Source organism: Macrosteles quadrilineatus, unplaced genomic scaffold (assembly GCF_028750875.1).
Source record: "Macrosteles quadrilineatus isolate MER2022 unplaced genomic scaffold, UCM_ALF_1.0 Scaffold_4__1_contigs__length_99947679, whole genome shotgun sequence".
Classification (NCBI taxonomy): domain Eukaryota; kingdom Metazoa; phylum Arthropoda; class Insecta; order Hemiptera; family Cicadellidae; genus Macrosteles; species Macrosteles quadrilineatus.
Genome location: NW_026542597.1, coordinates 33,670,554 through 33,742,642, shown reverse-complemented (window position 1 = coordinate 33,742,642; position 72,089 = coordinate 33,670,554).

The following is a 72,089-nucleotide window of genomic DNA, read 5'->3' as shown; positions in this document are numbered from 1 at the left end:
TCACTACAGAGCTACACCTGCCCTGATCCCTTGCCTCAAACAAGTCTGTAAACATATTTACCAGCGCAGTGCAGGTACTATGGTTTCTTCTAAACCCTGACTGCAGTTTAGGAAGTATTTGTTTTTTTCTACATGTTCTAAAATTTGTTTTATTGCTAATTTTTCTAGTACTTTAGAAATAGCTGGCAAGACTGATATAGGCCTGAGATCACTGATGTCAGTAGGACTGGATTTTTTGGCATAGTGTGAACTATACTTCTTTTCCGGGAAAAGAAGTATTGTTCAATTTCCATGCCTGAGGAAATTTGCTAGTTAGTAAAGATTTATTTATCAAGTGAGTTAATGCACCAATCGCATAAGGGCAAACAGCCTTAATCATTAAGATACTTAAGTCATCTACACCTACTGCTCTGGATGTAATTTCATTTATTGCCAGTTTAACGTCCTTCTCTGAGACCTCTTTTAAGTTAAATAAATTTGTTATTCCGTTTTTCCTTTCTTTGTTATACAAATTAATTAAATATGCATCTGCTTCAAAATAACCCCCCATTTTAACAAAGTAGTCATTCATATGATTGAATTTAAATGTATCAGGGATTTGAGCGTTACAGTTTATATCAATTACATCACTCTGTTTAAGACATTTCCAAAACTTTCTTGCATCTTTACAGTCTGCCAGGTTGTCAGCAAAATATTTATTTTTAGCCTTCCATATTATACCATTTAGTCTATTCCTAAGTTTCTTATACTCCGTCCAATCTATATCTAGCCTCATTTTCTTATATTTTGATCTTAGTTTATTTTTTAGTTTCGTAAGCTTGATCACTTCATCATTTCTCCAAGGTGATTTCTTCTTTGTAACTTGTTTTGTTAGTAGAGGTGTTAATGCGTCATAGATGTCTTTGAAATTAGATGTAATAAATTCATTAATGCAATCTACTCCCGTCATGTCATTTACTCGTTTCCAATCAACACTTCCCAATCTGGTAATTGCCTTAGTTATGTCAAACTTTTTAAAGTCTCTATAAGTGACAAATTTTGCTGTGTGTTTCTCTTTTTTTAAATTTCAATTTACAGTATATTAATTTGTGGTCAGTAATTTTCTTTTTCCTATGATCGAAGATACTTGATGCATCAATTACACCACACATATCCAGGTGAGTTGATTTATTTGTAATAATATGGTCTATTAAAGTGGTTGAATTGGAAGTGATTCTAGTCGGTTTAGTTATGTGCTGTACAGTATTGTACTAAAAGTACAGTACCTTCATTATTTTGAGACCTAACATGAATTAATATACTATTAGTTTCTCAACTACTTAACATTTTAATTTCCAAACTTAAGATGCAAATATGTCTTAACAGCCATGATCAGATTGTTGCCTAAACGACAAGCCTCAAACCAACATACATGTCACATATTCAGTACTAATCATGATATTCAATGTTGAGATATTCCAGTTGTATCGTCATTATTGACACAGTCCTAATTATGTTTACAACTCACAATGATATGTTTGTGTTTAGAGTTTCATTGTGTGGATGTTATACCAAACTGCAAATAATGAAGCAAAATTGACAAAGGTAGACTATTCGTAAAGGGTCAAGGATATAGGCTAATACTACATATTTTTATTTACATTCTCATGTCATATCAAGTTTTCAGAGTAAAAATAATTTGGTTTGATCATGCCAAGAGTGTGGGGTTGTAAAATAAATGTTTTTTCTCATACAAGAAATCAATTTTTTTACCAACAATAAAAATAATTACAATAGATTCCTCTAAAAATTAGAAATTTCTGAATTAAACTATTTTTGAGATGGTTTTCAACAGTCAACACAGTGATATTACAACTTTTAACCATCAGATAGACGGTACGGAAGGCTTTAGGGAGGCTTTGGTAACGCAGTTTGTCTTGTGTATCTTGTTCCGACCGGTTGGCTCGCAAACTTTATCCTTTTCAGTCGTATTTGTCTTTGTACCCTTCACTTTGAATTATGCTCAGCTGAGCGAGGTAAGCATTACAAACATACAGAACTGGCGTTGTGTTGTTAGTGGTAGATTAACACTATAAGTGTTAGGTTGTATCATTGACTATTTGATGTTGTACCATCGTATGGCTTTGTAGAGAGAGTTCTCCGGGAGAGAGAATTTTTTCCAAGTGAACCGTCTTTTTTGACTGCAAAGAGACTGTTACTTTATTTTAAGTTTTATTAGTGCCAGGTACGCTCCGAACCACTAGATTGTGTCAGTTAACTAAAATTCATTGGTGAATGATGGGATTTGAACCCGAATCTCCAAGATAAAAGTCCTGCGCTTATCACAGCAAACTTGTATAAAGTTACTCATTCAAATAGTTTGAGACTGCATTAAAATTCCCGAAAGACTGCCAACTCCCAAAGCAAACAATTCAGAGGTTCCAGTAGTTCAGGAAACAAAAACAAACAATGCCGAAGATCCTGTGAATCAAGAGAGATAAAGGCGACAAAGGCAAATGCCGTGTCGATACAAGGACTTTGTGCTTACATGATTCTACAGCAAGTTCAAAATAGTGGGGGAGACTGTTATGACTTCTATAAGACTGTTTGATATCTCTTTTATATCCATTTTTATTATCATATGTTTTTCTATTGTATTTTGTTTTGTAAACATTCATAAATAAGAATTTGTGTTGAGTTAAAATGCGTGCCTTTATTAATTATTTTATAACTAGCTGTGTGCCCGTTCTACGCACGGGGATCTTAAGTAGTCAGTTGAAACCTTCTTATATTAAGATTAAGAGCAGCAATTAGTTTCCATATTTGCAGATATGCTGGCAAAACTATTATATATAAACCTTCGCAAATACAGTATCTGACAGTTCAAGCCAAAATAAATGCTTCGCAATTAAATGTCGCCCGGATCGTGTTGGTCCATATGCCCAATGATTAAACTTAAAAATGTTTTATAGATCCATGAAGCGTAGCCCTAAAGTAGGCCTATAATTGAAAGTTACTTTCCACATCGGTTAACTTAAACGTATTTAAAGTATTACCTCAACCTCACCATTTAACACTTTATTCCGGTTGACATTTTCAGTATCAAAGGTGCTCTTGTCCATTCCGTGAAACACTGAGAAATAAGGACATTAATGCGTTACCAACATACAACAAAACAACACAATACAACAATCCAACAAAGGCCACGAACTATTGATACATAAACAATATAAAGGCGTAAACAATTCCTGATGGTTTGCCCAACAAATGTTTTACTCAAATAGGTTATCATTTTCTTAGCATACCGGGTAAGCTAAGATTTGGAATCCAGGCAGAAAAAGCAAAACTTATACAGAGTTAAGACATCACTTAAATTGAATACGGACGGCTCTAATAAATAAGGTGCAACACCAACGATATCTAATTTGTAAACTACCGTTTCTAAGGAAAAGAACCAGTACCTACGTAAGAACCTACCTAAGAATTACAGTAAATCGGACCAATTAAATACATTAATATCTAGCTTCGAGGTTATTGATCTCTTGCTTTTGGATTTTCTTGTAAAAAGTTATAGCGTAAACTTATCGGTGTCAGTTTGAAAAAAAAGCAACCTTACCCAAACAACTTTTTGTTATTTAATAGATTACGCATTCTCTAAACAATGATTAGTATATCTATTAACATTAGAAGGAAATGTGACGAAAATCACACAATGTTGGGGTTTTGGTCATTTGTAATTTTATTTTTTAAGTAGGTAGGCCATGTATTCTATGGAAAAGTACCGGTATCAAGGATCGTCGTCAAAAAGGTTGTTATGAATAAATATGTAGGCTTACGTACCCAAGATATGAGCTATGGGCCTATTGGCTGTATGGTCCAGCGATTGCATCACACGGTGAGTAGAAACAGAAAGTGACACATTGGAAAAGCGAGTTTAGCACTTCATCTGTAAAACCTATGTTACAATCACCCACTGCAGTTGTGATTTTTTACTTTACACTTTACACAATCGCCATTGAAGCGCCGTCAATGAGTGGAAACCTTTTTTGTAAGCTATTGGCGACGATCATTTCAGTGTCACAGCCCTATACAACACTGATTCAAGGTCTTCTTCTTTCTGGTTGTCAAAACTCAAGAAACATTTTATACTCAAAGAATTTCTGGTTCCGATTTGGACGATGTCTAGTTATTTAATTTCATTTACGGTTACACTATTAGACTATATTATTGCACTTGCGATTAATTAAATCCGTTATGTAAGAAAAACGTTTTTAATCTCACTTGGTTGGGATTTGCTTTCAAAACGTGATTCGAAATAGTTGCGGTATTTGTAAACAGCATTTGTAAACATGTCATTACAAAAAAATAATCTTGATCCGAACAGCTGTTCGTTATTTCATAGACGATTCTGTGATAAAAATTGAACGAAAATTTGACAAAAATCGCACAAAACTGCATTTTTGAACGTCCGTAATTTTATTTACAAAGTAGTGAGGCTATATTTAAATCACTAAAGACACTCTCGCCAATCCAGTGAATACATTAAAATGGCTTGGATCTTGATATGTACTCTGGTTTTCACGGAGAAGATTGCGTAAAATGCCATCTTGAGTGTTACAGACAAAGGGACAGACAGACAGACAGAAATTGAGATAAGACTCGTTTCTGCTTCTTTAATGTATAAAACGTAAAAATAACCTAAAAGTATATAATTCTGAGCAATGTACAGACAAAACTCTCCTAGATTAATTAGAGTCATTTTAAAAATGTTATAAGTGTTGAAAACATGACTTTATTTACTTTAAAATATTGAATTTGGAATAGAAAACACACGTTCGTTGAAATATTAACACTATAGGAGTTATTTTCATTAAGCTTAAGTGATAATACCGCAATGAGTATCTACAATCATTGTACCAGTTCTGGAATCATATTAGATTTAGAGCAACGCGTAAGAATAAAATTTATAATCGATTCAAATTCAAAATACGGAATAAAATCTCCATTAAGAAAACAAATGAGGACTCCATAACTGCTATCTATGTCTTTTGCCTAACGAAAATTAACATTTTCCAAAGCTAATGGGGTGAACTGCTTATAAAGCTCTGTGACACAATATTTCACTTAAAAGCGCTGACAACCAAAGCACTCTTAAAATGTTCCCTACTTTCATATTCGCCCATTTGTTATCAAGTGTTAAATATTAATGCAGTCTTGTTAATGTTGTATTTCCAATGCAAAGTGAAATCCTTCTTAAGCTAAATAGCCTTTAAGTTTTTCCGGCATGTTCCCTCCTTGATATACAGCAATGCGTTTAAGTTAGTGAGGATGTGATTTTAGCCTTATTCTCAGTTTATTTTTATGCAAATTGTATGGTTTATCTGTTTAAGAATAAAGTTGTGTTCCTAGGTTTAAGATCGATTCAATACAGTAAAGCCATGCGTGCGTACTTCTTAATTAAGTCTGAATATGTTAAAGTTACTTAAAATTACGTGTAACAAAATGGATTGTAAGTATAAAACTAATAAAAAATTCCAACATTAATATTTAAGATGGTATACCTTAAATTACCTTTTTATAATGCCAATTCATCAAATTTACCCCTCTCAACTAATAAACAAATACTATCCACTATCTAGAAAAACCAATACATCATTATGTTTTAATGCAACTTAAGTTAGTAAGACTAGAATGGGTAACTCATCAAGTATTGGTTACGTATCGGCTATTTGTCAAGTGAACTAATTGTTTTCAAGAGAGTCGAGAGTCCATACAGGGTTTTTCCGTGTGATGGACTATGTTCATAGTCATATTGTACCATTATTGAAGCAAATTAATTTACAAAACTAAAATACATTGTATGTAAAGACATTGACTTTAAGGGTGCGCTTTACCCCTGTTTTTTTGTGTAAACGCAAGGGCCTGGGGCAACAGTGTTTCCGAAGGCTACACTTAACGTAGAATCAAAGTTAGGGTGGAATCTTTAAGAGGATTGAATTATCTAGATTGTTGTGGTTTTAATATGTTTACTATCGTACCATAAAGTCAGAACCTTTTTTAGGTAGGGTCTAAAGTAGACATATCTATTTCACTGCCTAGAGAGTAAAAAGATTTTGGTCCCTAGGTAGTCAGCCGTTATAGACATTGATTGTAAGCAATCGCAAGTATCCTAATTATGTATCGTATTATGTAGTCCGATGTAGTATCGATTGATTTAATTGGTTATAGCTTATTGTTGAATTTTTGTCAATAGTTCAGGTAGACTTCTCATCCCATTGTAAATTTTGAAGCATGGTTTTCGTGTCTAGTTCATGTACGTGACACAAAGGCGCTAGTGTCGATGAAACTTTGTTTCCATTATTTTAGGGTTAATTTCTTGATTTGTGCTTTACTGTTTGGTTATATAACTAGGGGACAAGTTATTGTTTATGATTAGATCGTATTATTTGGTTAAACGAGGTTTTAAATGGCTGTAATAACGGGAAACAAGTTGTAAACAAAACACGACCTCTACATAAACCGTACATGAACTTACAATAAAATTGTCTTCAGCTGTTCCATAAGGATGAGAAATCTAGTTCAACCCATCGATAGTATAATGTACACTAACACAATCGTAGTAGCTGAAATGATTAAATCAGTTAATAAATAATGCTTGTTTGCATAAGAGCAATTAACATTAAACAAGTTAGAAGTAGTTTTGAGTGGTTATCTTTAACATGATGATTTTATGTATTTTCCCAGTGGCAAGAACTAGAATATTTAATTTTTGAACTAGTTACCTTAAGCCTTTGTTAATTATAACTTTATTATAATTATATAAGGAGAATTATAACTTCATACCTGCAAGAACAAAGGCTTAAGGTAACTAGTTCAAAAACTAAATATCTTTAACAGTATTTTCGTTTTCTAATTTAGTTTACTTAAATATGGTGCAATAAGACGAAAAATATATACACACGGGAAACAAGTGTCTTTTCAAGAGTCACTTTACGCCCTAGCGATGAAATGAACCATTTTTGCTGCAGCATGACGAGAACACTGTAAGCAAAATAATTAATTGCTAAAAATATTAGGGGTACTAGTTTGCTGTATATTTAAAGAACACTATATTTTAGAATAATTGTTACTTGCCGATGTTAAAACCCAAATATCCATCATGAATGAATTTCAAATCGCTCATTAAACTATCCTCGAGATAGTTGTAAGATCAGAGTAGTTAGATTAATTGGACCTTGTTAGCTTTGACTAAAGTTCCTGAGAGAGCAATTAGTTTTGCAAAACCTGTTGTGAAGTGCTCTAGTTCGAAGTGTAATCTTAAGTTTAGCATTATCCTACCTTACAACGGTACTCTAGACTGTTACAAAGAAGGTAGCCATTGTTCTACATGTTGAATGTATAGTTGAAGAACGGCGTATTATTGAACTTATAACATAATATTGTTAAATGTATATCACGTCTAAATATAGCTAATCCACTCGTGACTTCGTATTGAAATGAAAAGGTAAAAGTGAAGGGTACTTGCATGTTAAAGTAAACATTCATTATTATCGATGATTTTTTTTCGATATATCGATATTAACAAATCGAAACATATCAGCTGACAACTACGATAAATATTATTCAGTATATGAAACTGTTCTAAAAAAAATAACCTAACATAACTAACCAAACTTGCTGTAACATTTAAAAATTCCGTATTAAACTTACCTTTTCTATTATCCAACCCAAACGGAAGTTTTAAATGGTACAGCAAGTTTGGTTGGTTATGTTAGGTTAGCTTAGAACAGTTTCATTTCTTAATCCATATAGACTATTTTAGCCTAAACAAGATCAGTTAGTTGTTGTTGTCAATTTGTAATAGATCTGATCGGAAAACAAAAATATCGATATATCGAAAAAAATCATCGATAATAATGAATAGGAAAGTACCAAGTGAAGAATGTGTCTGGTTCAGAGCTAGAACTTTAGAACAAAATTATAAATAAAACATACTCCCATATAGACTTAAATTCCTTACGAATAAGTTAAATGTGATTTTAAAAATTTGATGGATTACTTTTACCGCACTCATTTTACTTCTTCCGCACTATTTTTTTCCCGCACTTTAGTGTTCCAGCCAAATAATAAAAAACAGTTTACTTTTATAAACACGTAATATGTGTACTCCTGAAAATAAGTTGGCAGCACTTAAAGATACAACGACTACAATCAGCTGATGGAGTGTTTCTCATTTCGTTCAACGCTTGGATTTAAACTTACCTAAACACGTATTTTATAGTGTTTGGAATAATAATTATTATGTCTATGCTTTATAGGAAAATATAATTTGTAACACGAGTGTAAATTGCCTTTTCTGCATTCAAGAAACTTTCCACACTCGCCTTTGGCTACTAGTTACAATAACTATTGTTCATTAACGATAATTCAAAATGTTAGGGAAGTTTTTGTTTGTGGACTGGAATTGTTAATTATTATCCTGTGAGGGACAGCAGTACTAAATTTTGCTAGTAAAAAAATAGAAGTAAGATGGATTGTGTACTATAATGTAAACAGACAAATAGATCGAGGGACAGAGACACATTAGAGAGAAAATAATTCAATACTACTTTATTTTCAACTTTACAGATCAAAGGTTTCAACAAATTCAGTGATTACAGATAAACATTTAATATTATCTTTATAACACTTGATTAGAGCTGATGAGTATTGTAAATTTTGATGAACAAAGTTGAAACTATTGAACAAATAAATTAAATTATTCTATAATAAATGCATTAAACTCTGTCCCTCTAAAGTAAGTAATCCTTGATTCTATGGCAAGAAAACCACCATACCCTGTAGTTGATATAAACAATACATTAATCCATTAAAAATACTATGACGTAAGGGGACATAGAGATAAAATAATTATAAGTTTAACAACATTAAATTACAAATAGTACATATAGCTGACTCTGTGTCATGTTATAGATTGTTAAACTCTATTAAGTTTTGGAGATAAAATAAATATCAATTATTTAGCAATATATAAATAATATTAGTTATAATTGTTATACAATTCCTAAGCCAAACTTAAATATCTGAAATAAGTAGGAGAAATAAAATATAAAACAAATGTTTCCTTACAACTATGTTAAAGCATTCCCAAAAACAAGATTTACTCTGCGATAAAATGTCTTATAAATGTTACTTTTACCAAAACGTAACTTTTCCTAACTTCTTAGCACCGCTTTTGTCGTCAAAGTTTGGTGATATGGAAAGAATAATAGGTTAAGTAAGCCATCTTATGTCCTTCTCCTTACTTTTTTGATAGGAGGCAATTCTCTTGTTGTTTATTTTAAAAAAGAGTTGTTGAATTTCACATAATTAAATATTTTTGAACTTTCTGGTAACACTTACGATGCTGAACAAGAAGTTATTCAAATATCTTGTTTGTGATAATTGGATATTACGTTAAATATTGATTAATATATAGACATAATTAGAACAGTTAAAACGGTTTTGTTTGTGAAACTCTTAAAATAAAAGATCTAGTCAAAACACAATACGATATTATAAATAAGAAATAGATTTAAAATAATTAAGAACACCTGAAAACGTGTCAAGAATATAAACTAGGAGTTTAGAAAAAATTCTTTTATAAGTTAAAGTTAAATTTTATAAGATGAAAAAACTCTTTGTAGTTATCATATTAATACTTAAAAACCTAAGTGAATGTGATTTGCAAAAAAACTTAAAGTGATGTCTAAATAAAATAAAGGCGATATCTGATGTTTTTATGTAGTTTAACATTTTAACCGAAACCCTATTTTTATAAGACCAACCAAAACGCTTGGTCTGTTAGTTAGACCCCGATTTAAAATACACTAATGCTGGGCTTCTGAGACAGGCATGTTATGATCAGACGACCTGTCAAGGTCACGGCACCCAGGCAAAATAAACAAACGATATATCAACAGGTAGGGAAGGAAAAGGCGGAAAGGTGTTGGGGGAATGGAATCCCCCAAGTAAATAGTGCTGCCAACATGCGTTTGTGAAAATTCCCGTGGGCCTGTCAGACCTAGGGTTTCGGGAAGAGTGGAATAGAGTAAGTAAAAATATAATCAAAACTCATCATATTAATAACTTAAAAAATACAATACCTAAAACACTCACAAAGGTCGAAACATTTTACTTTTAAATTACCTTTTTGGAATTATTTTGTTATAAAAATCAACCAAAGGATATAATAAATTAGTCTTCTTTGTGTTATAAATAATTCGAGGAAATCACAAAAACTAGCTTCATTATAATTCACTTCAGACAACACAGAGCTCTGCATTAATTATTTTTAATCTCGACTTTTTGGCGCTGCTGTATAAAACAAAATGCTAATATTTTGTTTGGTCGATTAAAATATTAATACCATCACCACAGCAAACCTGCAGAATAAGCGAATTGCCATTAGCCTGTTTGGATTTAAACTAAAACTAAGGTAGTTATGGTCTTTTGGTTAGATAGTGATGATAAAAAGGCTTCCCTGATTGAAATATTGGACATTGTATTCGTCAAATATGAAAAGGCAAATAAAGGTGTGTTGAGATAAGTTTAGTTCTTGGTCAAAACCGCTAAATTAGCACCCCTACCCAGTTATTATTTCTAGGTTTACGCCCCTTTTGTAAAGATTTAACAAAATTAGTGTAAAGTAAAGGCATCCCATTGACAAAACTTAACGCTATATGTGTTTATAATCTACATAAAAAACTACTATAGTATTAGCCTAGTTGATTATTATGTGGTGGTATTCATTCTAAAGGTGCGATTGACTTTACACATTCTATCAAAAAAGGGCCTAATCAGCGCTGATTCCTAACGGTTTTTCGACTGGTTAGGGTTCCATTACACAGTTATTGAAAACAATCACGAAATTACTTTGCATCAATCAATCAATCAATCAATCAATACAATCTTTATTCAATATTAGTACTCTGTACATAGAATGGTGTCAATATTAATTAATACTAAGATACATTATAACTTAGATTGATTAATACTAAGGCTGTCAAAACAAAAGATATAGTCATATGCTGAAAAGGAAACAGAACTAAAACTTTCTTTACACATAATTTTTACATGGGAATTGATAAGCATTTTTTTTTAGTTGATTTTTAAATTTAATAATATTTTTCTCAGATTTAATGGCTTTTGGTAACATATTATACAATTTTGACCCCATATACATTAGCTTTTTTTTCATAAAATCCAAGTTTATGTTTGACAATGGCAATTCTATTCCTGAATCTTGTATTATACAATTAATGATGAGTATCTCCAACAAAATGAAGTTGGTACTGACGGGGTTTCACAGAAATTATAGTTTCATAAATGTACATTGCATATACAGTCATGATACCAATTTTAGAAAAAAAAGTTTTACCGATTCATTATAATTTTAATATAATCCGAATAGATTGTTCCAGAATTTTTTGTATTTTGTTCAAATTTTGAATGGAAGTTGCCCCATATAATGAAAGACCAAAGGCGAAATTTGAATGAATATTAGGTGAAATACACTATTTTCAGAGTCTCTGTTGAACAAATCTTTGAGAGCCTCCTTAGTGCATAACCCAGAGTTTAATTTAGAAACTAGATTATTGACATGGCTGTTCCAAGACAAGTTGCTGTCTATACTTAACCCTACAAATTTAGATTAATACACCTTCTCTAATTCAGTTTAATTTATAATGATGGTAGGTGACAGCATATTTTTATTGTTTTGATAAGTTTTGAATTCAATGAAATTTGTTTTAGTAGAGTTTAGTACTATACTATTATTTTGGAAAAACTGATCTAAGGTTTGAAAATGACGACAACTCAACCTCCTCAATAGAGTGCCCATTTATTTGAAGATTAGCGTCATCAGCATAAAGACATAAGCTATTATTATTATGTAATTTTGGCATGTCTTTGATGTAGCATGTGAATAACAAAGGTCCTAATATGGACCCTTGAGGCACACCTCTTATTACCTGTTTAAGAGTGGATTTGTATTTGAGCAATCTATTGTTTTTTTAATTTAAAATTTCAACAAACCGTTGTCGGTTACATAAATATGTACTAAGCCAATTATATTCTTTCCCTTCAATCCCAACAATTTCAATTTATGTAATAAAGTCCCATGATTAATGCTATCAAAGGCTTTACTCAAGTCCACAAATATGCCTACAAAACTGTCGATCACAGATTCAATGAACTCTTTTGCTGCAGTTACCACTGACCTTACTTTACGATAACCATGCTGGCAACAATCAAACAACTTGTTAGTTTCAAGGTACTCAATCAGCTGGTTCGCAACAACTCTTTCAACAATTTTTTAAAATATAGTAATTAGGGCAATTGGTCTAAAATTATCCACTTCTGATGACTTCCATTTTTTTAAAGTGGTTTAATTTTTGTTATTTTCAATATTTGTGGAAAAATTCCAGTTATCAATGATGAATTTATCAAAATGTAATGGGTTTAATTAATACTTCTTTTGCTTTTTTATTTATTGGTCCAGGAACTTCATCATACCTGTGCTAAAACTATTTTTGAGATTTCTTATTATTTTATCGATATCTTTTTAATTTATTTCCCTATACTTAAATTTTTTGTTGTATATTTTTTATAAATTTTCTTTCATTGGTGTAAAGTTTATTTTGTGATTGACTTACAAAAAAGTTATTAAAAAGCTCACAGATTTGTTGAGAATTGCTTACTATTGAACCTTGGTGGTTAAGCTCTGTGTTGTGTGTTATAACTTTAGAATTGTTACCTAATATTTACCTCTGAATTTATCAGCATCTTCGCCATGAATATTTTTGGTTAGTTTTAAGGAACGGAAACTACCTCTAGGTTTTACTGTTATATATGGATGCTCCCTTTACCACCGTGCATGCTAGGCTATATTATTTAAATCTTTTATTGCTTGGAGCAACAGGCAGTTCCTGGTAAATACCTCCTCCAAACAATATACGCCCATTGGAACTTGTCATAGTAGGCCTACTTTTAATTATTAACAAATATAATGCCTGTACGAACCTATTTCAATTTTACTCCCAGGTTGTTTTCTAAGAGTGGCCGTTGTGTTATTCCATTTTATACAAAATATTGGTTAAACACTATCATAAATATCATATTAAAAATGTTAGTAAATAATAAATATACAAAAAAGTGTGGAATAAATCTTAAGCATATGTTTAAAAATTAAAACAAAGCAGAAAATGTCCATTCAATCTTGACTCGTTTATTATTTAGTCAATGGGGTTATTTCAGGTTAAACATCCCTTCAACACAACAATAGCCTTTAAATTGGAAGAAAAAGCTTTATTATTTTTTCAGCCATTCTAAGTTCAATTTATTTTAATTTGAGCCATCTCCTATGACTCTACTACTTATCATTCACTTAACTAATTTACATAAAGATACACAAGTTTGTAAATTGCACAGTAAAAGAAATCGATTTTATTTTTCTAAGACGTAACTAAAAAGTCTTAATTATTATAGGTAACGTTATCCCTAGAGTCGGGACCACATAAGTTTGCAGTTGAGGGAGGAGCCTATTTACCATATGGGTTTGAATGAACCAATGAGAACCGTGCGGTGTTGCCAAATCTAATAATACCAGCTGATTTGAAAATATTGCTTAGTATATTTTATTAGTGAGATGTGGCAACGTTGCACTAGCCTTGTCTTGTGATTGGCTGCCACCAACTGCAAACTTACTTGGTCCCGACTCTAGTTTTATATGGTATACAGTACATTTCACAATTTACTGGCAAATAAGTAATCTAAAATGTAATATTGCTTACTGGCTTAGTGATAAATCGCGATCAGCTGTATTGTAGTAAACAAAAATCAACGGTAAATGGCTTCTATTGCTATTCTTATAGAGAACATTTTACGTTGTATCCACGAATACTAGAAACATACCGGTATGGATCATAAACATAAACAAATGACGTTGTTGGCCCGAATCCTATACTAATAGCATTGAACATATGTTTTGGTAGTGCCATTTAAGCAAAGTTAAATAATGTTTATTTTCTGGAAAAAAACGTCATTTGTTTATGTTTATGACCCATACCAGTATTTTTCTAGTAATCGTGGTTATATCTAATGATTTGTTAAAATTTTGGGAATTTCACTATTTTTCCCGCCACTACGGGGTTGTGTCCTTTAATTTGAGCCATCCCCGTCATTCTACGACTTCTCAGTCGCCCATATTTTTGAACGTAGGACCATGTATAATATTTTGAGTAAAACTTGTATCCTTTATATTTTTACTGAGTGGGTAATGGCTAAGCTAAACCTTCGAATATTATGAACAGTAACTTTACGACAAATTTTTACTTTATTACTACTTTTATTACTATCAGTAACTTTGTTTATGTGGTATTTCTCCAACAGTCCTGTGAGTGCAATATAGATAACAAGGGAGTAATCTTGTAAAATGTAGAGTTATAACACACTAATGTAATTATTTTGATCTTAATCTGTGTTTGTAAGCTACTGTATTCAGATAAGTTGATAAAAGAACAACAAAAAACTTACTAGACCCCAGCTGGTGAAAGTATTATTTATGGGTTGGATAACCATACTATCATTATCATCTTCTAAATAAAATAACAAGGGATATCGGAAAACCAATCTACTTTAAATCAAGATTAAGAACCAAATATTATGAACCCTTTACGAACCCACCATGTTGAACAATGTTGTAATTTTGCTACGGAGATATTATACATAACCGCAGCGCAAACAACACTGGGAACTAACCTTGGTAAGCCCTCAAGTCGTTTCTATGTAAATTTTACAGATTTTCATTTCCTCTTTATTGTTATTACTTTTTTATCCAGTCAAAGAATTCCAATTTTGTTTTAGGACAAAACTAACAAAATATGTAGGATGCCACTATAAACTGTAGGTCCTTTAGTTGCCATTAGCTGTATGGGCTATTAATTAACAGCTGTGCCTAAGGAATGTCGGCCTTAGTCACTAACAAGACTACAAGATCGTGCCACTCATCCTACACTCATCTCTATTCATACTTGGCTTAAAATACTTACTTTGTATGGTCGCCATTTCATAGAACAGTATTAACAGATGTACATATATATGTATAATATGTACATTTTAGCAATTAAATATATATTTAAAATAAATATATTTTGTCAAGTTATTTTTAAACATTATTATTAAACAGAAGAAGCAGACTAGTTCACATACCAGCCAAGTGTAGTGTAGAGTGGTTCAACTGAAAATGACGTGAAGACGCACCAGGAAAGCCAATGTTTCTTTTGTGCAGTTGTACCCTGTGTTGCGTAATTGAAAAATATCAAGAAGCCAAGGCTGTGCAGGTGTACCCTTATTACTTCACGTGTGCAAATATTCGCCAATGATGCCTTCAATGTATAGTTGACATTCGCTGCACAGACATTTCGCATGAAGAACTTGAACACATGAAACTGAGGGACTTATGCAAAGCCGAAGTCAAAATGCAGAACCGAAAGAGGAAATGGATATGGCAGTGACTCATAGTTGTGCCGAGCCAGGTCCCCCAGACAGACGTTTGCATAATTGGAAAAGTTAAAAAATATCTGTATCATAATATTTATTACTCCAATCAATCTCAAATTTTAGAATTGAAATAATCATAAAACATTACATGTGATGATCGAATCTGAATGCATTATACTGAAAATAGTGGCAATTGTGTTTCTTTTGCCAAGCTAACTTAATGATAACAACCATTTGGCGACATTGAAAACAAACATGGTTAATTGATCATAAACATTGCTACAGCCATGGGTCAGTGTTATCAGACCAAAACTGTTTAACGTCTTTGATAATTATTAAACTATGCGAAAGGTAATCATCAATATTTTCTTCATTAATAGCTCATATCGGGTGTTTTGGCTCATGTTTATAACTTATACCGAAACAACAACGAATTTGGAATAATTCCTAGATACAAACATGATTTATATTGGCTTAAATGTCTTTGTAGTCTTATAAATAAATGTAGGTAATGGAATGAGTTATGTGTTGCTTTATAGTATCTTACATTGATTTGGAATAAGATGTAAAACAGGAATGACAGTTTAAACTGCAAGAAGCTTATTCAAGGCACAAGACAAACACAACACTAGACAGCTAGGCGGGCTTTGGTGGTGCAGTTTGTCTTGTTTAAGTTGCTGTTTAACCGTTAACTTCAAAACTTGGATCCTTTTGGAACTTAATATTTATCTTCTTGGATAATTTTCTTTATTGCAGTTTATACTTTACTCTTGGTCCTATCCTATGTGGATTTCTTTTCTTGTTTGAAGTTTTTATCTTAATATGTATAACACGTTTAGAAATACCGTTGACTTACATTTTGGGCCTAGCTATCTTTTTTGAAAATAGTTTATGAAAAACTGTAGACACCATAAAATGAAGGTTTAATTATTGACTATTAAAAATAAGTTAAAATAGTTTAAAAATATAACGGTTGTATCTTTACTTTTTCCAATATGAAGATCTTTGACCAAAGATTCGGTTGATCGCTGCTATTTACAACCACTCCATTAAATCCTAAATTCTAAAAGAATATGTTTAAATTTTTCGGTTTCAAGTAATGTTGTTGAGGTTGTTTGTTTCTTTGTTTAGTTGTTGAGCCTAGTAAAGAGAAATTCTACCAGGTGTTTCTAATTTTACCATTTTACTTTCACATGTCAATACTGCTGATCAATAATATCAACACTTAACCAAGAATCCCCAAACTAATCAATTAATTTTGTTATGACTAAGGATCCATTACTTCTTTTAGCAAAATATTATGACCGGTAAAATAGTAGAAGACATCTAAAAATATTTTATTTTCAGTTTTATAGATATTGATGCACATTATTTGCTTTTTAAAACCTGATCTTACTTTTAACAGGATATACTATTTTTTTTATTATTGAAAATGTTATTCCGTTTGTTATAGAGACGTTATTAGTGTATTGCATACAACCTCAACGTTCTATGTGACAAAATCATGATATTTCTTGTTGAGATATTCCATTGGCAACTCTGACATTATTGACACAGTCCTAATTATGTTTACAGTCAACATTAATATGTTTGTGTTTAGAGTTTCATTTTAGTTTTTTTTATAGTAGTTTTTATAGTATAGTTTTTTTTAGTATTTTTTTTATGTAATATTGCCAAATTCAAATTATCTTTATTTATATTATGTACAAGACGTACAATAAATAGTGTCAAGGCCACTAAAACTTTCAAAAGCAAATGAGTTTTTGAAACTTCTTATTTTTGACTTATAATGTCTGGATTGTGTTGGTGAATTCAGTCTAAAAACTTTGTATAAGTGTGTCCGAGGAACTGAAAACATAACCTAGAAGCAAACAATCCAATTGCGCTTTTTACTTTCTCCCCCTATACCATAGTATATGGAGAAAGTATTGTTTTCGTCAAAATTTTCGAGTTTGAGTTTTGAGTGGATATATTCGTTTTGGGTCCACCTGGACCCAAAAAAGTGGTTTTCGAAGTGATGTCTGTGTGTGTGTGTGTGTGTGTGTGTCTGTGTGTCTGTGTGTCTGTGTGTCTGTGTGTCTGGATGTGTACAGAGCTAGAGACTACACCTGTGGTCCGATTTCGATGAAATTTGGTATGTAGGTTCTAATCTATGGTATCTCCAGGCGTTTTTTTCATTTTTTTGAAATTTTGATTTTTAATGGGGATTTTCCCATAAAAACCCATAAAAAACCGGAAAAATCGGATTTTCTCAAAAATGGCCCGAACGATTTTGATAAAAATTTAGTATGTTGTAGCCCTTTAAATTCTGATCAAAATGGTACAAATCCCATTTCTGTAAAAATTACGGTTCAAAAGTTATGGTAAATTATGTTATTTTCCCATAAAAATCCCATAAAATAACGAAAAATAGGATTTTAGACAAAAAAATCCGTTTTTATTTAACATAGTATGTTATGATCCTTACAATTTTGATAGTTTTTCTCATTTCTTAGAAATTTTTATTTTTAATGGGTATTTTCCCATAAAACCCCATAAAATGACGGAAAAAAAGATTTTCCCAAAAATGGCCTGAACGATTTCGATATTTAGTATGTTATAGTCCTTTATATTCTGAACAAAATGGTACAAATCCCATCTCTGTAAAAATTACGGTTCAAAAGTTATTGTAAATTATGTTATTTCCCCATAAAACCCCATAAAATAACGGAAAATCATATTTTCCCAATATTGGCTCGAACGATTTTGATAAAAATTTAGTATGTTATAGTCCTTTAAATTCTGAAGAAAATCTTACAAATCCCATTTCCGTATATTTACTCTCACCGCTTACACATGATAAAGGTTGTTGACAAACTTATGGGAGAAAGTATGTGTCAGAATGCTGATACCGTTTATTATCAATTGAAATAGAGCGAGTAATACAAACGTTTACAATAAAACATAAGGTCCGAAAAGATTGTGTATAATCGCACTACTTGAACTTATCATAGCCAAGGCATTATTATTGTTTCTACTAAATGTTTTGAACTATCTCGATCTGTCAGTGTCAGAAGTAAAAATATCTTGCATGCATTCATTTTATCTGACATTAGGCAAGTTAACTTTACTACTGTGACAACACCATGAGGTTCGTATATTTTTCACTTCCAAAGTAAGCTGCATAGCAGAACTGGCAAATATTATTCTTCTCCCCAAGTGAATGTGTATCTGGATTGGTATCTTTTACACCAGGCCTCTTTTTCTACTCTCCTCATAGGCATAAGATATCTTTGTATTAAACTGTCTCGACCCTCCCATTTTCAATATTTTTTCTTTGAACTCGAGGCATTTTCTGTTCTTCCAACAAGATACATTAACTGTCTTGGTCTTAACTGACTGAATACGAACATTAATATGTACCCCCAAAAAGCTAATGAGTTTTTTTCATAAAATTGTTTTTTTATTTGTTCTTTGTATTTCTTACGGGGAAACCCCTCACACCCTTAAGGCATTGACTATCTTAAGGGTAAGAGTCTTAAAATTCTAAAGCCTCATTGCAAAACTATATATTGAGGTGTATTTTTGGACACCTTAAACGTTGAAATTGGTCAACAAATAAGGGAGGAGTTGTGTTAACAAATAACTGCTTCACGTATTATACACAGATTTTGTGGGTAAGATAAAGTATACAGTGTCATTTTACTTTATTATTATTTTGTATATCATTCCATGATAAAAAATTAACTTCAATGATTGCAGTATTTAATGATTGTTAAACACAAACGAGTATGGTAGATAGATCAGTCGTAAACCGATATTTTCCATGATCCAATTGGCCTCTTGATTAGGAACTGCTGCATCAATCAACTCATACTCAATATTACAATGTATACTCGGAAACTATTCAACTGAATTGTCTTCAGCAATAAATGCAATCAATATTGCAACTCTGTAGACTAAAGTACCAAAATAAATAAATATTGTAATGTCTAGCTGTAATTTGAAAAGTCTAGTTACTAGTCTATATAGTCCTCATTAACAAATAAATGCAATCGATATTGCAATGTGTATTTGCAAACAGTTAGTTTTAATTATCAAGACTACAGTAACAAACATAATCAAAAGTATAATGTCTACTTATAAAAAAGTTCATATCGCAATACTATTATAATATATGTAATAATATATAGCAATTTTTAGTTTTGACCATCTATAGACTAAATCAAGGTATTCATAGATGGTGTTAGGATTACATAAAAACAAAAATAATCACAATATTAAAACAACATTAAAACATGTATGCTATTATATGCATGTTATTATGTAAAAAAATGCAAATATTAAAACATTCGCCGATTGGGTGATGATGATTGGACTGTCCAATCGAAGTCGAACACCACTTACTTACGATCTTATATGTATTTATTTATTTATTGAACACCAACGGTAAACACCATTTTACATAAATAGGAAAATAGCTAAACAATATTTAAAACTAATTATTACATGGCAAAACAATGGGTATAGATGTTACAGAAAAATAACAATGTATAAAATATATAACAATAACAAAATATAACAATAACAAAAGATAACAATGAGTATATCAATACAAGAATACAAACACAATAGATCACAAAATTAACAAGAGAAAAATCAACAACAAAGGAACAAAACAACAGTGCTTTTACGGGGTACCCTCAAGGATGCTGTCAGCTGCAGAACGCCGAACCACTCCCAAGGAGGCAGTAAGAAGGTCAACAGAGCTGCTTATCACATTCCCGAGGCGCATAATCCGGGGAATGGGACTGGATCTGGCGTAGTTAGTCCCAGTATGGTCGAGTTCAAATACACGCTGATGCCTCGTGATTCTCGAAGGAACATGGAAGTTTATCCTTTCCAGCAAGAAGGGGCAGTTGACTTGGTTATTTACCAGTTTGTAGAGAAAGGTCACATCAGCCACTCGCCTTCTGTTTTCAAGACTCGGAATGCCATACATATTAGAGAGCTCGTCAACCCGGACATCACGATAGTCAAGTCCAGCACGACATCCCAGGAACCTGATGAAGCGTCTTTGTACCGACTGAAGATGGTAAATATGGCCAAGATGGTATGGTGACCAAACCAAGGAAGCATACTCGAGTAGCTGCAGGATGAGAGACTTGTACAGGATAATACAGGCATGGTTGCTCAAGCCATGTCTAGCAGAGCGGGAAACCAATCCGAGCATACGAGAGGCCCTGGTGCAGATTTGGTTTATGTGGGGTCCAAACTCGAAGGAGGAGTCAATTAGAACACCAAGATCCTTGATGGTATTGCATCTCTCAACCCGGTTACCATCAAGAGAGTAGTTAGCTAACACTGTATTTAATTTCCTGCTGAACGTGATCAATTTGGTTTTTGTGGGATTCACAGCCATGTAATTGGAGAGGCACCAGCCAAATACGTCATCGAGGGCGTCCTGCAAGGACTGGCAGTCATGATGGGATGCAACTTCAACGAGTAGCTTAATGTCATCCGCAAATAGAAGAAATGGGACTTTGATGACCTTCTTGATGTCATTTATAAAGATGGAAAACAAGAACGGTCCAAGATGAGACCCCTGAGGAACACCAGAACTTGCAGCGAAGAAAGAAGAGACTTCAGAACCAAGGCGTACAGCAAGCCGTCGATTGGTAAGGTAGCTCTTAAACCATTGTAGAATCCTTCCAGCGAACCCATAGCCTTGGAGCTTTGCAAGCAGATGGCTATGATTTATCTTGTCAAAAGCTTTACTAAAGTCAATGTAAATGGCGTCAACTTGATTTCTTCGACCAAAGGCTTCCAACACCAGACACTGGAGGGATAAAATATTCGTCACAGTGGAGCGACCGGAGGTAAAGCCATGCTGCTCATCAATTATGATATGTTTAAATAAAGGCTGTACTATGTCTAAAATAAGCCCTTCAAAAACTTTACTGAGGACGGACTGGATTACTATGGGCCTGTAATTTGTAACATCACAACGATCACCGGCTTTGAAGATTGGAACCACATGACCATATTTCAGTGTGGAGGGAAATGTGCCTGTAGACAAACTGAGGTTAAATAGGAAATGGAGCTGATGTACCAGCTCAGAGTGGCAGAATTTGAGTACTCCTGGTGTGATGTTGTCAGGTCCACTACCCTTGGTGGGGTCCAAGTGAAGAAGCTTCTTATTGATATCTTCTAGGGAGATAGCACATTCTGAGATGGTGAATGGAGTATCAAATGAAGGTACTGGCAGCTCATCAAGGGACGCATGAGAGTAGACGGATGAGAAATATTCAGCAAACAGCTCACACATCTCATGTGGGTGGGAAACCTCAGTTGGACCATGTTTAAGGGAACATGGCATGGAAGATGTTCGATTGAGATTCTTCACAAAACTCCAGAAGATCTTGACATTAGTGGAAATGGTAGTATTAACATGGTTGACGTAGCTCAAGCGACAATCCCTGGAAACAGCCTTGCATCGGTCCCTAATGACGCTAAAGTTGTGGTAGTCAATCATGTTGAGAGATATCTTATATTTCTTGTGAAGCGTCTTCTTGAGAATAACAAGTTCCCTAAGCTCTTTGGAGAACCATTTTGGAAAGACGGAAGGACTGACAGACTTCCAAGGAGAGTGAGATTTGATGAGTTCGCTGAGTTGACTGCAAAAAGTGGAGAATTGAAGATTAACGTCGCTGCAATCATAGTCGAGCTGAATGGCTCCGTCCTGGAGGCCAATTTTAACCTTTTCAATGTCACATCTTCGAATGTTCCTGATGAAAGTATGGCGCTTTGGACGCTCGATCGATGGTTCAGGGATATCTGCAGAAACATACAAGCTAGGATGGCAGGGTTCTTGGGCAAGGAGGGGGTCATTAGCATGTGACACGGTAAAGACGTCGGATGACCCAAAGATCAAGTCCAGCTGAACTCCTCTATCATTCACCACATCACTAATCTGATTGACACCAAGATGTGCAGCCAAGTCCAAAATTATGTTCACCGGTGGAGTAGCAGTTGACAGTTCGGGGTGGATCCAGTTGAAGCCAGGTAGATTGAAGTCCCCAGCAATTAGTATGTGGTCATAGTTGTGGTAGACGGACAATACTTCCACTAGTGACTCAGCAAACAGAGAGTAGAGTCTTGTTTGAGCTTGAGGAGGGATATAGGCTGCACAGACAACTATCTTGCAGCTGGCTGTAAGTTTAACAAGAACACACAGTGCCTCCACTGGTAAATCGGGCTGTACGATTTCGGATGAAAAAATAGTCTTGTGGACGGCAATCAGAACACCCCCACCATCCTGTTTGCTACTAGTTTGGGGCGAACGATCCTTTCGGTAGACAACGTATCCATCAAAGCCAAGCTCTGAAGAAGTAATTGTGGGATTCAAGTTTGTTTCAGTAAATATAAAAATTTTATTCATAGAGATGGGGACAAGGGCATGTAAAGACGTGAGTTTGGAACGAATCCCATTAACATTTTCATACAAGAAGGAAAAGTGTTCAATGCCGTTGGTGCTTAGTCGTTTTTTGACTGGACAATTTTTGGAATTCCATTACTATACTTAATGGTGAGATTACCTTCACCAGACTCAGATCGACGGGACAGCTCAGCTCTAAGTTTTTTTAGATACTCAACCTCATTAGTAGTTCGGTCGCGGCTAATAGAAGTTTTGGAGAAATTCTCTCCAAGCCCTTTTAGAAAATCCTTAGTAGCAACCTTGGTGATCACACGAACAGAAGATTCACAGCCAACAATAACTTTGATTGGACGGGGTTTGCCTCTTGAACCCTTCCCAACACGAAAGAACTTGAAGGAGTTCACATTTAAACTAGGTTCAATTGCCGTGAAAATGACTTTCAGGTGTTCCTTATCATCCATCATTCTGTCCTCGGCCGTACTCTTTGTGCTCTCACGCAACCCAAAGACCATAACATTTTTGGCCCGGAGATTTCTTTCATTAATTTCTTCAATGGTGGAGGCAAGACAGGAATCAGAAGAGGAGTGGCTTTCAAGCTTGGCTAATCGTTCGCTATGTGTATCAACCGTTGTGGAGGCTTTAGCCAGGTTCTGGGATATAGAATCCACTTTATTTTCGACAGAAGTCACACGTGGTTCCAAGCTTGATAAGGAACTCGACACAGCAGACACCTCCGCTCTAATTTCCGCCACGTCTTTAGAAATGTCATCAATTTTGTTCACTTTACCAAGCAGCTCATCAAGCTTAGATATGACTGATGTATTAACCTTCTCGTGAGTAAACAGTATAAGTGTAAATATATATGCTACAAGTGTTATTAGACGTGTTTCTATGGACTTTCAGTTAAAATATGTCAAGAATAATCAAAATAAAATTCATTATTTGAAATAAAGGAATATGAAGATGGAATATTCTTTAGTGAACAAAATCCTTATGTTGAAAATTAAATTTACAGCAAACAATGAAAATTATTGTTGATATAAATGATTTTTATACAAGTCACAATGCAAAATAAATACGTAACGGAAATGTGAAGAATAAATAAAAAATAGTTTCGACATAACTCAACTCTTCATAAGCTTGATGCAAGTATCACAAATTATAGAAACTTAAGTTACTGTATTAATTAAGTTTCCAAAAGATTTCTGTGATAAAATATCTTGTAAATGTCGCATTGTAAAAAAAAAAAAACATTGTTTGAACTTTTAACACTGCTTTTATGAACGGAGTTTGGTGATATGAAAAGAATAATATAGGTTAATTACGCCATATTTCATAGAAATCCTTTAACTCTAGACTTGGTTCTTGTTGCTTATTTAGAAAAAAAAGAATTTCATTAGTATTATACCAAAATTGTTTATGAAAAAATGGAACTTAGTTAAAATTATGCTATTACATATATGTTTTTCTCGAAGTGTTAACCTTTGACCCTAAAATAAAAACTCATGATCATATTATTAGTCAAATAAAAAAATACTATACGTAACACACCACGACAAACGCCACTCTTGCTTTGATGTTTACTTTTGAAATTAATTTTGTTATAAAAAACCAACTAAAGAATATAAATAAGTTAGGCCTCTTTGTGTTATAAATAATCCGAGGAAAGTCGCAAAAACTCGCTTCATTATAATTCACTTCAGACAACACAGAGCTCTGCATTAATTAGTTTTAATTTCCACATTTTGGCGCTGCTGTATAAAACAAAATGCTAATATTGTGGTTTATCACTTTTGAACAATGAGGAAAAAGTCTAAAAAAACTATTTTTCAGCAAAGCGTGATCTTAGTTGTGGCTTCAATAAATTTATACAAGATTAGTTAGGTAAATATACAATAATTTACCTCTCTAAAACCAACAAAATAGATTTTAATATACTGTATACAACTGCATAATGCCTACAGTTATTATTACTAAACCATTTCTATGATTACTACCTCCATTTTTAATACATTTCCAAATCTATTTTAACTAAAAGTAGGTACATTGGAGTTAGCTACATTATTTTCCAGGTCAAACAAAATTAACACCAATGTCCATAACGTTAATGTATGCAGTTTGCCTTTGACTAACAGTGAATTAAAATTATATCAGAGGGCATTCGAATATATAAAAGTAATCAGTTAAACAATTACTTACAATACCAAATGACAATTTAAGAAACAAATAAAATGAAATGACCCAGCTACTTTAAGCTAAAAATTGAATTAGGATTGAACATACATGAAATTTGGGATTAAAAAAATACTTTTCAACTGCTTTCACGTACCTGATGAGTGGAAAACAATTTGTGAAAGTATACAAATGCGAAACCTTATTACAATATAAAATCAATCACATCAACTTAGATATATTCATGTAAAGCTTGTGAAAAATGATACAATTCAATACCTACACCATAATGTGGATATAATAATACGAAACAGACTATATATCTATATTTACGTCATCCCTCAGCTATAAGTCCGAGTGTCACATGCGCATCAGATATTCAGATACACGGACCTTGACAGTAATAGACTATGTATCTATATTCACACAAAACAGACTATAATATATATTTATTCACATCATCCCTTAGCTATAAGTCTCCGAATGTTACACGTTTATAAGAGATTCAGATACACGGACCTTCTTGACAGTAACAGACTGTATATCTATATTCACACACAACAGACTATATATCTTTATTCACGTCATCCCTTAGCTATAAGTCTCCGAATGTTGCACGTTTATAAGAGATTCAGATACACGGACCTTCTTGACAGTAACAGACTGTATATCTATATTCACACACAACAGACTATATATCTATATTCACGTCATCCTTTAGCTATAAGTCTCCGAATGTTACACGTTTATAAGAGATTCAGATACACGGACCTTCTTGACAGTAACAGACTGTATATCTATATTCACACACAACAGACTATATATCTATATTCACGTCATCCTTTAGCTATAAGTCTCCGAATGTTACACGTTTATAAGAGATTCAGATACACGGACCTTCTTGACAGTAACAGACTGTATATCTATATTCACACACAACAGACTATATATCTTTATTCACGTCATCCCTTAGCTATAAGTCTCCGAATGTTGCACGTTTATAAGAGATTCAGATACACGGACCTTCTTGACAGTAACAGACTGTATATCTATATTCACACACAACAGACTATATATCTTTATTCACGTCATCCCTTAGCTATAAGTCTCCGAATGTTGCACGTTTATAAGAGATTCAGATACACGGACCTTCTTGACAGTAACAGACTGTATATCTATATTCACACACAACAGACTATATATCTTTATTCACGTCATCCCTTAGCTATAAGTCTCCGAATGTTGCACGTTTATCAGAGATTCAGATACACGGACCTTCTTGACAGTAACAGACTGTATATCTATATTCACACACAACAGACTATATATCTTTATTCACGTCATCCCTTAGCTATAAGTCTCCGAATGTTACACGTTTATAAGAGATTCAGATACACGGACCTTCTTGACAGTAACAGACTGTATATCTATATTCACACACAACAGACTATATATCTTTATTCACGTCATCCCTTAGCTATAAGTCTCCGAATGTTACACGTTTATAAGAGATTCAGATACACGGACCTTCTTGACAGTAACAGACTGTATATCTATATTCACACACAACAGACTATATATATTTATTCACATCATCCCTTAGCTATAAGTCTCCGAATGTTACACGTTTATAAGAGATTCAGATACACGGACCTTCTTGACAGTAACAGACTGTATATCTATATTCACACACAACAGACTATATATATTTATTCACGTCATCCCTTAGCTATAAGTCTCCGAATGTTACACGTTTATAAGAGATTCAGATACACGGACCTTCTTGACAGTAACAGACTGTATATCTATATTCACACACAACAGACTATATATCTTTATTCACGTCATCCCTTAGCTATAAGTCTCCGAATGTTGCACGTTTATAAGAGATTCAGATACACGGACCTTCTTGACAGTAACAGACTGTATATCTATATTCACACACAACAGACTATATATCTTTATTCACGTCATCCCTTAGCTATAAGTCTCCGAATGTTGCACGTTTATAAGAGATTCAGATACACGGACCTTCTTGACAGTAACAGACTGTATATCTATATTCACACACAACAGACTATATATCTTTATTCACGTCATCCCTTAGCTATAAGTCTCCGAATGTTGCACGTTTATAAGAGATTCAGATACACGGACCTTCTTGACAGTAACAGACTGTATATCTATATTCACACACAACAGACTATATATCTTTATTCACGTCATCCCTTAGCTATAAGTCTCCGAATGTTACACGTTTATAAGAGATTCAGATACACGGACCTTCTTGACAGTAACAGACTGTATATCTATATTCACACACAACAGACTATATATCTTTATTCACGTCATCCCTTAGCTATAAGTCTCCGAATGTTACACGTTTATAAGAGATTCAGATACACGGACCTTCTTGACAGTAACAGACTGTATATCTATATTCACACACAACAGACTATATATATTTATTCACATCATCCCTTAGCTATAAGTCTCCGAATGTTACACGTTTATAAGAGATTCAGATACACGGACCTTCTTGACAGTAACAGACTGTATATCTATATTCACACACAACAGACTATATATATTTATTCACGTCATCCCTTAGCTATAAGTCTCCGAATGTTACACGTTTATAAGAGATTCAGATACACGGACCTTCTTGACAGTAACAGACTGTATATCTATATTCACACACAACAGACTATATATATTTATTCACGTCATCCCTTAGCTATAAGTCTCCGAATGTTACACGTTTATAAGAGATTCAGATACACGGACCTTCTTGACAGTAACAGACTGTATATCTATATTCACACACAACAGACTATATATATTTATTCACGTCATCCCTTAGCTATAAGTCTCCGAATGTTACACGTTTATAAGAGATTCAGATACACGGACCTTCTTGACAGTAACAGACTGTATATCTATATTCACACACAACAGACTATATATATTTATTCACGTCATCCCTTAGCTATAAGTCTCCGAATGTTACACGTTTATAAGAGATTCAGATACACGGACCTTCTTGACAGTAACAGACTGTATATCTATATTCACACACAACAGACTATATATATTTATTCACGTCATCCCTTAGCTATAAGTCTCCGAATGTTACACGTTTATAAGAGATTCAGATACACGGACCTTCTTGACAGTAACAGACTGTATATCTATATTCACACACAACAGACTATATATATTTATTCACATCATCCCTTAGCTATAAGTCTCCGAATGTTACACGTTTATAAGAGATTCAGATACACGGACCTTCTTGACAGTAACAGACTGTATATCTATATTCACACACAACAGACTATATATATTTATTCACGTCATCCCTTAGCTATAAGTCTCCGAATGTTACACGTTTATAAGAGATTCAGATACACGGACCTTCTTGACAGTAACAGACTGTATATCTATATTCACACACAACAGACTATATATCTTTATTCACGTCATCCCTTAGCTATAAGTCTCCGAATGTTACACGTTTATAAGAGATTCAGATACACGGACCTTCTTGACAGTAACAGACTGTATATCTATATTCACACACAACAGACTATATATCTTTATTCACGTCATCCCTTAGCTATAAGTCTCCGAATGTTACACGTTTATAAGAGATTCAGATACACGGACCTTCTTGACAGTAACAGACTGTATATCTATATTCACACACAACAGACTATATATCTTTATTCACGTCATCCCTTAGCTATAAGTCTCCGAATGTTGCACGTTTATAAGAGATTCAGATACACGGACCTTCTTGACAGTAACAGACTGTATATCTATATTCACACACAACAGACTATATATCTTTATTCACGTCATCCCTTAGCTATAAGTCTCCGAATGTTACACGTTTATAAGAGATTCAGATACACGGACCTTCTTGACAGTAACAGACTGTATATCTATATTCACACACAACAGACTATATATATTTATTCACGTCATCCCTTAGCTATAAGTCTCCGAATGTTACACGTTTATAAGAGATTCAGATACACGGACCTTCTTGACAGTAACAGACTGTATATCTATATTCACACACAACAGACTATATATCTTTATTCACGTCATCCCTTAGCTATAAGTCTCCGAATGTTGCACGTTTATAAGAGATTCAGATACACGGACCTTCTTGACAGTAACAGACTGTATATCTATATTCACACACAACAGACTATATATCTTTATTCACGTCATCCCTTAGCTATAAGTCTCCGAATGTTGCACGTTTATAAGAGATTCAGATACACGGACCTTCTTGACAGTAACAGACTGTATATCTATATTCACACACAACAGACTATATATCTTTATTCACGTCATCCCTTAGCTATAAGTCTCCGAATGTTGCACGTTTATAAGAGATTCAGATACACGGACCTTCTTGACAGTAACAGACTGTATATCTATATTCACACACAACAGACTATATATCTTTATTCACGTCATCCCTTAGCTATAAGTCTCCGAATGTTGCACGTTTATAAGAGATTCAGATACACGGACCTTCTTGACAGTTTTTATATGTATTTTTTTCGATTCCAGTTGTACATATAAAAGTGTATTGACCGGTGCTTCCGGTAGCCAATAGGGTATAAGTAGGGACGTGAACATTACAATGGAAAAAGTGAGAAAGCCCGGATAATTTGATATGCTAAAAAGGAAACTGAATTACTGTGCTAATATGTGAAAATACTGTGCTGCATTTCTTAGTAATCATCGATAGAGCCGATTTGCAAACTATGGAAACATAGAAAAGACATAGAACACCACTAAGGAGAAGAAATATGAATATTGTGGTTTATTTTGTATTTATAATCTTTATTATGGACAACCTAATGCGGCTATGAGTAAGACTATTTGTAGAAACACTAAAAAGCAGGATCAGCTTTTGAAAAATGATCAGATATTTACAAGAAATGTTAATTATATCGATCTGTTATGTACATCTTGTGTATTTCCATAATCTTTGAGTCGAATCTTTTAAAGTCATCAGAAATTATGACTGTCATTCGTTTTCAAATAATGCCTGTAATACTAGCTGGGCGCACACTGATCCAGCATTTCACCTGAAGCAAAATGTTGCACAACGATTTGCTTGAAGCGTTTTGTTTATTTGCTTCTCCAGTGTGCGGGAGGTTCAAGCATGATTCAGCATTTGGTTTCAAGCAAAATTAAGAAAAATAAATATTAGAATTACATATTATGTCTACTCGTCTTATACTGCAGTATTGTTTTAACATATGTGACGAGGAAGTCAACTATTGCTGTATGTCAGTTTTTGCAAAATGCTGGACTAAATAGAAAGACAAAATTGGGTTCACCCAATCAATCTGTTGATAGACAGCTTTCCTCTCAGAAATTAAATCAGATCCAGGGAAATTTTACAATCATTGTCGAATAAATGCTATACTATTTTATAGAAAGGGTTTTAAATACCGTAAGAAATTATTATTAGATAGTGTCGTGATGGTTATATAAATAGGTAATGATTCATGAACTGAATGACCTTGGTAATTTCTTAATTATTTTACTACTTTGCATGACTACCAAAATGGTAGCAAGAAAAATTAAACAACAGTATTGTTCAATATAAATTCAAAATATAATTGTTAAGTTTTAACGCAACTTCTAAATTCATTTTTCAAAGAAGAGTTATTTTTTAATCAACAAACGGTCAATTGAATTTTGAAAGCCACTAAGCTTTACTAGCTAGAAGGGATTTGACGCATGCGCAGAACGTTTTGCTCCTTGAAACATCAAACATCGTGCTGTATGGGATCCATTCGTCGAGCAACTGCTCAAATGTTTCAAGGCGTTGCGAGGCGCCTCGCAACGTTTGCTTGATCAGTGTGCGGCGTCCCATTGAAATACATGGGGTTCTCGTACCCAGCGAAACATTTTGCCTCGCAACACTTGCTTCAGGTGAAATGCTTGATCTGTGTGCGTCCGGCCTAAAGCAATTGCTCGAATTCGAGCAACGGGCACACTAGTTAGTTATACTAACCTAATATTCTGAATATGTTTAATACCCTTGTAGTGTGGTATCGTTTGACAAAATGTTTCCTAAATGCTATAATGTAACTATATTGGTATGCAATGCTGTTTTCATTTATTGATTGTTCGAATTTAGCATTAGATATACATAAATTAGGTAAATCAAGCCATCTTAAGAAATTATACAATTGGTGATCACTTGGACTAAATCATACCTGATTAAATATTCCTTTTAAAAGCTAAATTCTCTTCACTTTTCTTTGTCCATGGGTTTATTCAAATATCTTTTTGATTATAAGATTTACAATAAATAGGTTCAATTTTATAAATGTCCAATTAAATAAGAAGTTATATTTTTTAATCACAGATAAAGATGCGTAAAACATGGAATCATAAATATTAACGGAATTGAATTTATTGAACACACGTTGGTTCATTACTGTTATGTCCAATGGATATCCATTAAGGAAGCCTTTGACAACCAAGCTCAAAGGGTTAAGAGGGACCCTTAGTCCGATGTTTAAGGGTCCTTCAGGGATCTTTATACTACTGCACAGAGAATAATATATGAAATTAGATTTTCATCTTAAGTACCTCTTGAAGATTCAATTGAGTGAAACGTGTATAATGATTGTGCTATAGCCTCCTTCTAAATCTTAAAATTAAAAAAATCTGCAATTTGTCCGATGCTACAAATGAACAAGTGTCATTGACCCTTTGTTCATCAAACTTAATGAGTGTTTGAATCTTAATGATAACATTCTAACCAGATATGACAATGCATTCCCGCCTTCTCCAGTGTTTTAGCGGGTATATTCCCAATGGCGGTCCCAGGAATTCATTTCGGGGGAGGGGGAGATGACCAGGGTTATCCCCCAGGGCAGGGGGATATTATAATAAATTAAAAAATATTTCGGGGGGGGATATATCCCTTCCATCCCCTCCTGGGACCGCCACTGTATATTCCTTACCAACCTTAACAAAAATTTATTAGAGTTTATTATGCCAGTGTACTCTTTTATAAAAACTATTTTAAAGAACTAAACTGTATCGCCTTAAAACTGGAGACCGAAATTTATCAGTTTTATAGAATATAATATATACAATTAAGTTAGCGGTTTATATTAGGATTATTCATTTAAAAGATTTCACTTTTTTCTATCAATATTACCCATGGTGACAACTAAATATAAAGATTTGTTGTTTAATCTACTACAAGACAAAACTTACTACAAAAATCATAAAATTTCTGTTTACAATATCTGTATTAAGTTGAAAAAAGGGAGAAGCTGAAGGTAAGTATATCCTCATAGAAAAGAGTAATCTACATACATTTTAGACTACATAAAACTAGTTACACAGATTTGTAGGGTGAACGCGTCATAAAACTACATTTTGCTGACGTGACTGCCCTAGAGGGAATCTGTTGTTTTCTCAAAAAATATTCTTTAACAAACAAATGGAAAGACAGTTTTACACTGTTGTTTTTACTTTTCGATACAACCGACTTTACGATATGTTTCGATTTTAAAGATTAGCCATTAACCAGTGAACCCGTAAGGCTTAATGCGCCGCAAAATAACATTTTGAATTTAGAAAACTCGTGTTTTCTCTATATCGAAAATAAAATATAGTACAAAATCTTTTAGAAGGGAAACAGTCCAGCAATTTCCTAACTGTGTATGTCTTATATTTAGTAAAAAAAAAGTTACCAAGTATTTTATAGTTGCTTTTGAAATATTTTAAAACACATCTAATAAAACATTTTATGATATAAAGCAATATGTAGGATTGCCTATTTGAAGGACATAAAAGTGCTGATTGAAGAAAACCCACTGCGATTGTCCTTGAACTTAATTGGAGGTCATTGCCAATGCCAAAGATAACGGAAATCGGAATCTTTCTATTTTAAAAGGCAAGTCTGATTCCGATGGGAAAATGTTTATCCTCGGAATCAAAATATGTCACCTCTCACCTCCCTTGTTCGAGTTAGGACTTTACATTCTACTAAGCTGTTAACAATGTTCACTTGGAGCCTTGTGCCATAATTTATTTATCTCGTCATCAATAATAGAGAGATGCTGTTGTTTGTGTGGATACATACATACATACACACACATGTACATATATGGATTTGAACGGATGGTGTTTTTGGCCTTTGGTGACCTCAAAACAAGAAAGTAAATCGGTCCCGGGTCTAGGTCTTACCATGAGACCTACGGTAATAGCTTATTCCCAATATGGGAAATTCGCTAAAAGGGTAAACGTACTTACTTTCAAATCCCTACGTATGTATGATGTTAATAGATCCAAAAGAATATAGCAACATACCTTAGTGTAGCAATAGCATCAATTGCTTTATATTGATGCTTCATAAGTGACATGTTTTACCATCATTCTTCAATTTTAGTCAATGCTCCTTACAAGTAGCTTACTATATAAATTAAAAATAAAACTTTCAGCAATACTCTAACAAAACGTAAACAAACCTTCCTAAAAACCAAATATAGCCCTCTTACTAAATAATGCACATTATATCCTAAATCTACATAAAGCATCATGAATTTATATTTCGAGTAAATAAAAGAAAACACCAGTTTATTGCGTTGATCAGCTGTTTAACAAATAAATTCAATAAATTAAACTTTGGAAGCATGTCAGGCGTAGCCCTTTAGAAATCGGTTTGTGGGACTGAACTCATATGAAATTTTTTCATACCAATAATTTTTGGCAAATCACACACTCTAGCTTCATTTTGATGTACATGTGAATATATTTTTATTTGGCAAATGGCCTTAACCGCTAACATTAAATGTGATTGTATTACTTTAATAATATATATATATACATAATGGATAATAGATGATGATCTTGCAAAACACGTAAGCGAACTACTATAAACCGTTTGAAATGGTACAGTCATTATTCACAGCTTTTTATGGGTTTGTATAACTAAGTATATGAGATAATATTATGCTTGTAAATTGTAGCAGAACAATATATCACAAAACATCGAAACATTGTTGCTTTCATGTTATAGTATGACATTATAAGCCATTGATGCCATACACAGTATCAATGCAAAACTAAACACTTCGCAGTATACTTTTAAAAATGTCATGAAAGTGTAACACTTGTTTACCCATGTATTACGGTATGTACCTATTGTAATATATTGGTATGTACGGTTTTGTATGATTATTATACAAAACATAATCATAATGTATTGCTGCAGTATAGTGTTAAACTAATACAGTACGATGTTAAGGGCCTAGTCGATACTTATGATTCCTAGCTTTACAAAGCCCTATGTTTTATAGTAATTTATTGGCTCTAGCTCTGGCCAAATGCTTAAAAGTACACACTCTCCCTATATGGAATCCAAATGCGAAGCTATTTATTTCTGTAAAACAAATAACTATTTATAAATTGTTAAAAATATTACGTAAAAACAAAAGATTATTCATAATAAATTGTAATTTACCGATCAAAATGTATTAAGTATTGCAGTTAAACACAATATTTCTACGTAGGCAAGCGATTACAAAACCTATGAAGTAAATAGTTCAATTTAATATTCAATAGGAAACAACATAATGAAAAAATAGGACAGACCTTTTCTAAACCTTTGATATAGCAACTAAGTTTGTATCGGAATAAATGAACGAAGCAGGTTAATTAGTAACTTTTAATTAGTTTTAAACAGAGCAAAACTTTTGTTAAAGGTATTCATATCTTTTGCCATTGTTCCCTTGGTAAAAAATTTATGTCGAATTAGAAGAATACATAGACAATAAAGTAAAGTTATAGACAAATTGAGAAAATTTATGAAGAAAAGGGTAAACTATGCCATTTGTAATCCTCTAAAACATTCTTCTCCATTTTCTAACTATTTAATGACCATCCAGTTGAAAAAAACAAATCTTAATGTTAATCTGCTTTGCGTGCACATTTCTATTTCATAGGGAATGTTCAATAACAATTTTAAGAAAACCTATCAAAATCCCAATGTTTTCAGAATATGCCGAATCAAACTTACTAATGACCATTGAACATAAATGTTGCTCGGCGAGTAAAACATAAACTAGGTGGCGTTTGCATAGGCATCCACGTGGAGCAGAGTCATCAGGGTTCCATACATATATTGTTATTGACCTTCACCATCGAGCTTCATAATTATTTTTACCTACAATTTTAAGTGAAGAGAACATTTGTGTAAAAATAAATATTGGTGTAATTAGATTAGGTACACGTCGTTTCGTAATAAAGGGAAGTAAAAAACACAGGAATGTAATTTTAGGAATTTTCGGAGACCTTTTTTTGTAAATTAATTTGTATCTTAATTTTGTACCCTCAGGGTTAGTCATCTACTGATTCTAAAACTAGGTGGTACAGTTCTAGCTAGTTATAACATAGAAATAAACCCTTTACAGTTTCGGATTCTTCCATTTTAGATACTAATAACTGCATAAGAGAGCTTTATGAGTATATAAGTGAAACTCAAAATATATAATCGTTACAAAAGTTATATTAACATTGATTCAAGCGTTTAAACCATAACCCATGAGTAACACGTTATTGATTTGTATAATCAAGGTGATCGAAGACGAAGATTAAGCCGTTGAGTTTTGGCTAAAATTGTTTTGCTTCCTAGTGGTCCTTGTTGATCTTAAAAAGATCTAACTATTTGCTACGTAACGGCATTTCAAATACATCATGTAATTCACAATTACTCAATGAAACCAGCTTATGAATGATATGTTAATTTTGTTAACTTGTATGATTTTCATTAATTTAAACTAATTCATAATTTTCTTATAAAAGCTCAAATTAAAAATTCATTTTTCTGAAGTAAGCCAATCACTTAAAAAATATCAAATAAGACACTATTATTTACGAAGCTTTATGTATTACAATGTAAACACATCAACTTTGTTCGCATAAAAAAAAAAAACGCGGTTCTGTTCTTAGAAGCCCCACAAGATTCATGTACTAACTAGAGGGCCCATGCTGCTCCGCAGCGTTGAAATAAGTATCATATCCGAGAAATTATTAAATTTATGATTTTAGATTTAATAATGCAGTATCTTTAACATAACTAAATCAAACGATCAATAGCTCAAATTCTAGCCTATAATTTACTATTTTGAGCCTAAAACATATACAAAAACATCAAAAATACTGAAGCTATTGACTTTTTATCACAGAAAACCCTTATAAAATATAATTTTCATTTTGATTGTTCACCTTGCGTTCGCTTGAAACTCGTGCAATTTGAATAACTAATAGCTTAAATGAAAGCCAGCATGTCACCGAAGGTTCTTAGACCTTAGAAATATATGATTGTATAACTATAACTGGGGAAATAAATCTTAAATTAAAGTAAGAATTCGAAAATAAATCAAATTTATGTTTTTTGGTCGAGTAATACAGTGGATAAATATGTGCAGATACTTGATGTGGAATCTTTGCGTGCATACCTTCATTTTGAGACCTCAATCATGAAAATCAATTGGGTAGAAGTGACAACCGAATTTGGAAAAGAAAACCCAAATTTAACTGTAGATAAATATATGCCGATGCCTGATGTGAAATCTGTGCGTGCACAGTAAATAATAAATATAGTAAATCAGTGAAGGTGGTGGAGTGGACCTTTGGTCTAAACCTTCACAGGTAAAATAAACAAGTTATCAAGTTATCATTTAGACATTTTATATACAAATCACTAAGCGCTTTTGAGCAATCTATCTTTTGTGGGTATGCTGGGATCAAACGTGCAACTCTTGGAAAGAAGTGACCTTGAAGTAAGTAGTTAGCAAAAAACAAACCGAAATATTTTTTAGTGTAGGAACATTATCTGAGAACTAATTTCTCTGTACCGTAAAAGCATCAAAGGACGGACGTGTTGAACAATGGACAAGGACACATGCAGTTGCATCACAGACTGCACAAAGCAATGCAATTTGTGCATCAATGCTTCGTAGTTTCTGTGTAAAGTCTAATATAACCAAGTTCGCGAAATTAAAACAATTTCTTTCGAAATCGTTATGTCTAGAAAGTTGATTTGTGAATTTTGTATTTCTTTAGAGAATTTAATTTGCGATGAAACACATGCATATGCATAAGTTTAAAATATACCGAAAACCAACTACAACAGACATAATCATACCATCAAATTCAAATCACCCGTGGTAGCACAAATTGTCAACTTTTCATTCAATGACACATCGATTAGTTAATGTACTAATGTCAAGCAAAGATTTTGTAAAAGAGAAAAACATCATCCTATTTTTAGCCTTAAATAATGGGTACAAATCTTCTATAATTGAAAAAATGATTCGAAAGAAAATTAAGAAGAAATTTGAAACACAAAGATCAATTGAAGAAAACAATAGAAAATAATATATTTGCATACCCCATAGTACAACCCTAAACAAAGCAACAAGAAACACCTTCCAAAATATTAATTTGAAAATAAGTTACAGAACTAAAAAATTCCTTTCAGATGATAAAAAACAAAATTTCTAATGAAGCATATAACAATTAAGTTAAAGATATAAACAAATCAGGCATTCATCAAATTAAATGTTCAGACTGTAATAAGTCCTACATTGGCCAAACAAGTTGTAGCTTTAAGAAAAGATTCCAAGAACATATACAAGCGTTAAAATCAGGTAACAAAACGACAGTGAAATCAAATTTTGCAGAGCACCTATTTGAAACTCGACATGAATACGAAAATATAAATGAAAATTTAGAAATTCTAGAATATGAAAGAAATAAAACAATATTAAATGTCAAAGAAGACTTTCATATACACACAAATTACAAAAGATTTCCTCAAAATTTACTGAATGCCATGAACGTCAACAAAACAAATCCGATATTTGAAAAAATCCTACAGTTGCAATAAAACAGAAATATTATATAATATACGCAAAATTAAACAAAGAATAAATAATCAAGATCCTATAAATTATAAGTTAGCTTAACATATGACTATATTCATTTCTTTCATTATTTTTGTTATTGTATTTGTATAAAATGTAAACATGAATATGACCTAAGTGTTGATACATTTCGTTTGTTAATTAATATGAATTTAAAAGGGTACTAATGTTTTTATAATGCTTTCGATTATTCATATAGTAGTAGCCTTAATCACAATCATACTCATTATAATATTATTCATATTATTTAATGAAGAGAAAAAATAGCTCAGTTCATTGTAAAATAGAAGAATACCTAGCTATAAAAATGTATACAGATTAAATTTAACATTTGCCTATTTTATATGCAATTATGAATTATATCAATAGCATTATTTGGTAGGAAAACAAACTTTTTGTCAAACATATCGATACATCTATTTACATTGAAAGTAGCTGAACCACGACCAAAAGATTTGATTTATCTGTAGAAGACATGTCAGGATAAATCACACAGCAGACTCTTGAAAAGAATTATTTTGCACAATGATTTGTGTCCAACATTCCGGTCTTCGGATATTTTCTCCGTAAATTTTTTTTGACATTTAAGTCCTATTATTATGTAACTGAACGGTACTTTGCGTACTTCCAGGGTATAAGGCCCCTATTACACTAGGTAGCCTGGCGACGTCGCCAGCGGCAGTAGCTGGCGACGCACTGGCCACCAAACCTATAACCAGTTGAGTAGCCAGAATTTTACCGCCTTGGCGCCGTTGTTGTGAGTGCTTGTCTTGCACTTGTACTTGTTATGAGCGGTGTTTACAGTGAATAATGAGTGATTATAAGTATCTTCTCCTTCTGTTACTTCTGAAGAAAAGGAGGCAAAGGAAGAGAAAAATGCACGTTCATCCAATGCTTAGTGCAAGAGAATCAAAAGGGTTATATTACACCCTTTTTGATGAGCTCTGTGCGGACAATACAAAATTTTTCAATTATTTTCGTATGTCACAATCCAGTTTCTTCGAGTTGTTAGGTCTCATAAAGGATGATATAACTGGAACTGATACTGCATTGAGAAGATGTATTCCTTTTTCTTATCTTTCTTTTGTTCTCCTTTCGGAGCTTCTTCTTTTTTCTTCCTATCTTCGATCCTAGTCAGTAGTCCCTTCGACTGAATCAGATGTAGACATTCTGAAGTGAACAATTCAACAACAATTGAACAACACAAGAGAACTCAACACAACAGTGTGCAAGTACCCCGTGAACTGACCGAGTGGCGACGTGATCCTGGCGACCTAGTGTAATAAGCTCCATATGCTACAACGCAGCGTCGCCAATATGGGTAGCCAGTGGCTACCACAGTGGCGACGGGGCTCGGTAGCCAGTCGGTCGCCAAAGTGTGGCTGCGTCGCTGGCTACCCTCGTGTAATAACATCCATAAGAATCAATGCCCCATGACAAGCTGAGTAGCCAGTTTGGTCGCTGGCGACGTCGCCAGGCTACCTAGTGTAATAGGGGCCTAAGAGTGGAGACCATCTTAAAAATTGAATAGTAGCGCAAGGTGTGGGCTATGTTAACTGTACAGCGCTTGAGTACTATAGCATAAATGTCGGAATCGGACTCTATGGAACAGGGTTGGCACCAGCCATGAAAACCTTGAAAAGCTTGAATTATGCATGAATTCTTGTGACCATGAAAAAAGGCATGGATTATGCATGAATTTCTCCATTGGACCATGAATTTTAAAGATCAGGATTAATTATTCAATTAATTAGTACAATTAAATTGGCTAAATAATGTTTTTTCATATTTAAAAACGGTTCAGAGAAACCAACACCAAGAGACTGACTACACTATCCGTGCGTAGAATGGGACCACAGCTAGTCTAGAAAAAGAATTTTTAACACAGAGTATTAATGGTCAAAAAATGAATCTTTTATAATATTTTTTATAGCTTTTGCCTTTGTGTTTTATCTTATTTAAACTATTATTGATTTATGTTGCCATGGATATTAAAAATAATAAATTCATTTAAACTTTGCAAACCGTGATTTCAACTGCAAACTTTGTTAAAAGAATTGACTATATATATGTACCTGGTATAAACTAACGTGACATTTTTTAACGTGATCAACCTGTAAGACACGTAATTGGAAGATATGGAATTTGAAGACATGGAGTTGGAAGATATGGAATTTGAAGACATGGAGTTGGAAGATATGGAATTTGAAGACATGGAGTTGGAAGATATGGAATTTGAAGACATGGAGATGGAAGATATGGCATTTGAAGACATGGAGTTGGAAGGTATGGAATTTGAAGACATGGAGCTGGAAGATGTGTAACAGAAGACATGGAGTTGGAAGATGTAGAATAGAAGACATGCAGTTGGAAGATGTAGAATAGAAGACATGGAGTTGGAAGATATGGAATTTGAATACATGGATTTGGAAGATATGGAAATTGAAAACATGGAGTTGGAAGATATGGAATTTGAAGACATGGAGTTGGAAGATGTAGAATAGAAGACATGGTGTTGGAAGGTGTGGAATAGAAGATATGGAGTTGGAAGATATAGAATTTGAAGACATCAAGTTGGAAGATATGGAATTTGAAGACATGAAGTTGGAAGGTGTGGAATAGAAGACATGGAGTTGGAAGGTGTGGACTAGAAGACATGGAGTTGGAAGATGTGGAATAGAAGACATGGAGTTGGAAGATATGGAATTTGAAGATATGGAGATGGAAGACATGGAGTTGGAAGATGTGGAATAGAAGACATGGAGTTGGAAGATATGGAATAGAAGACATAAAAAAAATTACAAATAAAAAAAAATTATCACCATATTATTTTATGGAGTAAATAAATGCGTTACTCATAATGATATTATGTTACGTCTCTGTACGTTGTTTAGCTCATTTTTAAATTCCTAGAAATATTTTAGAATCAGGTAGGCCAGTTTAACAATGTTTCTGGAAAACTATTCCTAATTCAAAATATTCATGTTTGGGAGTTGTTTTCATTCAAACACTGGAAAAGGTTACATAGGGTTGCCACCATAGTGGGATGAAAAATCTATGCAAGATTCATGGTTTTCATGGGCAGTTAAAAAAAAAATCATGGTCGGTGCGCTCATTTTTGCTGACTTAAGAAATTGTTAAAGAGGCAGTTTCTTTGCGTGTTACTATTGAATAACCTTTCCATACATAAAATTCAACTATTTTAGAGTAATTCATAAATATACATTCAAAACAAAGATGAAAACAAAATGGGTCCAGCTATTCTATATGACACATTGGAGAAGAATTGTAGAATATCTATATATAAGTATAGGTCTAATTCAGTCTTTCCACCGGAATAAAACAAAGATCCCGCACACCTGGCCAAAAAGTCCTTTTTTATCCCTCCACATGAATGTCATAAAATATCCTTTATGTTTACTGGTTTATCTTATTACTCAACGTACTAAGATATGTATGTTTTATCCACAAAGCTATTAAAATCAGGCGTCAAGAGTCGGAAATTTTGTTTTATTGCACACCCCGTTTCAATTCCGAGCATCGTCTAAAACTTCTGTTTTTGTGATTTCCATGTCCCTTTATACATACGCGGAAGTTGGCCTACTAATGATTTTTCAAACCATATTAAGTCTTCAGAAAGACTCAGCTCACATCAGCATCTAACCTCGAATGACTTGGAATGAACTAACTAAGCAATTGTTTCTGATCGTGGAACATGTTAAATAATCATTTCCAGACAGCATTCTCTAGGTGTTGGTTTCTCTGAACCGTTTTTAAATATGAAAAAAAAATTATTGGGCCAATTTAATTGTACTAATTGAATAATTAATCCTGATCTTTAAAATTCATGGTCCAATGGAGAAATTCATGCATAATCCATGCCTTTTTTCATGGTCACAAGAATTCATGCATAATTCAAGCTTTTCAAGGTTTTCATGGCTGGTGGCAACCCTGTAAAGGGATATCTTTGAGGATGAACCTTTTTGGCTGTATTGAATTTGATGGTGTTTTCAATGTTCACATGTAAATTTTGGAGGTCAAATCAAAACAAATAAACTGACATGTTGTCAATTAGGGACAATGTTGTTTACATACGAAAGAATGTTCTTTTAAGATCAAATAAATTAATTTAGTATTATGTCATTGTCTGATTATTAGAAAACATTCAGTATTTAGGCTACTGCATTTGATAAACCAAACTCGAATCTTGCTGCCTTGGCATATCGTATAATTCTGACCCCTAACTTGAAACCCTTAAAAGGTTGGTCTGGGTCTTAAGATATTTCCAAACGAAACGTAGATCAGCGTTGTGTCCCAACAGTTTATCGTGTGTATTCCAGTCACAAGAAAATGATCAACATTAATTTTGCAAGAAGATTCAATATTGTAATATTTGTTCATGTAAAATTAATTGTTTTCAAAGCAACCATCACCCAATTTAAAGTCAATAATTTAATAACAATTTATTCATTTGTTGTTTTGGAATTAGGAATCACGTCTCTATTTCATAGTAAATATCCTCTAATGACCAACTGATATTATTAAATTAGAGTAAGTATATTTAACTATTGTCAATTAAAAGAACATATTATGCCAGTTTCAGTTTGCTTGTTTTGATTTGACACGTATGAACACATAATCGCAAAAAAGGGAAAAAATAAAAAAAAAAATTAAAAGGTTCATCTTCAAGGTATTTACTCAAGGGAGGTATAGAAGAGCCTTCGATGAAGTCAGCTGTAGATCTCTTCTCTTGAGGGAACACCATTACCGCAACGATACTGTATTAAGTCATCGGCCTCGGTGGTGTAGAAGCGCTCCTGGCTGTTAATCCGAAGGTGCCGCGTTCGAATTTTGCTAGTAGCACTAATTTTTGTCTAACATTTTTTCATCATCAGCATGTTTGGTTGGTTTGGTTAGGTTATGACGGTTAAATTTTATAACTAAAACATTTTAAAATTAAATTTAAGCCATTTATAGTTTTATTTTATGAAAAGAACTATTTTTTTGATTAGTAAACCTTCATTCGATTTTTCATTATCGGCAAGTTTGGTTGGTTTTGGTTAGGTTATGACAGTTAAATTTATAATAAAAAAAATTATAAGATAATTTTTTTAAATTTTTCTTAATTTTGTAATTAACTAATAGTGATATAAAAATTACTGTGCTCTACTACAGCGCTGTTCACCCAGGAATTTAGAATTAAACTATGATGCCTTCGTTGCCTCATTTATACCTCCCGTAAGGTAGGCCCCATCTTCAAAAATATTCCACCACAGCTTAACCGCTTCTAGCAAAAAAAAATCCAATTGCACTGTACAGACTTCTCTATTTTTCACCTTACGCTGTAAATAAATTATGTGATTGGAATTTATCATATTTGTTTTGATTTTCTGTTTATATATCGTTGTTATTTCGTCACCAGCATGGCAACCCATAAGTCCCATGTTAATTATTTTGACATTTTAAACTCATTTTTCGTGCTTATTTTTGAGCCTATTTTAATTTATAAAGGGCTTCTGCACATCTTCACGAAAATATCTTTCTAACAGTATGCGTAGATTTTCTCTAAGATGCACACGAGCTGAGAAAAAAGGTTTTAAGGAAAGGTTTAAAAAAGTAAATTCGTTTAGTGGTTATATTAACAATATGAATAAACGTTTCAATATCGTAATATTTCTGGAATGATAATTTATTTGCCTTCAAACGAACTTCATTATCTACAATGACCTGTAAACAGGGGCTACAACCCCAAGGGCTAGTAGTAGTAAAGGGCCCAGCCCTTGGGGACCTTGGGGCTGGGGTGTATAAATGAACTCTAAGTAAAACATAATAAAATTTGTTTCAAAGCTCAAGTAACATTTTAAAATAAGTGTAAGATGTTTTTGTTTCACAAATAGAGAAAAGTATCAAAGATTAACCGCCCAATGCTTCATCATGATGGAACACTTTTGATTCAATCACAGATAGAAAGGGAGAAAAGTAATCAGTCTCTGTAATTAGTTTTCTAGTTCAAACCGAATTACTCTTCTCCAAATTCCAGTGAAAGTGATGTAATGTTACTGTTACAAGGAAGTGGCTAAACGCAAAATAAAGCTTCCATAGAGCAGTTAGCGTAAGGAAGTTGCTTTTACCATAGGGGACACAATAAAACATAGGCCCGGGCCGATGTTTTTTTATAAATAACTTCTTGATCAGCATTGTACGTGTTATTTACTTTCCGTAATATTTATATTTAATGTTTATGTTATAAACTGAACATAAAATTAAAATTACACAAAAACGAAAGGATACTGCGTCTACAAGCAATTTCTCCCATCATCAACAAGATGACCTAACCGAGTCACTAGGCTACTCGGACTATAATAGCATAAGTACTTGAAACGAAAAAGGTCTTGCCTTTAAATATCTGTAACTTGAAACCTTGATCATTGATCAAACAAATTTTACTACTACAAATCATTGTCTATAAAAAATTGTCTCTTCAATGTTAATCATCTAGACATACTGGTGCTAACAGCTCAAACAGTATAAATACATTTTTCTTGTAAGTCTGTAAAGAACTTATAACATTATACAAGCAAATAATCTCTTTAAACCTTATCAAAGATGATTGCCACGGGAGAAGCATGCTCAACCGAAGACAAATGTCACAGTATAATATTTAATAAACTAAAAATAAATTTAAACATTTATCCTGGTTCACCGCATATTTATTGGTGGAATTGAAAATACTAGGCCTACATGCATTAATCTATACCAAATGTTTCCTGATTTCAAATGTGTAATTAGAAAAGAGTTCAAACTAGAATGCTCCAATAACACCTTTTTGATATGAAATCGTGAAAAATAACATGAAATCTTATAATCAGAATTTATAAGTTATAATCAGAAGATACTTTAGGCCTACATTATTATCATACTTTCTGTAATATTTTTAAGATGCATTTAAAGATGTTCTCTTTTAAATATAATACTATCACTATGATAATTTAAGGTGTTAAATAACAAGCATGTGGAATATCATTTGTTTATCTTACTCACAAAAATATCAGGGTGACATTAATCTTAAACTTTCTTTTTATTATGTAATATCGCTGCAAAGTAGTCTAAATTGCATTGTTTTTACGGATATTCATTAAAAGATAATTTCGATATGATCTAGCGTGGCATCTATAAAACGTTGAAGGTGACCACAGAGAGTAGCAATTTCAAGTGTTATGTACCTTTACATTATTTTTGAAGAAGATCTGTCGTCGTTTATTTGCTTCTATTTATAAGCTGTTGCTTTATATAGGTATTCTAAAAACACATTCGTTCATTTTATAAATAATAGTCTTTGAGTTTCTTCAAAATATGTTATCTAGCGTTAAATATATATCAATGTTATAACTACCTCACATGAAGGTAAAATAGCTGTTATTTATTTACTTTTTTATTTATTTACGGCAAAATCACCATTTTCACAATCAATTACATGCATATCAATTTGTGGATTTATTAATACTATTAACATGCAGTAAGTTTTACATCTTGCTTTTTGGTCATGCTTTATGAATCATAGAGAACATGCTCCGTAGACGCGTTAATGGGTTTTACAACAAGCCGAGATTATCAATTTAAAAGCAGATAGTGTGAAATGAGCAAAGAATAATCTACTAATCCCAATTTGATTGGGTTTGCGGCTTAAGTTTTAAAATGAGTATTTTAGTTTCAAATGGTGTAGAATCTCAATTACTAAATAACATTCAAGGTTTTCATTATTGGTTCATTAATTGGTCAAAACTATAGTTCCACATTCCTTGCAGGTTTAAAATATTTTTGATTAGGAAAATTTAATCTTCCTAGTGTTCCACCAAGTAATTAACTAATTTCACTCTTTATTAGCAATTAAGAAATATTAATTATACTCTTTAATAAAAAGTGTAAAAAGTGATCTTGTATATGTGTTTTATGTTAAAATAAGTTCTTTATGATAAATTTAATGACAATATACTAAGCTTTCCATACGTTTCATGGGTTTGACATAATTATTCTGGTGTTAGCGCCAGGAAGTTGCTTAAAAAAAGGTAAATAAATAATTATTTAAACGCCAATGTATAATTTTAAAGTGACAGTTAAGTGTAAAATATTTATTTAATATTAACCTTTCCAAATATCTTAATACATAAATTATAATTATGTTATATTCTTGAGTGTGGCAGATTGCGTGAAAATATAATAATATAATATATTATATATTATTATATATATTATATTTTTGTCCCATAATTATATTATAATAATATATATTATTATTAATATAATAATTATATTAATAATAATATATATTATTATTAATATAATTATGTATTAATCGATTTATAAAAACTGAAAAACAACATACAGTTAATTTGATCCTGCAACAGTATGAAAAGTGATTTACGAAAGAAATATAAGATATAAATGACTGCAGGAGAAAAAATGTAATTTTGTGCTTAGTTAATATTGAATGTAACGAATAATTATCACCCGAGAGGAAGTTGCGTGTAGTCATTTATCAATGTTGTAAAAAGCTGCTCATAAAATGTAGCTCATGCCTACATTGGTGTTATGTATTGATAAACGTCAGTTAAAATAACCTCCTTACAACGTAAACGAAAAATCTTTATTCTATACGATATTTTTCAACAAAATATAATATAAAAGTAGAATTACTGTAACTACTGTGTTCAAAACTAATGTGTAATATGAATTATTCGCCATTGTTAGATAGAGGTATTACTATTGTTAATGATATTATTTTAATAACTATTATTGTTATTTATTATTGTTTTATTGCTACTGGTTGTTCACTTTTGTATATTTACTTTTATCAATTCCAATCCCATATAAAAAATGTGAATTTTACACAGAACCAGACGTAATTATGTGCAGTTTTGACAAATTATATACGAAATTATAAGGAAATTAGAATAACAAATTTAGAAACAAATAAACCAATCGAAATATTCAATAAATATCTAATGTTATTAAATCAAATTAAAAAAAAATACGTTCCATTTTCAATTCTTTTGTTTCCATTTCAAATACTAAGAAGTAAATTCCTGCCACGTGTTGTTCACTTTCCTAGTAAAACTATTTGTAACTACTTTATGTCCAAGAGGAGTACCAACTTTCACTATTATTCATACAGCATTTATTTCTAAAAATAAAATTTAACACTTGTCCCCTATATAAATTATTTTCATCATCAAAGAATGCTTTTAAACTATTGTTTCACAGTTGAATGCACATATTTTACAACTTTGTGCTCTTGTTCACAATTTATTTCACTATAACAGGTGATTGTTGTTAAAAATGGTTAGTTCATAAGTTATTTTTGAGTTAGTTGACTATTGCTGATAAAGAGTGAATGTTACTTATACTGCATAGCAACCTAGATAAAAATGTGGTATAGATTTTCCGCCTCTTCCGTTCCTTGAATGACAGCGTGGATGACCCTCCTTCCCTCTCTTTATCCCAAACCTTTGTTGCATGTTTTGATCCGCTTATCGTTGAAGTATAAGTCACCTAAACCTAATTCACAAAATGCCCATATTTTTTTAAATAACCACCCATCTATTTATGCTGCAATGGTTATTCACGTCGTAGGTGATGTTCATAACTCTGATATAAAGATAACCGACTTTTGACTAATTTAAGTTCTTGAAATTCAGATTTAAGTCATTGATTTACGTTTCCTAAAATGCTGTTTTATAACTCAAACGCAATAAAATATCACTCAAAATGGCTGAAGTATATTTTTGGCAATATATGGTTTAAGAAAAATGAAAATTAATATTGACTGTAAAGGTATTTAGTTTTCGACATTGATCTAGAAATTAGAAGAGTTGAAATATTGACTATTGGATGATTTTACATTAAATAATTTTACATTCAATTGATAAATAATTCATTTTATTGAAAAAAGATTATATAGAAATGTATAGACTATTAAAACAAAATCTGAGAAAAATTATTGCAGTAAAATTAGATTGTGTAAATTTTTTTTTCAGATCAATAAACTATGAAATACCCCCGCCGCAGCAAACCTGCCGTCTAAGCGAATTTCCATTTGGCCGAATTGATTTTCAATTGATCTATTTAAATAACATTAGGTTTAACGAGTACCTAGGTTTGCTGCTACAAGGAAACTAATAAAGTAGTGTGTTTTTAGTAAAATATTGATAGCTTACTATAAAATAAATAAATTTGCCAAGTTTGATCAAAATATATCCATAAACAAGCAAACTACAACATTTTACAATATTCTCCATAAGAATAACATGGGAATTTTAAATTTACCATTTTTTTTAGTTTTCTCCGTAACCAATAACCGTACAAAAACACTTTGACATACTGAATTGTTTGTTTTTTTAAGCTCTTTAAGAAGGTTTAGAGAAAAATTGGGAAATTTTGTGTTTTGAGGGTAAAAAGTGAGAAAAACCAATTTTTACCCCATAAAACCCCCCATAAAACCCTGTTCCCATGGTCCGATCATGCTGGATCGCGAACTCATTCAAGTTTATCCCGCCTTACACCTTCAAACCAAATTTCATCAAAATCGGATAAAAATTACTCAAGTTATCGTGTTCACGGACACACATATATATATATATATATATATATATATATATACATATATAAAAATTTGAACGAATGGTGTTTTTGGCCTCTGGGGACATTAAAATGAAAAAGTAAATCGGTCCTGGGCCTAAGTCTTACCATGAGACCTACGGTAATAGCTACTTCCCTATAGGGAAATTCGCTAAAACTATAAATAAATATAATTGGAAGAGAAGCTTGTATGCATTCTAGTTATTTAGTAACATTTATGTTATTTCAGTATTTGTGTTATACGATTCACTGATTCACAGATAAATAACTAAAACTGGTATTCAATTTCAAAAATAACAATATCAGATGCTCGGGCATAACAGTTTTATCTGAAACCGACACAGTCTGTGATGAATATTTATCGTAGAAGAAAAATTCTTGATTTAATATCCGTGCAAAGCTATGAAAACATATGGTTTGGATGTTTATACTTCACTAACCTACGGCCGTTTTTTAACCAGCCGTTTCAGTTCAGTTCTTTAGAATTGAAAGATGCACTTAGTATTGTTTACTTACTACACCATTGTTGTTTTAATTTACTGCTTGAGTTACGGACCAATGAGGTTCTAGGATAAAGAGACAAGCAGTGAAATTGTAATGCCTCCAACGTCAACTAATCAGCTGTTAAAACAAATTTATTTGATTAAACAATGAGTAAATAATTTGGACAATAAGTCGTCACACCACAATCAGTGCTAATGAGATATTATAAACGAAAACATAACCTCTCTTGGAAGTTATGAGTAGTGTTTTTTAGTAATTAAAAACAGTCGTAGGTAAAGTTGTGTACGCAACTCGTATAATTAGCCTTTAAGACATTCTTAGAAGTTTTTAAAGACACTCGCCAAGGCTCGTACCCTAAATTTTCTACTCGTGTCTTAAAGACTACCATTACGCAATCGTTGCGTAGACTAGTATTATGAACTAATAAAACTGCATAGAAACATGTTAAAAGCTCGAATTCATTTGATCATAAACAAAAAAGCTTGTCGCATACAAATTACTGACATGCAGTACATACAACAGATATTGCTCTGCTATCACTTTGGAATTGGTGTGTCGGTGGCCCAGTCTGTAGTGCCACGGACTTCGATCTGGAGGCAGCGATGTCGTGGATTAGGACCCTGGTACCTGCCACCACTTTTCATTGGCACAGTTCACCTTTGTCTTACAGCTGTCAACATGTTATACAACATGATAGCAAACATTGAACACTAACTTTTAGTTTACAAGTGTGTTGAGATCAGTGAACTCAGATCACAACAACAAAAACATCAATAATATTCGTAATTTATTACTTTTGTTATATTATTGTATGTATTATTATTCTATCTTCGCTGATTATGATATCCTCAAGTGAGTTACATAGATATATTTTCGCCATTATATATATATATATATCAAAAACATACCCAATTGAAAGGTTTAATAAACAAATTTGTCCAACAAGTTTTGAAAGTTGTTTAAAAGCATTGTTATTCCTACCTTCACTCAACAAGACGTATGACCTCGCAATGTGACTAATTATGTTCAACACCTTATGTTGCTAACAAGCTCAAGTCAATCTGTTTCACGTGGTACCTTCATTTAACCTTTTACAAAAGTAGAAATTAAATTAGTGAATTAATTAAATCCCGCTTAGTGAAGTAGTGCGAAATACAAAAGCTAATTTTCTTGAACCAACATCTCAACAACATTATAAAATAAGTAACGTGAGAAAAGTTAATTTAACATTATTTGATGTTCGATAACCTTGGAAATTGCTCTAGGAATTAAAACATATATGCATACATAGGGCCGTAAATAAAGATTTAAAAGTATGTGTATTTTTGAGCTTCGAAAGATTCTTTAATTAGTAATAAGTAAATTGTTATTTTACATAACAGCACACTTTACGGAAGCGTCTTAGAGGCTCGTTTAAAACTAGATTGCAACGTTTAATATTGCAAAGGTTGTTTTTCCTAAAAGCTGCTATAGAGAATTTTTTTATGCTTATTATAGGACTAAAAATAGTGAAGTGTCAGCTAATTTCTATACAACATTTTTGGACTGGTGAGTTTGATAGGAAACTGTACATGCAATATGAAACAGTTGTCATTTATTTACTCATACAGATTAGCCACCTATTTGAGCTATAATATTTCAAATGGCCTTCATTTAGAAAAAATTGTTTTTAATAATTACTTTTTGCAATAGAAATACCAAATCTAATGAAGATGTAATTAATAGTTTAAGAGATATAAACATCAACTCATAAGCAAAACAAAGCGGTGGATATATCATTAACAAGGCATTTATAAAAGAAAAAAATCTTAATGCTAATTTGTGTTTTATTCTGATCCATTAAACCATTTTCCTAGAGTTTGGCTGTTTAAAATTTTTTTATATATCCATTTTTTTACTGTTTCCAAAGAAATACGTTTTATTCTTAACGTTAAAACTGTCAGGATGAGAATCAGAGTAGAGCTTTGACACTTTGTTTGTAAAATGAGACTAAACTCCCATGAGGTCTTAAACAAATCATTCTTTTAGAAACTGGCAAAAACGTATTTTTTTTAGGGATTTTAATAATTATTTTATTTGAAATAAACTAAAAAAGCCTTGAAAAAGTACGAATTTTTTGTTTCAAATTTATAATTACATAAATGTTTATCGAGATGCAAAAACTCAATAGTAGAATCACAAATTCAGTTAAGTTATAATTTGAATCATGGAGTGGTCTGTAGCAAAGATCAAATAACAAAATATAACCCTTTTAGTGATTAATTTAATTTCATCTAACACAGAGAAAAGTGAGGATCAACATAATCTGTACAAATCATATTGTTTCCAAGGATAATTAAGAATCTAGCCGTCAGTCAGGAAGTCACGGACGTTGTAGTAGCATTTATTTAATTACTAAGAAAATAAATAACGAAGACAATTTGTTCACTCTCAAAGAGAAAATTTGTGGGACTCAACCAGCGATCACAAACCAGATCACGATGGTCTTTTGTGATGGCTGGACTCAACACACGATTGTTGAAGTTATCATGGAACTAATCATTCTTAATTTCAACTATAATTTTTAATTACTTTACGTTATTCCATTATTATCTTTGCGGGGTTACCTTGGGTTATATAGAAACAGTTTAAGGTTTGTAAACAAAAATTGTGTTTCAATCAAAGGCTACTTACTCAACGGTAGAAGGAGCAATCATATTTCATACGAAAACTATGTGAAGGTTGAACAAAGACTGGTAAAATAGATTTAAGGACACTAAACACAATTTAAACCATAAAACACCAGATTTCACATCACCTAATTTCAAGTGATTGATAAACATGGGTGTAATTATCTCAGTTTAATTACATAAAGTCCTTAGTTTTAAAACCATAATAATAATTTCACTATCATAAAAATTGTGTAATGATGAGATTAAACTCCAAACAAACTTGACTAACAACAAATATTTTAAGTACAGTACAAAATCAATTAATAGTTTTAAACTCGAGTAAAATTTCGATTTAAGCTAATTTTGCTTGAAAAATAATGAAAACTATCCAATTTCTTGTCCATTGCTTCACCATGATGAAACACTTTTAATTCAATCAAAATTAGAAAGAGAGAAAAGTAATCAATCACTGTAATTAGTTTTCTATTTCAAACTGAATTACTCCTTAGACATCTGCATTACACAGGCTGCTGGTGAAAGTAATGTAATTTTACCCTTAAAAGCAGTATCTAATTGTTGAATCCAGTCGAGTTATTATAAAATATTAATTTTTGTCCTAGCACGCTAGGCACGAGTCTGGGATTGTTTTTCACATTACTTCAAGCTAGACCTAGGGGTTGTGGCATTATCACTTAGATAAAATCCTTTGGTTATTTGGCGGGATTTGAACCCGGGATTTCAGGGACTGAAGTAACGCACTCAAACCACTAGAAAAGCTCGCTCCCCCATAAATTATCTACTGTACTGCATTGTAGAAAAATCCCAATATTAAAGAGATATCCCAATAAGAAAATATACAAACTGCAAAAAAAGAGCAATCAGATTCATCGTCATTTTAAACTATAGAGAGTCTTGTAGAAATTCGTAGAAATAATATGCTGACCTTCCCATCAATTTTCATTTTTGAATCCTGGTCATTCTTAAAAAAAGAATTCAACAATCTTATTAATATTATAAATGTGAAAGTTTGTGTGTTTGTTTGAAGTTCGATCACGGATTAACTACTGGACGGATGGACTGAAATTTGACATGATGATAGCTCACATTCCCGATTAACATATAGGCATATTCTTATCTCAAAAATCCTTTCGGGCTCCGCCCCAGTGGCTCAATAATTCCCCATGTTAACCTTATGAGTATTCGGGAATTAAAGAATTTAGTCAGCTGTTTTAACTAAAAAAGTTGGTTCTATGATTATGGAGAGCATTAAAAAGTTATTAACATTATTACCAACAGGGTGCAGCACTATTATTTTTTGCATTTATGAAATCATCTAATTTGAACTAAGCAGCAACAAAAAAAATGTGATACTTAATGAGAACTGTCAAAGTAGGATTTTTTACAGTTATGTTTATGTTTTTAATTTTATGAATAATTTGTGATGTTTAGCGAATTTTTGAAAATCTTTTTGCCTATTGTTTAGGTGAATTGGTGAAACATTATGGCTATGGTATATGTGAATACTATAGTAAACTGGAAATTTAAAGAAGCAAATTTTATCATACTGTGTTCTCCCCCATTGCAAACGCAAAGCTTGATTATAACTGTAATAAGAATTTTATTTTTATATACCAACCCCGTACGAAGGATGGGTACTCTGCTAATATTTCATGTCCACGAGTCATCTCACCTTAGATTCAAACTTAGAAGGAACTTTGACCTACCTATTCCAATATCTCATACCACTTTTAATAAAAACCAGTCATTCTCCATGTGGCTAAGCCATACATAACAAATGTTTTTATTTTCATATGCTTTATAACACTGATGATATTTTGTTGGTGATTGTAAATAAAACTAATAACTTTTGGAATGAAAACTAAACTGGATGAAATAAGTGTTCTTTTTTCTTGTAGCTTAAACTAAATTCAATCCATAGAACTAATCACATTCCTAACTTATATTTAGTAATTACCAAAGAATCTTGAAACTAAACTACTAAACTTTACTCAACTAAATTTATAAATACGCTTCCACATTAAAACAGCTTATTGGGCAAGACATAACTCAATCCTCAATCCAAATTTCGCATCACTCCATGTGTATCCGTCTTTTCAATTCTCTTCCCAATGAAATCAAGTTCGAAAAAAAAAAATTAAGCAAGGTTTTAGGGAATATTTAGTTGATAAGGAATTTTACAGTGTTTGTTCGAATTTAAAATGTAAATAGTATGTACCTCTTGAAGTTTGTATCTTTATTTTAATGGGTCTGATTTTATTTGCTTAGTTTTAGTGACTTTTCACCTGTAAATTTTTGTATCATTATGGCATTAAACGATTCTGATTCTGATTCTGAGAATGTGTGAACACAAATAACAAACTAAGTCCCAACTTTCAACTATCCCAACATTTAAGGAATAAACCTTCATGAATGTATCCAATCCGTTAATCTGAATGTAAAAGACTAATCTGCACATGAAATGAATGTAAGCACGTTCGAAAATGAAACCAGGAAAATCTTGAACCAGAAATACAAAATAAAAAAGGGATTTTTACTAAATCACGAATAACCATAAGAATACCGACATGGGCAGTTATGAATATGTAAATGCCCAAAGTCGAACCTTTAACGGATATTTCAAATCAAGCCCTTGCAAAAGACTTATTGCTCGGCTAAACATTTATTAAATTGGGCAAAATTCGATGGTGTTGGGAATTATTTCGTTTAGTGTAGGACTACGCACCCGGCGATGTAACATCAGAAATGGTCGTCGTACAACAACTGTATTGCGAAGACCTGCGAAGTAACCTATTTACTGTATATTGTATTTACATCAACAGTTGGTGATATTATAATTTATAATACACATAAAAATGGGTTTTACTACTATTTAGGGTAAAACAGTAAACTAAGGCAAACCATAAATTCAAATTTAAGGAATTTACCACATCAACAACAATTAACATTTTGCCGCAATCTACCTTGGATCATTAGTATTCGTTATCTCAGGAATAATTATCTTCAATTCTTTATTTTGACGCAGAAAAATAATTACGTTGTCACTTAACCTATTCTAAGGCTTAATATGTTCAAGACATGATTTATTATAGTTTATTTCATCACTAGGGCCTAAAGGGACTCTTTTAGACCGGAGGTTAAGTTTTACGATCGGGTCGGTAGATGAGTGAGGGTGAAAAAGACACTTTTTGCGCGTGTGGTGAACTATATTTTTCGTCATATTGCATCTGACGCTTAACAATTAACACTAACCTAGAAAACAATATAATTTTTATGTAAAGATTCCAGCTTGTATTTAATTCTGCTAATGCAAATAAGCAGCTATCGGTTCGTCCGTTATGATTGTGTTCGTGTACATTATACCATGGACCAAAAGAAAAAAAAAAAAATACTATCGATATGCCAAACTACTTGCCATAAGGCAATAATTAACTACAATCGATTGAATAATCGATACATACTTTCGATACATGCAATTGTTTACAACTGAAATTTACAACTGAGTTGACAACAGTTGTTGATTTTTACTCCCTAGAGACTCAAAATTAAAAATGCTACTTTAGACCCGCAACACATGCATTAAAACGGCTGTTTTGCTGCCAGAATGACGACAAATATTAAATACAGGCAGCTAGTACCCGTATATGGTGACAGGCAAAGAACTTGGATGAGAATAAGTTGTTCTTTAAATCTGTCGTATAAAACAGATGGTAAGATTCATCCTTAACGCTTTGATTAAAGGTGTATCTATTTTAATTTAGCTAGGTGGTGGAAACCTGTTATGCTAAATAATAGTATGACAAATAGGTACTGACGCACTTATGATCATACCGTTACTATGCAAAGGATTTATATTCTTAAGGCATTTATTTTGTATACATTTAATCTACATTCCAGCAAAGTAGCATCCATCAAAAACCTGTGTGTTTTAAAATTCAAACATGTTTTAAAAACTACTCTAACCCAGGCTTGCTTGTATAAACATGAAGAGTACTTTGGTTTAGAGTTTTAGATATTTTAGTTGCCAGAGCCATCTTGATTGTTTTGTTTTTATTTTGACGATTGTCATGAACTTTGTACATAGTTTTAACGACAATAAATCATTTAATTTAATTTAATTTAATTTAATCTGATAGAAAACCTTCCTATGCATTAATGCAATAAGTGAAAAAGTGCTTATCATAGGGTACTGTTGTTAAGAAAAACAAATTAGTTGATAATGATGTCGTTATAAAATAGATATACGTATGTCCAAATCTATAAGATTTTAATCAAAAACGTAGCTCATTGTAAGCAAAAATAACGTACTAGACAACTTATAATCATCAATGTATATATGCTACTGATACCCTTTTGTTAAAATATAAACATATATTTTTTTACTTAGAATATGAATTTCGTCGATGTAAACAAAAAAAAAGACATTGATGCTTTCACATTTATGGTTATTACAATTTATTACTGAAAAATAAATCAAATTAAACTACTTCTACAAAGTAAAATTTTGTTGGTTGGTATGCAATTTATGTTTTAAGGCTGGATTGTTTGTCATTGGCTAAACCAACTATTAAAGTATCACCAACATAGAAATTTTGTTTTACAATTATACTATTGAATGAAATTTTGGTTGTAAATGCCCAACATTGATATGTACCTTTGAGTGTAAAAATATTAAATGTAAGTTTTCAATATTTCCATCTTAGTTTTAATTTAAAAAAATAGTACAGTATGTGAAACTTGTTTCTAATTTTCTAATACCATTTTCATAACCCTACTCTATTTGCCTTCGTCTTCCTTCTTCACTTTTATTTGTTCAGATTCAAAACGATCAATTATTTAATTCAAACGAAATATGACTATCACATCAATCATCTATAAATATTTTACTTGCAATAATTTAATAACCTCAAAAACATAAGATGTAAAATTCACACATTTATAGCATTGACTATACCATTTCACATATTTGAATATAAAAAAGGTTTTAAAATTACAATGTAATAAAAATGCCGTTTTAGATCAAATAAACAAAAAACTCCAAAATCAAATTCAGAAACATTTCTTCGATCGAACAAAAATTTCATTGGTTAAATATCTCTACAGTAAAAAGATTAAATCTATAACAGATTTTTGCTGTAACTTGATACAATGCTTTAGATGACATGATTATTTTATATTAAAGATCCTTTAAGTGTAAAAACATTTTCCTATGAGCTTACTGTTGTGAATTTCTAATTGATGACTTGGTGTAATATTGGTAATTCATCAAGTTACATTAGTTAGTTAGACGGATCAATCATAAACTTACGTGTCACCAATCGGGTGCTAAATTAGTATCGACTCCATCATACACCTGGAAATATATACTGCGAACTGTTAAGTCTATACTTTAGTCGATATTAGTTCAAATTGATAACTTTATAGGCTTACTTATAGGCTTCAAGCAATTTGAACTAATATCGACTAAAGTATAGACTTAACAGTTTGCAGTATATATTGTTTAACAAGTTGTTTAACAAAGGACTAGAGAAAAAAAAAGGATCAGAGTATTTTGACAAGCTGATTCAAAAAAACTCGATACATATCCAGACCCTGGATGTACGTGAACCTTATCTCAATACCCTTATACTTTTAAAGCTGTTGAGATAACTCTCTTGGAGCTACTCAGATAGTTAAGTAAAAATTAGAAAACCAGGCAACTCAATGATTGATTGGAATATCTTCATTTTGAACATCTTATGATGTCGAAATTAAAAAAAAAATTAAAAAAAATTAAAAAATTAAGGAATATCTTCCTTACCCTAAGTATAAGGTAACCTTTAAAAACCTCGAACAATTTTGTTTTTGTTTTTGCTCTATAATTAAAATTAAGGAATAGTGTTAACATTCGTACTGTCAGGTATATACCATAAACATTGGTGGTTTTCATAATAATATACGATATTGTTTGTTTCGAAGTAAAAAAATCGAGTTAACGAAACAATTTTCTTTTGACGAATCCAAATAATAGCTACATAAATTAAGGCAGCGCTTATTTTTTTCTGTAGGTTCAAGGAGAATTTAGCGATGGTAAAATAAAATAAAAGTCATTAAAAATACTTAACATAGTATGTACACTCCTTAAATATTAGTACAGGGTTAATAAGTGAACCCTGAAATGGTTGCCCAGCTTGGATATTTTGTCATAGATGTTTCTTTCAAATGGATATATTTTAAGAGTAAATATTTTAAAATTTGTATGTTACATTTTCTTATTTAAATCCAATAAAATCGAATACGGCCGTAATATCTCTTATAGCTATATGATATTTCGTGTGTAGCGATTATTCAATATCCTGACGGGTGTACATTTATTGTAATTTCTGTAGCCATAAAATAAGGTTTCCCTGAAATACCGCTCAAAAAGTGTGAAACTTATCTGTTGGCCTATGGAGGTAAGGCCAATACAATCTTCTAAAAGTGATCTCTCTACCCCCTAATAGATAAATACGTTTAGCATAGCTTAATAAAGAATTAATTATAATAAACCGAAGAAAATAATTAGTATATATCTTCAAAAACCAACAACTTCTAGTGCTGGTAGTCCTGAAAAATAAAGCTACTGCAATGGACTCAGATTCCACCCCAAAATGAATGGTATACAGGATTCACAACAATAAGTATACAATGTTTCCGCATACAATATCGTGACAATAAATTGCCTCGACTCGGTTTCCAACTACCCAATTATTCATCGCCTCTGGCTTCGTCCCAAAGATATAATAAACATACATCCAACCTGTTTGTTAAAGATGTTTTGGTTTGATACAAACCCCTCGTTTGGGGTTTTATTTTATGAATGAATTCAAGTACTGGTTTAATTATAGAATACAACTACCGAAGAGTAAATATTTATCGTAAGATTACAATTTTACATATAGTTACTCAGAATTGATTCAGATTTTTTATTATATTCTAAGAGCGAACAAATTTTGATTTTGCAAAACGTTTAGGTTTTAACGTTTCTTTATAATAATATACTTGTAAAAATTAAGTTTCTAAACACTCAATGATAATAATAAATGTGGCCAGAAGACTAAAACTTAACACAAATCATCATTTAATTTAAATAATGACGTAATGTTGAAAATACTGATGAAATATGCATCTACACGCAAGAAAATCTGAATTAATAAAAATATTAATGTTATTTCCTACTCTACTATTAAAGTTATTTGTTATAGTTTAAATTATTTTCAGGCTAAGATATATTGTTGCTTTGTACTTGAACATTTGGAAATTATACGTCAGGGAATACATTATTTAGTAATTGTCTATAACTTGCAATTCAAATATCATCTAAAAATCAGGTTATATGAAACATCTTTGGTTATCTTTCAAAGTGACATTCCTATCAGCTTGGCAGTGATTTGAATTTACCAATGTTTGCTAATTCTATTAAATCCTTAGTCGAAGAGTTAATTCATTGTTGCCACCACAGTCACGTAGAAGGTAATCTTGTTTTGTACAGTTGGCCAAACTGGTGGCTCTGGTGATCTCATTAGTTGACGTCATGAAACCTAAGCAACAGTGATTATCAACATTTGACTAATGACTGTCAAGTTTTTGTATTAAGTGTGAAGCAATTACGTCAATCATAATATCGATTATATTATTAAAATGACACAATCAAATTTCATTTAAACAGTTTTTTTAGGCATATGGCATATCAAAATGAAGCTTTGAGTGTGTTTTGTTTGCTAAAAATTATTGGTATGGATAAATTCCTTTGGGAATCTGCCCCACGGGCCGATTTCCAATGGGTCTTAGATGCTTCCAAAGTTTAAATTATTTATTTAAATGTATTTAGTGAAACAGCCGGTCAATGCAATTAACTGGTTTATTTTCTCAAAAGTAAAATTTGTCTTTTATTTAGATTGAGGAAATACTATGCATTATTTACACATTAGTAAAAGTGTTATGTTTGGTTAAAGAAATGTTGTATACGTTTTGTAGAGTATTTCTCATAGTTTCATTTGTAATTTATCTAGTACTGGTAAACATTTGTTATTATGATGATTGAATATGTTGGTTGGTGAGTTCTAACCCGCCCCGATGAGTGTGGGGGGGCATTCAGAGTCCATAGTTCACTCACTCATTCCATTACGCGCAGAATATGCGTACTTCTACTTTTTTTTTAATGAAACATCTGGTCAATACAATTGACTGGCGATTGTTTATTTACTAGAAAAAAATGTTCGTGTAATGCTGTATTTAGATTGAGGAAATATGTGTTCCTGTCTAAGTTCTGCCCGAGGAAAATGCGAGCACTTTTCTCATAAACCTCACGTACCAATATGTAAAACTGTAACCTTTGGAACTAAGTGTAAGTAATCTAACTACTTAGCTACTTGGTAGTTCAAACAATACAAATTAATTTAATTAATTTAAACCCATCCTAAGGCTAAGCAATCCGTCAATACCATTATTTATTCAACACTTAGTAAAGTTAAGTTTTATGTATATTTTAAATGCTGCAACACCATCATCCAGACTACTTTGTGCAAAATAAACTTGATAAGATTTGATTTCACATTGTGACATCAAAGCGCATTTAAAAGTTAAAATCAACATGAGCTGAAAACTCCATGAACAAGCTTACATTGACGTGTTCCAGCAACACAACTAGTGCATTGAAACTTGTGTTGCGAACAGACGAGCTATTGTGTGGTAATGTGTCAACATTATGTGAATGTAGGTGACAGGCTGCAGTTCGGTGGGCTGTACATTCATTGGCTGTGACAGGACGGTGCGATATGTTGATGAGCGTCTATAGAACCAGGGGAAACTACTTTTAAATCAACAATATAAAGTAGTTGTTGGAAAAATATATCTTTTCCCTACAGTCACCTGACAAAGTGGGATTCATTGCACGAATAATAGCACGCCAAGTAGCTAATTGAATCTGTCAAAATCCGTTACGTTCTGCAACTCTATTATTCCTATTACGATTCTTTAACCTATGTTCTATTAACCTTTTATGTGTAATAAATAATAAAATACAATATTTAGAAAAGATTTTTTATCACACGCTATATCAAATTAGAGATAAAAAAAAAACAATACTAGAATACTTCTGCAAATTTTAAGCTGTTCGAGAAGTTTGCTTGTTTAGGTTAGGTTATGTTAGACGCCTATTCTAACCCAACCTAACCCATCCAAACTTGTCGAACAGCTTAAAATTCGTGTTTTGAGTAACTAAACTATAGTTGTTATATCAGTGTTGCGACAAACAGCGATTCATTACCGTGGGCCACTGCTGGACTCCACAGCGAACCTTGATCTCTCCCAGACAGATCAGATAAGAACGACAACAATGGCATCGTAGATACCTGTAAATGATTCCATTCTACTCATTGAAAACTACGTTTTGTACACATTGATGCTCATATTAAGAAGTTTTTTAGTTGTGGGCAAGTTACGGATTTTGACCCATTTGCTTACTTTTTGCCGCACTCAACTATTACAAACAAACAACAAAAACAGTGTGCTTTTATTAGGCACGTAATACGTGTACGCTTGTAAATGAGTTGGCAACACTTAAAGATACTATGACTACGATCAGCTGGTGCAGTGTTTCCCATTTCGTTCAACGCTTGGATTTAAACTTACCTAAAACGTGTAGTTTACTGTTTGAAAGACATGCTTTATTTCTACGCTTTATGGTAACTGTAGGGAAAATATAATGTGTAACACGAGTGCATAATACCTTTACATCACTCGATAAACTTTCCAAACTCGCCTGTGGCTCGTGCGTAAACATTTCTCTCATTTGCAGCAAGTGCCACTTCACCACTACACATGCACATTGCAGTGCACATTAGTTACACAAATAACTATAGAGATCTTCATTTAGACACATAATTTGTAAGCAACCTAATGAGCCACTAAAATACGTCACAATTATACCTAAATCTTAACATCCAAGGTGGTAGCTATATTTTCACCCCAAACCACTTATTATCGTCCCTGTATTATTCGGTAAAAGTTACACCATTTTGAGCACCGAGTTTAGGGGAGAGGGACAGTAATGGTTGAATTGGAGGTGTTTTGGTTTAATAAACATCTCGAACAGTAAGTGATTTAGCGTAAAATACGTTATTTACAAAAAAACAATCTACTATAAATCCTAAACAAGATATTCTCTTCATAGTCTGGTATATTACAGAGTTACAAAAAAGCAAAAAATGAAGTTGTTTGAACATATTTAATATGCACATAGAATTGATTGTCTTTATTAGCGAAATACAATACAAAAAACTCAAATTGAAACTTACTACTTAGTAAAAATTGGTAGTCACTCAAAAATTCAAAAATCGCACCCCAAAATTGAAAATTAAAGACATTTTCAACTGCTGCCATTTTTGTACTCAGTTGTCCGTTTGAGCTTGGGTCTTCGGCATTGGGTTATACTAACAGAGACCTACAGTTTGATGTACATATCAACCTATGGTTCCCTTACAACTTTCTTCTGACGCCTTAAATGTATATGTATTTTATTTGTTGTTGGAGTTAGACATTTAAAAAGTGTTGGCCAATCAAAAATTTAAATGAAGTTAATTATTTATTGTGACAGATTTAATTTGTTTGCGATGTTGGAGCATTACGTGTACGAATACCTAAGAGTATAAGTGGTTCGAAGAAAACTAAAATATTCTAAACTTTTCATTTAATATCTTAGGTAAAGATAAAATGAACTCAATCTTTTTATAATTCTTTAGATCCTTAAGATTCCCATGTTTTTGTTGCTGATAACAATACACATCGTTTTTAATAAAAATTCTTTCAATACAATTGCAACTAATTACAAATTATTTTTCTATTATTGCTTTGTGATTTAATTATAATTCTGATACAGATAATACATTATTAATAAACATTGTTTTTTTAAATTTTAATTGACCATTCATGTCTGTTTAGTATAAATATTTACTCGTCAAATGCTTATACTTTTAGGTGATTTATAATTTTAATAGGTTTGCACTTTTAAATCAATCAATAGCTTCTTAAGTGTACAGGCTATCTAACTTTGTCGTTATAATGAAACCTATTCGTGATACAGGTAACACAGACCATACATGGTATATTTCTGGATATTTTAGCAAATTTTAACTTTTAACATTCTAATACAGTATTTAAAATACTTTTAATTTTAATATTTTAATTTAAAATCTAAATTTGATTTTAAACATTATATTAACTGTGTGTACCCAAAACAATAGAAATCCTTTTAGAACCAGTAGACTACTGTGACACAGATACTTCAAAGAAGTTGTGTATAAAAAACACATATTATGTGAGGGAATCAAAGCATCTTAAATTATCATTTTGTCAAAGGCCACTTAAAACACGTGCACGACCATGGCCTATAATGATATAGGTCGCAAATAGTTCGATGCCTACACTTAAGAATCTTCATAACTGGAATCGTTTTGAGTATTCATTGAAATGTAGACATCACATTCTATTTGTGAATAAAATGTAATAAAACAAAGTACGCATTCTATTACAAAAAGAATTTTGTATTTGTTTTTACATTTTTAATATGGTTTATTTTTTACATTCAGCATAGCAAATAGATAGTAAATTATTAATTGTTATCCTCCCAATATCAATACACCAATTTACATTTCTTTTAATGAAGCAACTTCATAAAGCAACATAATCTTGAAACTAAAGTTAAAAGAAAAACATTGCAGTATAGTCCTATGCATTAGTTTTATTTCCTAAAATTTATAGATAGCTTACCATTTAATACTTCAAATTTACTATCTTAAATATCATGATTATCAATTGTAGTAATGTAATAAGTCGTAAACGCACGCTTGGACTCCTTTTTTAAGAACCCATGTAGCATATTCTTTAGGAAATGTTTTCTATTATTAAGGTAGAATACGATATTTTAACGTATTATCATACCATTAATAGTACAAAAAAATATTATTCATCAAAGTTATATTTCCTCTTATGAACTTAATCTAGAGATATCAATATCAAATACTATTTCGTAACCACTAAAACTATGACATGTAAAAAAAAATTTCTTAATGTAAAGATGATTTCCATAAAAAGTCTTCAATATTTGTACGAAACGTTGTATGAAGTATGTAAATAAGGTAGCATATTGCTTTTGAGACCACTTTACAGGGGCTGTTCAGTCTAAGTTAACCTAGTTTTATGTGATATATAAGTGAAGAATATTAACACTCCTGTAGGAACTGCGGACCTTCCCCTTACCATACATCTACGAAGTTTTGTTGGCTTTAAATCTTAAACCACTTAGAGCACCTTCCGGTGGACCACACGCAGTTCCGGTCTGGAGAGAAAAATAGGGAAACAAATTAGGTGAATTGCTTTTATTTACAGTTTAAATAAAAAAGTGGTTTAGAATTATTCCATTTTATCTTATTTCTGGTCTCAATGATTTAGTTATCGTTGGATTGCGAACAGAGTGGATTTGGTGATTCTACGTGTATTTTGGAAATAAGGCTTATACTAATATGAAATCTTAGCAGCAATATGCTAAAAATATGTGTGTAAACACCAGATATGCTAGATTTAGATACATGGTAACCCAAAAACAAAAGATTTCCAATTAATTTAGCCCTAAGAAAATAGAGTGCAATAGATTTCTGAACAAATAAAGAAAAACTCCAAGAGTAAATTACTGCTTTTCCAAGTAGAAGATAGCACCAAATTAATACACATTACTTTAATACTTTTAACTGAAACGGTGACCATAAGAAGGTAGGTATTTTAAGCTAAGTATGAATGAAGATTAATGTATCCTGTAGTCTTGTTACTGACTAAGACAGACTTGTTCCTTAGACAGTACTGTTAATTAATAACCGATACATCCAAAGGCACCTAAGGGACCTACAGTTTATAGTGGAATCCGAACCACTTTTGCCTTGTAATTTACGAATTGGTCTAATTATTAGGATAGTACAGGGAATAGTATTCACCAGTGCGGACGTTAATCCACACCAGGAAGCATCGCATCCACAGACCATACCTATAAATATCTACAATACGTGACTTCCAAGTTGCTGGATTACAGGACGACGCCACGATCCCAGTAATTAAGCTACCGTTCCTAAAAAAAAGTTTTAACCATTTTAATACCTTTTACATTGGCAAAACCGTAAACTTTGTAAAACATTTGAAAACGCACATGTATGAATGTAGGCACAACAAACCGGAAAGATAAAATGACGCACAACACCTGTAAACAAAAGGTCTCTCATTAAGGCCAATAAATGAAATTGTATGGATAAAGAAAATAAAACCAATGTGTTAAAAGCTTGGTAAGAATTGTATATTTATGAGGGACCATGAAAAAATAGAAACTCTCTTATATTTATGGAGAACCAAGAAGAAATAGAAATATTCTTCAGAAATATTCTTGCTTGGAACTTTCAATTGTCAATAGCATCACTACTTAGTAGTATTATATCATAATATTTCAATTTCGTAAATATAGGCCTATACTTTATGGACGATTTTGATAGCAAATAGAAATTATGTGCCAAAGGAATAAATCATGCATAATAATTAATTGTCTATTAAAATGAATAAAAAGATAAATTGTGACAATAAGAACGGATGGATCTTATCTATTGCCTAAACTGTCAGCAAATGTTTTACATGTATTTTGATCCTATATATAATATTATATTGATAATTAAAAAACATTTTACACCCCCCATGTGTATAAATAACCGGTTGTATTAACAATATTCTAATGTATCTAAACAAAAATGACAAAGTAAATGTAGGTGATGCTTTCTCAACGAAGCTTTTTGTTTTTATCAAAGAGATTACGTTTTTGTAATCCACATACAACGTGTCATTAAAAATTAACAATAAAGACATAATAATTTTCCAGGAAAATGTCACCTGCAACTAAGCTAAAACACTTCTGTTTTTGAAATGACTAGAGATGAAACGTATTTCTTTTTTTTAATATGCATATTTCATTTTACGTTTTGTTGTTTTATCATAAATCATAACAGCAACTTGATAAATAATAATTTAAAAAGCCCATAAATAAATCGAACTCATCTTAGTATTATTTTCAAATACTAATTAACACATTTGTGTAATATTCATTTGGATATGAAAAGGCTTTGAAACAAACATCTATTAGGATGGTTCTAGTTAATTTAATTAATTAATTTACTAATGCGGTGTATCCTGGTAGACCCAATTATTAAATTACGTCAGTATAATTATAATATTACAGCTCTCTGTTGGCGTAATATTTTGTAAAAAATACAAAGTTCTGATAAATGTTTCAGTATTATAAGTTAAAAATTAACTAAGGAGCTCAATCTGATATTAACAGTCTGCTAACAAAAATGCTCGATCGAACACAAAAAAATTTCGTAAAACTGGATATTTATACACAATTTGCTTCGAACGTTTTAAATAGCTTTAAAAATATACATAAATCAGATCCAGCTCTAGAATGACCAAATATATTGTTACAAGTCAGGAGCCCCGCGCAACAATAGCCAGGCGCCGTCTCAAAAGGGTTGTTTGTTTACACGGGTTTCTCCTAGCGCACCACTGATAGACAATAGACCCATGTCAACGTACTACCTCAATAGGGGCCCTAGAACCTTCTACACTTCTACGGCGTAAACACCTTTGTCTAGGCTACCAGGGGTCTCCAGAATGTTCGACGGTAAACTTATATAAGGGACCGTCTTCCGGCACACGGCAGTTGAGTTGAGTTGAGCCTTCCGAGAATCGTCGCAGCAAGCGCGTGTCTGTGCTAGTGCTAGTGGCAGTGACAGTGTGTGACAGTGTAGTGACAGTGCTGTAACAGAAGTAGTGATAAATCCTGTAAAGGTTAGCTGTAAGTAGAATCATTGTAAATTAGAATAGGCTTTAGCTAGGTTAGATAGGGTTAGTTAGGTGTTAGGTAATTGTAATATCTGTAAATATAGAATAATTAGTGTAAATAAATAGTTATTATAAAATCGCCAAGTTTTATTTGTAAAGAACCCGTTAAGCCCGCAACAATTGGTGTCAGAAAGCGGCATTATTTTGGCGATTTTATTTGTAAAAAAAGAATTAAGGATTTTGTTAGATATTAGTAAGATTCAAGGTCTTTGTTACATATTAGTAATTTGTGTCGTAAATTTGTTTACAAAGAATAAAATCATTTATTGTAAAATTATTGTAATTGTTCTGCATAAAAATGGCTTTCAAAGGTGTAAAACTTGATGAATTAAAAGTAGCTGATCTTAGGAGAGAATTAGAAGAACGAGATCTAGATACTAGTGGAACTAAATCAGCCCTTCAGGCACGCCTTAAACAAGCTTTAATTGATGCAGGTGAAGACCTAGATAACGTTTTATTTGAAACATCTGATTTCAATAAAATGCTTAAAAACTTAGAGTCAAAACTGTCAGAAAATAGTAAAACTCTAGAAAACCTAGAAGCTAATATTGAGGCAAAAATGTCAGAAAACAGCAAAACATTAGAGTCAAAAATGTCAGAAAACAGCAAAACATTAGAGTCAAAAATGTTAGAAAATAGCAAAACATTAGAGTCAAAAATGTCAGAAACTAGTAAAGCGTTAGAAAACCTTGAAGCTAATATTGAAACAAAAATGTCAAATGTAGAATCGAAAATGCTAAACAAGTTAGATGAGTATTCTAGCAAAGTTGATGATTTAGAAAGTAGGATGAATGAAATAGATGAGAAATTTAATTGTATAGAAAAAAATCTAGAAGATAGGTTAGTTAAGCTTAGGCAGGAAATGGCTGCATCGGGGAGCTTCACACCTGCGTCATCGGCTAGCACTGGCGAACTTCAGCAGGATAACGCCCTTGAAACGATCTCCAAGCCAGCGCCCACCATTGCTGCCGTTGCCCCTCAGAACATCGTTCCTCACTTCGATGGCAAAACCCCGTGGGAGGACTACATGCTTCTCTTCGAGACAGCGGCTATGGTCCATGGGTGGACTGAGGAGACAAAGGCTTCAGCACTGTGTCTTGCACTACGGGGCGATGCATTAGCTGTTCTGCATGCTATGCCAATGGCGGAGCGGAAGAATTTCACAGAATTAGTAACAAGATTGGACATGCGCTTTGGACATCGACATATGGACCAGCTCTACCGATCACAGCTTCGGAACCGGATCCAGAAGCCCAGCGAGTCACTCCAGGAGTTCGAAGCCGAAATTGCTCGCCTGGTGAGAAACGCCTATCCATCGGTCACGGATGATGTCTACGAGAGCTTGGCAGTGGATAATTTCCTAGACGGACTACGTGAACCCGAGACTCAACAGGCAGTGAAGCTCGCCAGACCAAAGACACGGAGTGACGCACTGACACAGGCGCTGGAGTTCGAGGCTGTACGGCAGTCGGTGAGAGGTCAGGCTCGAGTTCGTGTGGCAGACGCAGAACCTACAACTCCACTGGACATCGAGGGCCTGGTAGAGAGAGTTCTGGAGGCACTCAAAAATCGTCACCGGCAGACACGCTGTTGGAACTGCGGAGAGATGGGGCGTCCCCGGAGTAAACCTCATTCAACCCCTCCAGGATCGAAGCAGGAGTATGACTTCGAGTCAAATCATCGCACTGGGCCGAGCCATAAGAAGGCGGATACACTCTTCAGAATACAATGTGGAGACAGCGGCAATCATTGTGCGCGCAAGGAAGACTATAGTGCATCGGTTCGTCGTGTGACCGTCATTAACGACGAAGAGGACAAGAGGAAGCTCTCAGAGGACCAGAAGGAGGACCCAGACTTAAAACACACCAAGCAATGGAAGATGGACAATAAAGGAAGACCATCGTGGCAGGATGTGGCTCCCTTGTCTAAGAACGGGAAGATGATAGACGAGATACATGAGAAAGTCCGTCACAACATATCTGGAGCAAGTGACAGGATGAGGGAGAGGTACGACGTGAAGGCCGAGAAAGGAGGATTCAGACCTGGAGACCTCGTGCGGCTACACAATCCCCGAAGGCGTCGTGGATATTCGCCGAATCTCCAGAACTCGTGGGAAGGACCTTATGAAGTTATTTCCCGTCTAAATGACGTCATCTATCGGATTAAGAGGCAACCAGACGGCAAACCCATATTAGTCCATTTCAACATGCTTGCATCCTACAACGGGGATCACGGCAAACAAGAGGAACAACAAGTTTGGAACCTCTCAACCGAGCCAAGAGACATCGGGCCTGAGAGACGTTGAAATGAAGGACCGAGGCTGTTATACAAGGACCTCTTCACCTTGCCAGTGGAATATGCCTTGGCACACTGCGTAGCAGAAGACCTGAGAGCGTCGCGAGGTATAGCCACAGTCTTCAGGAAAAAGTTTGGAGGGACCGAAGATCTTGAGCGGCAGAGCCCTACCATTGGCACGACTCTTCACCTGAAGCGCAACGGCCAGCATTTGTTCTACCTCGTTACGAAGGAAACGTCAAGTAAGAAGCCCTCCTACGAATCGTTGAAGAAAAGCCTGCAAGACCTGCGAGACAAGCTTCTTCGCATTGGAATCAAAAAGCTTGCTATTCCCAGGCTGGGATGTGGTTATGACGGACTGGAATGGAGGATTGTGAGAAATATGGTGCAGGAACTTTTTAAGGACACTGGCATCGAAATTGTGGTCTGCGTATACAACCCATGGGGAACCTCCGGTGGACCAGAAGATCGCAAGCTTCAGGGGAAATCTGTTCTGGGACAGAACAGTCTTAAGGAGGGGGTAGTGTTACAAGTCAGGAGCCCCGCGCAACAATAGCCAGGCGTCGTCTCAAAAGGGTTGTTTGTTTACACGGGTTTCTCCTAGCGCACCACTGATAGACAATAGACCCATGTCAACGTACTACCTCAATAGGGGCCCTAGAACCTTCTACACTTCTACGGCGTAAACACCTTTGTCTAGGCTACCAGGGGTCTCCAGAATGTTCCACGGTAAACTTATATAAGGGACCGTCTTCCGGCACACGGCAGTTGAGTTGAGTTGAGCCTTCCGAGAATCGTCGCAGCAAGCGCGTGTCTGTGCTAGTGCTAGTGGCAGTGACAGTGTGTGACAGTGTAGTGACAGTGCTGTAACAGAAGTAGTGATAAATCCTGTAAAGGTTAGCTGTAAGTAGAATCATTGTAAATTAGAATAGGCTTTAGCTAGGTTAGATAGGGTTAGTTAGGTGTTAGGTAATTGTAATATCTGTAAATATAGAATAATTAGTGTAAATAAATAGTTATTATAAAATCGCCAAGTTTATTTGTAAAGAACCCGTTAAGCCCGCAACAATATAAAGCATTATTTGACTGGGAAATAAAAACTATTATTTTGTGAAAGCGTTTAGGGGAGACGGGGGTAATAGCCCCTAAGGGAGAATCACTATAAAGACTAGGATTTTAGTTCAACGAATCTTATCCTCATACTTATATGTTCCAAATATTGGAACATAACCCAAGAATGTTAACCAAAATTAATTACTAAACAACAACAAAAAGTCTTTGACCACCATTCCCTCACTCTCGGTGTAATGACAGTCAGTATTCGATACAATTTGACTTGGACCTAAATTAATAAGACAAATGGAAAATAATGGTGGCTAATGTTTTTAATCAATATTTTGTCAATGTAATTAATCAATGTCAATGTCAATGTAAGTAATTTATTTATGATGGCTGTAATTAATCACCAACTGCACCCTGGCAAGGGATAATACTTTCGATAAGCACATTAATATGAGAGTTTCTTGCAAAAAGACAAGCTCAGTAGGCCGATGCATGGTCTAGGAATCTGAAAAATCCAAAATAAAGGAAAAAAATAGTTGTTTTCTTTTAGATGGTCAAGTAACCAAGTTGCCCCCATCACCCCAAATCCGTTGACTCTCTTTACCCCGATGGTTTTCGGCGATTAATAAATATTAAATAATATTTATTATTCATCATGTGGTCTTATGAGTTCATGCTGGGATTAGACATGTTATTTTTACACAGACATCAGGGATGCAACTATTTGAGAACGAATTGCTTTATAGTCACCAAAAGCATCAAATGGCGGACGTCCACGTGTAGTACACAAGGACTTGTACTCTTGCATCACAGACTGCTCAAAGCAATGCAATTCAAGCAACAATGCTTTGACATGTTCTCTTGAGTCCCATGCAGAACTTAATTTTTAAATTGTGTTTAGAAAAAAGCTTCATCAATTTTTCTGCCAAACCAATCGATTTGTTCAAACTATACTAGTAACAATCATTCAATCTATAAAGATTTTTTATGGATATAACATTCTTATTTCTCGAATGTGAAAACTGGCATTGTATGATTCATAAAAAAATATGTATTAAGTTCTTAAAATATGGATGCAATATGTTCGTCGTATTACAGAATTATTGAACAAACTAAGTAAAAAAAGAAGTAAGTGGTTCAATCATTTCATCTTTTACGATACAATCAATATATTGATCTATTGACAATAATACATAATGTCGACACATGCCATTGCTTGCTCTATTTTCACCCCAAGCTGTAAATAAAACATGTTATTGGAATTTCCTCCATTTGTTCTGTTTCTTTTTATATTTTGTTGTTATTTCGTCACCAGCATAGCAGCCCATTAGGCCCATGTAATTTTTTTTATAAAAAATTTATTTGTTGTGCTTATTTTTGAGCGTATTTTAATTTTTAAAGGGATTCTGCACATCTACAGGAAAGTTTCTATTTAACAATAATCCTTGCGAGATGTATGGATTGATACTGTGGTGGCATTCTCCTGCTACAAGGGATGTTCTCTTACTTCAAAAGATGGCACTCAGAGTCATCACATCATCTGGGTATTATGAGCATCGCCGGCCTATATTTAGGGAACTGAAGATCCTCACAGTGTACAGTCAATATGTTTACAACATACTCACACTCCTGAAAGAAAATAGGAGCGACTTCATGAAAAGGGAAGACCATCATAACTACAGCACTCGAAGTGCTCAGGATTTAGACCTTCCGCGCTGTCGACTCGAACGGACCTTGAAGTCCTACCCTAGGTCGGCCATAAAAATCTTCAACACCCTGCCGTCGCAAGTTCGAGAGATGGGCTTGAAAGAATTTAAAAAAGTTGTAAATAAGGCCCTCGTGAATAGGCCACTATATTCTCTGGGGGAGCTGAAT